The 72089-nt window shown below is 34.8% G+C and overlaps 7 protein-coding genes and 1 long non-coding RNA gene across 13 annotated transcripts in view; 4 read left to right on the plus strand and 4 right to left on the minus strand.

Moving 5' to 3' along the window:
- Positions 1 to 12880: 12880 nt before the first annotated feature.
- On the minus strand, positions 12881 to 16030 carry LOC105452196. Its single transcript, XM_011693096.1, has 2 exons — positions 15952 to 16030; positions 12881 to 13628 (listed from the first exon to the last, which is right to left on the minus strand). Exons 1-2 carry the CDS (start codon positions 15958 to 15960, stop codon positions 13311 to 13313), a joined length of 327 nt encoding a protein of 108 aa, XP_011691398.1. The 5' UTR covers positions 15961 to 16030; the 3' UTR covers positions 12881 to 13310.
- A 2715-nt stretch (positions 16031 to 18745) lies between these two features.
- Positions 18746 to 21931, plus strand: LOC105452197 (uncharacterized protein DDB_G0286299-like). 2 transcript variants are annotated; one of them, XM_011693097.1, is made up of 8 exons: positions 18746 to 18988; positions 19098 to 19333; positions 19513 to 20247; positions 20351 to 20470; positions 20554 to 20646; positions 20729 to 20866; positions 20964 to 21128; positions 21440 to 21931. In XM_011693097.1, the coding sequence occupies exons 2-8, from the start codon at positions 19120 to 19122 to the stop codon at positions 21652 to 21654; spliced, it is 1680 nt and encodes a 559-aa protein (XP_011691399.1). In that variant the 5' UTR covers positions 18746 to 18988; positions 19098 to 19119; the 3' UTR covers positions 21655 to 21931. The 2 variants fall into 2 exon arrangements, with proteins under 2 accessions (XP_011691399.1, XP_011691400.1); XM_011693098.1 differs by having other exon boundaries at positions 19513 to 20241.
- Positions 21932 to 26367: 4436 nt separating this feature from the next.
- Positions 26368 to 33341, plus strand: LOC105452198 (serine/threonine-protein kinase SBK1). The gene is made up of 2 exons (XM_011693099.1): positions 26368 to 26761; positions 29955 to 33341. Exon 2 carries the CDS (start codon positions 29955 to 29957, stop codon positions 31119 to 31121), a length of 1167 nt encoding a protein of 388 aa, XP_011691401.1. The 5' UTR covers positions 26368 to 26761; the 3' UTR covers positions 31122 to 33341.
- Positions 33342 to 41040: 7699 nt separating this feature from the next.
- LOC105452227 lies at positions 41041 to 42827 on the minus strand. The gene is made up of 3 exons (XM_011693169.1): positions 42705 to 42827; positions 41548 to 41723; positions 41041 to 41066 (listed from the first exon to the last, which is right to left on the minus strand). The coding sequence occupies exons 1-3, from the start codon at positions 42806 to 42808 to the stop codon at positions 41041 to 41043; spliced, it is 306 nt and encodes a 101-aa protein (XP_011691471.1). The 5' UTR covers positions 42809 to 42827.
- A 400-nt stretch (positions 42828 to 43227) lies between these two features.
- LOC105452199 (mitochondrial cardiolipin hydrolase) lies at positions 43228 to 46159 on the minus strand. Its single transcript, XM_011693101.1, has 3 exons — positions 45604 to 46159; positions 45159 to 45343; positions 43228 to 45043 (listed from the first exon to the last, which is right to left on the minus strand). Exons 1-3 carry the CDS (start codon positions 45858 to 45860, stop codon positions 44793 to 44795), a joined length of 693 nt encoding a protein of 230 aa, XP_011691403.1. The 5' UTR covers positions 45861 to 46159; the 3' UTR covers positions 43228 to 44792.
- A 1029-nt stretch (positions 46160 to 47188) lies between these two features.
- Positions 47189 to 52875, plus strand: LOC105452200 (signal transducing adapter molecule 1). 5 transcript variants are annotated; one of them, XM_011693105.1, is made up of 10 exons: positions 47190 to 47441; positions 48086 to 48246; positions 48328 to 48573; positions 49411 to 49486; positions 49576 to 49794; positions 49887 to 50006; positions 50129 to 50317; positions 50416 to 50642; positions 50721 to 50959; positions 51203 to 52875. In XM_011693105.1, the coding sequence occupies exons 1-10, from the start codon at positions 47399 to 47401 to the stop codon at positions 51360 to 51362; spliced, it is 1680 nt and encodes a 559-aa protein (XP_011691407.1). In that variant the 5' UTR covers positions 47190 to 47398; the 3' UTR covers positions 51363 to 52875. The 5 variants fall into 5 exon arrangements, with proteins under 5 accessions (XP_011691404.1, XP_011691407.1, XP_011691408.1 ...); XM_011693106.1 differs by having other exon boundaries at positions 51251 to 52875; XM_011693102.1 differs by having other exon boundaries at positions 47189 to 47441; positions 50416 to 50959.
- Positions 52876 to 60349: 7474 nt separating this feature from the next.
- Positions 60350 to 64026, minus strand: LOC105452201. Its single transcript, XR_974692.1, has 2 exons — positions 63814 to 64026; positions 60350 to 61796 (listed from the first exon to the last, which is right to left on the minus strand). It is a non-coding gene; the product is annotated as an uncharacterized LOC105452201 (long non-coding RNA).
- A 104-nt stretch (positions 64027 to 64130) lies between these two features.
- Positions 64131 to 72089, plus strand: part of LOC105452202 — a 15854-nt gene continuing 7895 nt past the window's right edge. Inside the window, exons 1-2 of the mRNA XM_011693108.1 lie at positions 64131 to 64224; positions 65613 to 65748. Coding sequence (XP_011691410.1) covers positions 65613 to 65748 — 136 coding nt within the window. The 5' untranslated portion in view covers positions 64131 to 64224. The remainder of the gene's footprint in view (positions 64225 to 65612; positions 65749 to 72089) is intronic.

The following is a 72089-nucleotide window of genomic DNA, read 5'->3' on the forward strand; positions in this document are numbered from 1 at the left end:
TAAACCAAACGCTGAATACCAGAAATTCAACAATAGCATTCATTTTTCTAGACAATAGCCGAAAATTTAATGGAACTTCCGCAGAACGTTAAAAAATGGAACAAAAAAAATGGAAAAAGTACAGCAAAAATATGTTAATAAAATCCCTTTTTTTTACGGGAAAACAAATAGTTTCGTCGAAAACGTTTTAAAATGATAATAATGTTGCTACATTATTGTCATTTCGAAACGTTTTATTGTTTTAAAGTGCCTTAATAATATAATGATTTGTAAATTTCTCTCGATATATTTCCTGATTTCCCGATATAGATTTATTTGAGGGATTTACGCTCGGTGTGACGTCACATTGTATCCGTACCCCACATTCGAGAGGGATGTTACACGGCGGCTCGCGTGCACATCGGATACGACGCGTTCCGTTCCGTGACAACGTAACGTATTACTATTTACATAATAGAGAAAGAGAATGAAAACGAAGGAGGGTGGAAGGAAACGGGAGAAAGGATGAAGAACGCCGTGTGCCTGTCTAACCCGACTAACTCGAGTCTACGGCACACCGCAGGGAGGAGAGGCCGGAGAGATATAAAACGCCATCTCCGTCTCTCGTCTCGCGTTCTCCAGGGAATGTTTCGCTCGGGTAAAGTCCGTAAAAAGGAAACGTAAAGGCCGTCGAGCCTATTACAAGGAAGGAACTTCTGCACTTCGCGTAACGCGCGAAGAACTTGGGGTACGCGTCTCAAAAGAGGATAGAGCTCCCTCCCTCTCGCTAACCGCAAAATCGTCCACATGACGTTCAGAATAATTCGTCTGTTTTAGTTGAAAACTGACAGCGTAAAACATCAGTCATCCGACCTCGCATTATTTTATTCATCTATATCCAATAGATACATCTTAATTTAAAATCGTGATTAAAATTTATAATAAAGCAAAATATTTTCTGTGTTTGTGACTAATATATAATAGTTACGAGATAGAGAATTATCCTTGCAAAGAAAGAAACTTAGGTTTGAAAAGTACTACACTCGTAACAGGCGAATTTTCGATTCAAAGAAACAAAACTAGTCAAATGATTTCCCGGTATATCTTGATTAAAATCCACATCTCTGAGACATCTCGTAATAATAGCAAGTGGTAATAAGATTCGTAAATGAGAACTATTTGCATTAACTGAACAAGCGCATCGTACAGAAACGGCATTAAACAATATTAAATGTCAGAGATAGTTGCGATAGGGTATTCCCATTGTAGTAGTAGTAATAATTAATGTCGTAATACCCGTCACATGGCGAAATCGTTTTATCCTTTATTACGTTGCATCGCAAGCGACATGCGCTTTAAAGGGACTGTCGGTTAATTGTGTACATTTAATAAAGCGAGCAAATACGATACGATTAAACAATTTATTTGCATATTGTCGGAAACGCGCGGTAAACGTATTCGCGTTGAATGGAAGAAACTGCGGGACGAACATACGCCAGTATTCCAAAAACAGTGTCAATATTGATTGTTTTTCGCCTCGCTATGCAATTCGCCTCGTTCTGCAATGAAGTTATCGAAGCGAGCTCCGTAATATCGTCCAAATAATGACTTCGAAATTGTAATGATTAACTTAACAACTATTTTTTTGAACGATACTCTGTGATTATTTCTGAAAATACTTCGATAAATTAAATATAGACGAGATTTTGTACGACCTATTTTTAATTTCTTTTTTTTTTAGTGTTTCCCTAATCTAATACATGTCTCGTTATCTAAATCGCGACTGTCATACATTAGTTTATATAGAAACAATTAATCTGGGCAATACAGTATAATTGCAACATTTCTATTTTGTGTGCTGGTAATTTCAAAGCAGTAGTTTAACGAGTAGTAGTTAAAGGGTTCACGAGACACAGTTACTGTTACCAACCACACTATCTCGACTGAAAGGGCAAGAATGACGGAGTGTGCGCTTTACAGTAACATGCTAATTTTCTCGTCAAAATGAAAGACGCCTTTCTCACGGTCGCCCCCGTTATCATTTCCCGCGCAAATTGCACGAGTGCCGGACACGCTTGAAACGTCGAGGGACAGGCGGGCGGATTATTCAGAATCGGCGATCTGGCTTTCTCCATCGAATTGTCCACTCGATAAACCAAGTGAGCCGCACGCGGGGTTGCTCGGCACGATGGTACCTAATGTAATCACCATAATGGCCACGCCAGAATCACCCTAGAGCTCTACACCATCGGCAGTAGCATCCCAGACATTCCTGTATCACTGCACGATCTGGGACGGGCAGAGGGCAGCGGGACGGGCGGGAGCGGAAGATCGTTGGAGAGAGGGGAAGATCCTATACATATATTCTCGAGGTTTCCCCGTTGCCATACTAACAGGCTTTTAAACAAGGACGGTATATCCGCGTAGTATCCTTCATCAGTAATATCGTAAGTGCGGTGATAGAACAACCACGCTATTGCGAGTTTTTACTCGCGTATAGGGATAGTGACACTTTTTAGAAATGGACTTTCTGAATCATTCTTTTCCGGCTGTTTTTCTTTCAAGCAGTTGTTAAATCCAAAGATAATCCAATACAACAATCACACTCATATTCGATTAAATAATACAAATATATCTTGTTTCTAATTCCAAATGATTCGTTCAAAAAATTAAAATTTAACTTGAAACTCATCATGTGAGATTTCGCCGCTTTCGTGCTATTATTATATGCTACTTGGCCTCACGAAAGATTAGTGTATAATAACGAAAACACTTAAAATTTCTCGACGCTAATCTTTGCAATTTGGTACCATTACGTTTTGCATTAAGCTGTACCAACAACACTTTCCTAGCGTTATGCCAAAGTGGCCGGGTTACCTTTTATATACGAATACAATAAGCCGTGTTCGCACAACACATTTAACTCTAAATGTTGCCGTTTGATTCTCATTTCGTGTCTGCATTTAAACGGCGTCCGCCGCGTTAGACGAATAAAACGTAGAACCTGGACAGCCGCATTTGGCGGAAAATCCGCGGCGCGGATATGGCTCTCTTTGCGTTCCGCTCCGCGAACATCGCGCGTGTGTCTGTGCCACGTACGAGAGGTCGGGGATCCATGAAAATGCCAAGCAGCGTGTTTAATGTAGCGATAATAGCGTAATCGGATTCGCCGCGTCGATGTTACGACGACATGCGACACCGCGAATTACGAGAAGTAGTACTAGCTCGCTATTTTGTGACACGAAAAACCGATCGTTTGCGCCGCTTTTGTTGCGCGACGAAACGCAGGCCAGGTGCAGAAACGATTATAATGAACTACAATTGTAGCGTTGCTTTTTATCATCCACGAAAATAACGTGTATTGTTGACGCTGTAATAAATGAGTGCACGAAAGTATAGAATGTACCAAAAATAGTTAATTCCCTGCAAGAAGCGTATGCGCAAAAGAATCGCGTTTTAGAACAAAGAAATAAATGTTAAATAAAACAAAAAAATAAAATAAAGAGTTTAAAGATTTTTAATAAATGTTTCATATTGATTTAAATTACTAAATAAAAATGGTTTTTTTTTTCAGCGACATATAAAATTGTCATCTGCCTACTTCACAGAACTTGATACCGACACAGCTCTCGCAGAGTAGAGCTTGCCATTTGTTCCGTGTCTACGCGATAACGACAATTTTATTATAGTTTTTACGATGCTGTCCTTGCAACGTGGACGTTTCTAATCCACAAGTGCGAGATCCAGTCGCTTATTTCATCGCCTGGGAAAAAGATCGACTGTACGTGTGCTTCAAAGTTTATCTCCCTACATTATTGGCACATCAATGTTTTAACGTTTTCAGAAACATTTCGATACGGTTTAACTTCGTACTTATTGAATTTATCGAATTGTGTAATTGCAGATTTGCCATGAGGTAAGCCACAAGTCCACTTTACATGTTAAAATACTCGTATATTGCTTTTTCAAACTATATAAAAAAACGACTGTATACAAATAATTGCTTGATAAATAACGCTTTGTGTTACGATGACGGTCTGAGTATCTCGATCATTACATATCTCTCTTGAATTTCAATTGGGCAAAAGCGTCCTGGAACATTCGGTACGATAATAAACATGAAATACTTTTTGACCGCTGAATCGCAAGTGGGACGACAGTTTTATCATGGCTTTTACGATATCTTATATTTGATGGTCGGTCAAATAGAAATGTTATTTCTAGTACACAATAATATATCTGTTTGGTAAATATAGCGAATATAGTAAACTCGGATAAAATATTAAATTGCCCATTATGCATATGTATATATACAGCTATGTTCCAAATTCTCTCTTCGACGCAATATAATTAATTTCGCGTAATCGGATATGCGATTAAAATAATTGGGATAAGTACATGATATCTAGCTTTTCATTTGAATTATCAAGTCAGGATAATATCACATTCACGATATGTATGCCAATGTACATACATATGTATTTATATGAAACATTTGTTCCAAAACATAATACTGGAATGTTCCACGTGTGCAAAAGAAAAAAGATAACTTACAGTATAAGTACAAATTAAAAGAAAGTCAGCTATTGCGGAGAATTATAGACTGAATTAATTATAAATTGGATTCATGTTTTTTAAATTAAAAATCCCAATTAAAAATATAACTTGGATGTTATACCGAAAATACGAGTCAACCACGCAATTTCTGTTTGCGATCAGCCATGGCTGTAATGATATTTCTAAAAGCTTTAACGGAAAGCGAACAGACCGGCATTACAGGGTGACGCAAATATCACTCCATTATGGGTTATATAGTTAACGACCGTTTTATTACAATTTTTACGGCGTACTTCTTTCCACGCGGTCCAGAACACCGGCTCCCTTTTCCTCATCCCAAGTCTTTGTTGTTGAACAAATTATATACGACCTGTCAATTGGGATATTCTTTATATTGGATGATTTATTTGAATTTTACGCAACGCTGCGTATCTTAAGGGAAATCTAAAGATAAATTATTAAGTAAATCATATAGAAAAAAGTCCGCCAATTAGAGAATCATATAAACCGCATTAATGCAACTAAATAATGGTCGCGAAATAAAAATAATATTCTTTACAATATGCATTCCTGCATTGGATACGTTTCAAAATATACAACGTTGAAAATTAAAGCAAAATGTATATTCTGTACGTCCATATTAATTTTATATTTTTTATCCAATATTAATTTCTCTGCTCAAAAGAAGTTGATTAGCTAGGCAACGTGAACGGTTTTATTTGAAGATAAAATCTATTAATTGACAGATCTTTATGACTATAATTAAAAAAGAAAAGATCTTTAAAACTAAATTATTTAATTTTAACTTCAATCAAAAACTTATCTTAAAAATTTGATGCATTATCAAGTTTGTTGAAATAATCCGCATAAAAAATGTATAAATATAATATGCCATCGAAAGCAAGAAAAGGAAAAAGAGTTAAAAGAATGTGTTACACTTTCTCCAGTTAATTATCAATCTAATACTAATTAGTATCCGTAAAAATTAAAGAAAAGACACAAACAATCAGATAAAATCGATTTTCTCGAATCTTTTACTACGCGCTCCGAGCGTTTATTGTCATTCCTGAAATAAGCAATCAGATAATGACGCAATCGATTTCAATTTAATTTGAGCAACGTCAACGAAGGCTACTAAATCTGATTGCATTTACCTCAGCTATATCGAGAATTGAACACATGACGAAAGATAATCTTTATAGAAGAAAGAGAAATGAGCTATTTCTACTAATTTTTACAGTTGATCGATTGTTATATCAAAATAAGAGAAGAATTTTTTAATGAAATATTTAAATATAGTAAAGTCACCTAAAGTTAATTATTCAAAGAAATGTTTAAATATGTATTTAAAGATTTGAGTGGCCGTAAAAAGGACTCTCTCCAAAAAACAAATATAACTTCTTAATGATATTTTCCATTTTCAAAAACAGAATAGAGATTTATATAAAGAGTTATATATATATAGGTATATATATATATATATATAAAATTCACATGTAAAATTCTATATATGGCGTATCTGTATAGTCAAAGGCGTACATATGTAAGATTATTTTTACTTTGTATAACACTGCATAGGGACAAAATGGAATCGCGTTATGCGGTCCAATTATGCAGTGTATATGTTATTCCTACGCGCAAAGCTAGTTCCCAGGTTTCGGTCGCAAAGGATGTTGTTACGCAGCGAAAGGAAAGAGGACGCAGGTGCGTGGATAGCGAGAGAAGCGAGCTAGTTAGACGCATTAACAGTGCGCGGATAACTTTCGCTTAAAGCGCGAGGATCCATTCGTTTGCGCTAAAGTTTCTTCTTTCTGTTGGATCTGCTCGCTTCCGATTTCACAGCAAACGCGAACAGGATCAACGAAGTCATTCGTCAGAGGACACAAACTGAGCTCTCACAATAAAGAGTGAAAGCTGAAAAACTTTCTAATTCCCTGTTACGCTCGTTATCTACATTTTACAATGCGCAGAGAGGAAATATCATCACAAATCTGAGAGCGCAACGGTCAACTTGGTATAAACTTCAGTTACATAAGTTTAATACGTGCAAACTTAAATAAACTTTTAAATGCAGTACAAACATATCATTTGAGCTGCCAAACGTTGCAATATTAATTTGTTTTACTAAAAATGGAGAATTGAATTTTCAAAATAAATTGTATCGTGATAAATATATTATACATATATCAATCGTGACAAATATATCATAACAAAAATTATTGTTTATTTGAAATAATCTATTTCTTTAAAAAATCATGTTTCTTACTAATAATTTATTAAAAAGATATACTAATATCACATGTGAAATAAATAAACGCGTAGCGCGCACTTGTGCAGGTATTCTAATGCATTAAATTTGCAATCTGTCAAAGATGACCTACTTTTCCCTTAGCTATAGGTGACTTTAATTGTTTCGGAATATTCGATCAATATTGTATCATCGCGAACTCTCCAACTTGATATCCGATATGATCGAAATATTACACGATTTGTCGATCCCCAACGGATCTTGAGAAATTGCGCTTCTCCGAAATGCCCTTTTCGAAGCAACATGCTGTGGAACAATAGCGAACTGCAGTCGCGCTTTGGCGAAGGCAATCGCCATTGTAACTACGAATCAAATGCAAAGACACTTTACGTCCCTTGTTCCGAATAACGACGATTCAAGAAGCCCGCCGGGTTTGTCGATAGAAAATAGAACCTTCTTTGAGTTCCCCTTCCTGACTCTTCAACTTTCTCGGCCCTTCAAAGAATCGGTCGTCATGGAAGTTAAAGACGATAAGTATATATTTTTACAACTCAACAGCGAGAAGTTCATTTTTTATTTAAAGCGTATTACGTGACATTTGTTAAGTAAACTATAGACAGGATATAGTTTATGTAGTTTAAAGGCTAAGCGTAAAATTTTTATATTACCATGTTTATCTTATTTTAGAATAATTTATAATTTAACAAATTATTTATGTATTGCGTAACATGAGAAAGAAATATTTTCGACTTATTAATTGTAAAATAGACTAAGTTTTTAACATTGTGAAATAAATTACTCAAAATAAAAATAGAGTCATTTTGAAATCTATTTAATAAAATAAGTAAGTTGTTTTAGTGAAAAAGTGCTACTTTCATTAGTAGCAATAATATAGCTCGAAATATAAACTGAAATACAAATTTAAAGTTGTCTATTCAAATCATTTCAAATGAATTCGAGGATTACTTCTCGGCACTGTTAGAATATCAAAAATTATTTTGAGAATTAATATTTCCTATATGAGTTGATTGTTTTTTCAAGTTGCTACATAGTTTAAAAAAAGCAAGACGATTTATCGTCTCTTTTTGCGCGCTTGAAGTCCGATAAGTGTCAATATTTAGTTGACAAATAGAGCAGTGGATTCCATGGTTTAAGCGTGATCGTGGTTTTCTCACTCCACGAACGTGTGTGTACATAAACAGTCGTATTTATGGAACAATCTATTGGCTATCATCCATTTACTTAACGCGATATAAGAGTTGGACATTTTCGAAGTATATTTTTTTAACCACAATATGCAACTAGATTAGAATTTGTTCTTTTATATCTTCTGTCGTTCCGTCAAAAGATATATTTTGTAAAAGAATTAAGCATTAAATATAAATGAAGCTATAAAAATCATAATATCAAAGTATTAAACTTTAACTTATATCTTAACTATGCAATTTTAATTTTATATATAGGTGTCATTATATATATATATATATATATACTTCGAATATCTATATCAATGGTTTTTAAACTAAATGATATTGTCCCCTGCGGGTAGATGGGATAACTTTGCGAAAGAGAGAAGAAGAAAAAAGGAGGACAAAGAATCAAGAGAATGACAGAAAATCGCTAGTATCATTGGGGAAAATTCCTGAATTTAGTTAGACAAATTAAAGTTTAATTTGTCTAATACATTTTATATAAGCATAATTTTTTGAAAAGTTTAGCTAACATTCAAACTAGGAAAAGTTTTATAACAATTTAAATAATATTTTAATATTTCAATTATTTTTACATTTACATTTTAAATTTAATTTTTTATTTTTATTGTTACTTAATTTTATTATTTTATCTATTACTTATAAGTATTTTTCTTAATGAATCATGCGAATTGCTACTTTAAATTATTTTAAAATCTGTGTTTATCAATTATTCATTCTGAATTATAGATTAAATTTTTTTATAGGATTTTATAGAACAATAAAACTAAGAGGACAACTCAAAAGAGTTTTAAAATTATTGAGGAATGTTAAAGAACGATGATTTATATCGTCAAATATCTTCTAAATTCTTTCTTGATTTTTCCGTAAAATGCACTTACAACGCATGTATTTACATAAATGCGCTTAAAACTTACTCTTAACGATATTGCGCGTAAACGTATACAACACACGCGTTTACCTAGCTATTCCGCATTTTCCATTAATGAATCTCCTCACGTGCTCCGTGTGCAACTTAAAATGTTATGACTTCATAGCGAGGACTATTTCGCTAAAATGTATGCACCATTTTAAACGTGCAGCTTTAGAATACCGTGTGCCAGGAATATTTTTACCTTAATGTCGAATGTACTGCGAACATTTAACTGAATAGATATAATTACATTCAAAAAGGCACAGTTCTTTCATTTTTTTATCGATAGTTTACATACCACGCAAATGTACGTGTCAAAAAATTAAGAAGTGTCAAAGAAATGAAAAGAGATCTTTAAAGATTTCATTAAAAGAATAATTGCGGTAGTACTTTGATCTAATAGAGTTTAGAGTTTAGAGTATAAATAATGTAAGCCTTGATTTTTACTTAATCACACAATTAAACTATAGTCTAATTATATAAAAATTCAATTATTTAAATTTAACTTAAAAATTTCAATATATTTCTTGAAAAATACGTTAAAATTTCTTTGATTCCTTTGATTTATAGTTCCTCAGTATGAAGATTTTTTTACGTAGTTTTCTTGTGTGGTTAGACAATATCATAAAAAATGAAGCAAACATTATCTACATAAAATATACAAGAAAAGTAAAATGTTATAATAAAAGAGCCATAAATAACACTCTATGTCGTCATGTTATATGCAACGAGAAAATATAGAACAGTTAGCATTGTTTCCAAGCAACGATATCAGCGATAGTGCTTCTGTCCATCGAAACTGTAACACTACATGCTTCTGTCGAATCGCAATCCGATACTCTGAAAGCGAATAGTGCCCTTTCGCTACATAGTGCCCTTTCTCTACTATAATTTCTTCGATAAATAGACTTGTCGCCTTTTCACAAGAGAAATGAATCACTTAAATTTTAACTAATTTATACAGAAACACAGAAATAATCTACATTCATATGTATGTTTATATAAATTAAAAATTCATATAGGTAACTTATAAAATTCATTTGATTATGTAAAAAATAATTATTTAAATATATAATCTATTCTAATCTTCTCTCTTTTCGTACGTATTATTTGTTCTGTTTCATTTTGTTCTATCAACAAATCGTAGTATTAATGTGAGGTTGAAGTATGATTTCTCACGGGCATCACAATGTTGGTCGATAATCTTCGAATCTCTATCTGCTTATAACGGTGCAATTATCGTGTTTGAATGCACAATGCATCGTGTGGATTTTACGTACATATGTGTGTGTGAGTGTGTGTGTGTGTGTGTGTGTGGGGGGGGCTTTAATCGACCGATTTCGCGAGTGCAGGCAACGTCGGCCGGCGTCGGTCAAAGTTAGGAGCCGGTTAACCCACCTGACCGGGGGGCATTGCTGTTGCACTAGTGTGGTCGGTGTCTTTGACTCGCCCCCGAAACCGTAACCTGTCGGCGTAATCCCTAACCGTATACAAACATCATTCTCTTCCGTTAAGATTAGCAGTCATAAGAGCGAATACATACGTTTTTTCTCTTTTTCCTCTCTCCCTCGACCTCCCTCCCTCCCCCCCCCCTCTCACTCTCTCACTGTCTCTCTTTCTGACTAGTGTATCGCGTGTGTCCCGACCAGAACAGCACGTGTCGGTGTACACACACGAACGCGAGAGGACAGGGCCACGCGCTCGAAGCAACAACCTGTGTGCGACGTGAATATTAGATTTCACACTTCGTGAAGATGTCGCGCTATAATAGCACGTAATAGCGCATGCACGAAGAGGAGATAAAGCCTCGCTGAGCTAGTTCGCCAATTTTCATCGCGATGCGTTATTCCGAGATTACACTCGATCAAAATACATATGTAATTGTGATAGAAGTGGCTTTCGTGTTCGAGGTGGTATTGGATACAGTCATACATTTTAAGCCATCTGGAAATAAAATCTCTAATCTATATTTGATATTTTGTTTAAAGAAGGATGTATGCCAATTGTATGTACGTACTGCTAATGTTAAAGCTCTTTGCTCAAATCTCTAATTTGTAAAGGGTTGTTTTAAATGGATTTCATAATTGATTCAGAAACTATAACTTTACATCAGATTCGGAATGTCGGAATTTGATACAAAGATTTCCTTAACTAATCGAATTCTTTTTATTGATACGTAATTCTTACCGAATAATTTTATAAATTTAAATTCAACTGATTTTCTCGTTTTTCTAATCACTATTTTTTAAGGAATATCAAAGATTCACTTTAATACCTATGTACTATTAGGTTACAGATTTTATAGATAGACGTGGTTAAGTCAAGTTTTTCGAGTGAGCTGAAATCCTATTATCCTCGCGCTCGACGATCAACATGAGGCGCTGCTGGAATAAGGCGCGGTATCGAAGATACGCGAAGTTCAGCTAATTTTAGTTTAAAGCTACCATAAGCTCGACGACTGCACGTAGAGCCCTGTGTAATCTCGCTGTTAATCGGTTGCGTGTATTAAATCCAAACGCCGACTGGATTAAAGTTCTAACACGTACGAAGGACTGCCATGACTTGGTGCAATTCGCCGACGAAATAATGTCCAGCAAGTACGAAATAGCAGAAGCTAAAGGGTGGCACGTCAATCTTAGAAGAGTGTAACATATTGACTAGTATGAATACGAAATATCATCGAGTTTTTTGTGCAATAAAAGAAAAGTAAAAGGAATAAAATCTCTAATTCTGTTTAAATGAAGTAGTCTTTAAAATCAATAATATATAGACTATTTAAACAATTAAAAATATATATATTAAATAATGTTTCCTATAAAAGACATCCACGTTTCGCAGTAAGTATGGATATAAAATCTTTATATTAATAAATATAAAAATGTAATCAACACTCGTCTTTTATATTTATCGAAAAGTATACACGAATTTAAGTTAAACGGAGATTTTTTGTTTTTAAATTTGTAAGTACTATGTATGCGCCTATTATTTTCAATCTTTATTTTATATTGCTCAATATATCGTTTATTCCACTAAATTTTGTTTGTGGCGTTATCTTTCGAATAAAGTGAACAGCAAACTGAAATCGATATAACGCTGTCGGCATCTTCTCATTTTCGCCGATAGGAAATGCATACTGACTGCTAATATTACTACTGACTGCTGATATCTTAGATTCCTTATTTAAATATATAATATAAACAACAATTACATATATAATAGCCACAATTTATATAACTGCTACATAAATCTTAATTTTAATGTAAGAATAACATAAAATCACGTTTCCGATAGTATTTTCGTTTTTACCGACGAATGCTATGTATGTGAAACAATGTAAAGAACGTTGTTCCCATAAAATAATCAATTCTTGTTATTTATTGTTATTTTTTCGATTATAAAATAATTTATGTATTTTATTATCGTAATATTTTAAAGATATAATTGTATTGTTGAATTTTCGTTAGTATTGTAAAACATTTTGTTTAAATTCTATTCACTAGTTAGCAATATTGCTATCAACAAAATAATACAGAGCACCATATGTAAAAGATGGAAAAATAAATTGCGTAATTATATTGTCGATAAAATTCATTTCTCAATTTCTTGCTTCAAACTATATATACTCAGCAACATTCTTCTATTTGTTTAAAAAATTGCATATATGCAATTAGTGCGTAATAGTCATCCTGTGAGGTAATAACGAAGAGAGAGAGAGAGAGGAGGTAAAAGGAAAGGAAAAAATGTAAATTGCACGTTTTCTCCTGTGGTTTCCGCGAATGATTTTATCACTTTTATAATTACATAATTACGACGTAGTAGTATAGTAAATAACTCAAGAGTTATTTACTTTACATATATAATGTAATAACTTATGGATGATTATGTATATAAGTACATATTTTTTATCTTTTACGACGCAATCTATATAATTATTCCTTAATAATATAATAAAGTATAATAATTTCAACAGACTTATTTTGGATTATTTATTCATTTATTAATAAATCTTCCAAAATGATTGATTAATCATTCTATGTTAATTTCAATAAGATGTTAAAAATTATATAACCAGTAGTATGTATTAACTCTCCATTTTCATATAACTTGTATCCTTTCAGAGACTTCCATTTAGATTTCCTTCTTTATTAATGTGATGCATATGCACAATGATATAATCGTGACGTGGTTATCCATACAATTTTCAAAAAGTTTCTTACTTTCTTTTTTCAATAAAATTTTAAATATTGGAAATGTGCTTTAATCTTCTGTGATTTCATTAGTAAAAACATTCGTGCAATTTATATGCAATGCATTATCCAGATATAATGGTGACGATAGCCAAATGTATTTTAAATGTTATTGTCAGCAAAGTATTACATCTTAGATCCCGATTTTCTTCTTTTTACTTGACATCAGGCACTTGCGACAATCTCTTCAGGATGACATCAGGGATTCGCTTTTCCGCCAGATTCGCCGTTCCGGGAAGTCGTTGAGATACTTGAGATCTCTCCGCCAGATTATTCCTCGCCGGCAGATTATTCGTCCCCGTGTCGTATAAGCGAGATATTGGAAGTGCCTTTTCGTTTAGATTGTTAGTACCGTAAAACCGCAGCTCACTGTCGACCACTTCCGCGTTACTGTCCAGATGAGGATCATGACTCACATGGGGTTCATGTGGAGCCGCCAATGCCCCGTAAACGCCAAGGAATAGTACCAGAAACTGCATCAAAAGCATTTGAATGCAACGCAGTTGCATCAGTGCGTGTGCGCTTATACGAGATTTTCATTTACGCACAGAAACCAATTGCTTTCAGTTATCAATCAAAATAGATAAATATTCCAGAATTGCTTGATTTTAACTGCAAATTTGTTGAATGTAGAAATAATTCATTATGTAAATTTTAAAATTTCAATACTTTCTGAACTGTAATTAATAAAGAAATGCTCTCAGCAATTTTTAACGTCTAGATTGGAATTAATTAACAAAAGTATGTATTCATTTAAATTACATAAACTTGAGTTTAAAAAATCTTAATTTAAAATTAAAAAATTAACTAATTAAAATACTTAATATTTAATATTCAAAATTTAAGTTAAAAATTATATTTCTTTATTAAGCGATCTTAATTTCTACAAGCGATATTGTAATATTCGCAAAATGTCTAGATTTGAAAATTGTTTAGACTATCCTCGCTTAGTCGGTATTTCGCATCTCGCGAAAAAAACGCGAAGTTCCATAAAAAAAAAAATCACGCACGTGAAATTTATTTTTTTTTTTAACGCGGCATAAACGGGATTTACGCGAAATTAACTCAAAGTCACTGGAGGGATCTATGCGAAAATAAATGCCTTGCTCGGCAATGCAGCCGCGAATTTATGACTTTTTATTGCGTCGCGCAAATACATGGAACTGGGCGATTTCACGAGCAGTGCGGTGGAAATCACGTGGAGATTGAATTCGTCGGGGAATCCCGTGAAAATTTAAAGCGGACGACGACGATTTGACACGACACTCGCAGGTAGATAGATAGAAATACGTGTGGGAGAATCTCCCACACACCCCCTCGCTATTTCATATAGACACGATCTCGGGCTCCACTTCACTTGACCCAAATCGCGACCAGGTTAAAAGATAACCCACTTTCTCGCGATTGACTAGAAATTCTTCAAACGAGACAAAGTTATTTTCGTATTGGATAAAAAAGATTTTTTCTCATTACCGATCGCGAGGACAGATCGTCGAAACAAGGTATTTGCGTCATAGAAAAATCATTTGCTAATTTTAACAATGGAATCATTTCACACATAAAAACTTTTCTACTGTCTTTACAATTATATTTACAATTTAATACGGTCCCTTATCCAAAAATATATCTTTTCTGTATTTATATCCATAATATAATGAAATCGTGAATAAAATTGTATTTTATTTTGGTTTTAAGTTAAATTTCCTTAAAAGTTAAAACAAAGATTAAAATGCGTTTGAGAGAATCTAATTTTTTAGAATTTCTTAAATTTATATTCAATTTATATATCTTCAATAATTAAATGCTAAAATTAATTAACGATGTAATACGTTCCGCGAAAAATGTACATTTCAATAACATTTTAATATTACATTAAATAATTTTATCTACATTTCTTTCAGTCATCACCAGCTACGCGTTTTTTTGTAACACAACCATTTCCAAGAATATTCCAACATTATTAATTATTGACGACCTGTTCGTACATCGTCAATCTTTACGAGTAACTTTGCCTTTGCCTTCAGTGATAGATTTATAATTAAATTTGGTTAAAATTAGGCGATCGGCAAACTCCCGCCTACACAATCACGCTAACCATTCACGCAATTTTAGCCACGAAATCCAATTATAAATCTTGTTACTAATAGTGAAGCAAAATTAACTAAGGACCAGAAAATTTTGATTTTATCTTCTCAAGAATATTTTGTTTGACAATTAAAAATAGGACCAATTTAAATAAAGGAGTAAATGTATAAATTGTCATAAATTTACGTCTATAAACGTTTTAGGCACCAATTGGCTTTTCACTTTTCGTTATGACTTGATATCAAAAGACGTTTATTTTTTTCAAAAATTTCATTTATTAAGAATTTAAGGGATATCTGTAATACCCTTATGTAAGAAAAACTTATTAATAACTTCGAAATGTAGTAACGAATCGCTCATAACAGCTGAGTCATCTCAAAAAAAGTTAAAAGCCATTTAGCACTAAAAGTCGACTCTACCACTCTAATCAGATTAATCGTTTAATCAATATGGACTTTTACACTTGTCACTTTTTACATTTTGAATTTTGCACGATTCCCATTACGTAAATCCCCTAACTTCGTCAAATCTCACATTTCGATTCGAGGAAAGTTAACACGATTGGGATTTTGACGAGGAAATTTCACTTGGGAGAATAACATGGCTAACCACATGGTTGACACATGAATTCGACGTCACTCGCGGAAAACACGTGTGGACGCATTTTCTTTTTTTATATTACTTTTCACGGAATTTCTGATTCCCTCTTACCTCGATCATGTTCGCTCGATGCGCAGCACCTAACTATCCGCGAGACTGGCCCGATGACACTTTTATATAAGTATACGTGTGCCTGCGTGTGGGCACCGGTCTTACCGCGCGTGGTGAATCGACGTTTTATTTTTGTGAGTCAAACGAACATGATCCCCTGGAGGCAAGATTTCTTTCAGATTTATTTTTTCTTCTCTTTCTGCTAAAGTTATTACTCTCAACAGCCGTCAACCTCCGCTTACATCCGCAATGGCGTAGACATGACTCTTTCAGAACTTTTTTATTAATGCAGAAAAATGATTATGAAAAATATTGGAGAGTTTCGAGAAAATTCAAAAAATTATTTTCTCTTTACCTGACGTTATATGAAACTTATCTAATGTTTTTTAAATGTAACATTGACCATAATAGATCTTTTTGCATGTGTTAATGTTCCGAAAGATCGTGTATTTCTAGGTAGATTTATCACAATCAAATATCTAAAAACTGGTTTCATCGCTGAAATGATTAAACAATTGCAATTGCTATTATTACTTGCGGAGCTGTACACGATCTCTCGCGATGAGTTGTTTGTAAAATCAATCTGTAATTCCATGTTTTCGCGCGAGCAAAAATAAGCCGAGGTGTAGCGGCAACGATTTGGAAGACCTCGAATTTTCGGACAGAAATCGATGTTTCTCGGACATTGTTAACGTCTCGGCAATGTGATATATCACCTGTCTTCGAAAATACATTGTTCCGACATGTGCAATAAAACATATGCACGGATTATAAATATAAATCCATGGATTATACAATTAATTATTACACTAGCAGCGCAATAATAATCTGAATATATAATCTCTCATATAGATTAATATACATATAATTACTACTTAATTGCTATGCGAATCAGCTTGGTTAACGCAATTATTATAAAAAAGTCAGACTGCTTCCTCTGAGCTAAATCGCTTTTGGCAAATTTGTGCAGTAAACACATGAAAATGACCTAGACAAAGTGTTTCTTCTCTCTTTTATAAATTCATTAATTATATATAAAATAGACTAAAATGTATATAAAATCCCTGATATCTTCAAATTATTTCCGAAGTTTTATTTCCGCAAATTATCTAAATAATAATTATCAATAGCGTTAAATTGACGTATCCGCAATTACTGTTCTGCGGAAAAATATAAAATCAAAGAAAAAAGAAATTTTTTTTTTCGTTTTCTGTGTGGAACGGAATAAAAATTCCAACATTCATCGTTAACGTCGTTTGAAGTTTTAAACTTATTAATTGCTATCGTTAATAATCATTTTTCAAGATCACATGAAAAGGCAATTTTGCAAAATCGATGAAATCGCACTGATTGATACCAATTGGCGCGCCGACAATTCCGCGTATATAAATATTATCTTAAAAGATGAGAGTGAGTTTTGTAGTGTTCTAAAACATTTATTTATTGAAAATTGTCAGATGGGTTTTGCCCAACAGTCAATTTACGCATATCATGATTTGAAAAAAATATTGTCTGGCCATCCAAAATTGCTATACTGTTTTATTTCTATACTATGTTTATTTCAAAATTTTATAATATCAGATATCCTACAAAATGTTCAATGATCAGTCCTGAAGGGAGGAAGGGAGAGTATCTTCTTTAAAAATGCCATACTTCATAAGAACTATTTTTACAGTGACACAATTAATTCACAGCCCCAATCTTCGATTATACGTACTGAATAATTCATGCCACCCTGGATTTCAACTGTCTGCTTACTTTCATTTTGCGAAAAACAAGATGAATATTGTTCGTAAAATCGAGATACGTCTATTAATGCCTCGATCCCATCGGGCCAGTGCCTCTAACGTATATAGGACATTAGTAATTAAAGGAAAAAGGAAAACGTCCCATTGGAGCGTAACGACCGATTTTATCCGTCTTCGAAAATAAACGCTGTTACATAGCCGAGAAAATTAGCTCTGCTTCATAAAAGGTGTCAGCTTCTTCTACTTGATTTCCCTCGATATTTAAAACGGATGAAGCTATATCGCAGTGAATGACGCTACGGCCGACGTGACGGGGGAGTACACTTGTGACATCACTTGCAATCAAGTGATCTCATCGAGGGTCGTGTGACGTCACGAAGCCCTATTCCACTCGATCGACCAGATGTTACGGCCGTGTAAAGTCCATGCGCCGGCATGATGACGTCATTGAATTCTATTCCGTCCCGCTACGAGAGTACGCTCGATAATCCGGTTTTTCTGACGCGATTCTTCTCCAAGCCTACGCGTGCCTATCTCGATAGGATGCCACGTCGTTATAACGGCAACGTAAGAAAATCACATTGTAAAGAAGAAATTGCGACGTAAAAACTGGAATCGTGACGCAAATGAGATATCGAATCTTTAATTTGCTCGTTCTACATTTTATAATATGCGACGATACATTAAAATTAAGAGATGCCTTTAATAAGTTTAAACTTTCTCAAATGAGAAATTACATTAATGTGTAACTATTTGTGTAATAAAAATTATTTATTATTAAAGACAAAATAGTTTTTAATAGGATTAGTATTATTATAGATAGATAGATAGATATTAGATAATCATACATTGCATAATGATAATATAAGCTACAATTTAAAATGATTGTACATAAGCTTTTTGAAAAGCATATAGGTATACGTTAGCATAAAAGTTACAAAGATTGTCTCTGTATATTCTAGAGACAACGTTTCTTGTTATTTACATGTATGTCGAACACATACAGAGGAAAAATCCCTACCGATCCCTGGCAAGGATTTCTGAGAAGGTTAAAATCTATATAAACACAATTCACATAGTTCTGAGGTGTCTTTCCTCGACGGTACACGTGTTCCTCCTCGGAATTAATACGTCTCCGCATTATTATTTAAATATCTTATAAACGTGCGTTATTTCAATTATTTTTAGTATTTTAGTAGAAAACTGAAATAGCTAAAAACAGCATATCCACATCGTTCAAATAAGTTGCAAGAAAATAAATCTCGGAACAAAGAAGAATTTTGATGCAAGTAAGTTATATAATGTGTGATTTTCACTTCTCTCAATATTAAATAAAATTGTAAAAATATAATATTAAAATATATATGTCGTATTGATACTTAGAATATTTCTTAATAGGCGATTATATCAAATATCGATTATGAGTCGTAATACGAAAAATCGTAACGGTAACATACGAAGATCAGCATTGTCGTTCGCCGGTGGGGACGGTTCGCTCGACGTTGACCATGTTTTAGAATCCGATCCTTGGAAAGATATTGAAAAGTTTGAAACAAGCGAAGTCGCTCGTATTCAAAATGTGCTGAAAGATTTCGGTGATATGATTGCACAAGAGAAGACTCTTAAAGTTAAAGGTAAGAGCCAGATTTCATAAAAACTCATTATTATTTCAAAAAATTCGTTTCATTTCATTAAATCATTTTTCACTTTGTCACTATTAACTATTTTAAACCAATTTTCTCAATAGAATTAAATTAAAATAAATAAAAAATAATAAAATAAAATAAATTTAATAAAATGAACAACTGTACAGATCATACCACTGCGAAGAATAAAGCAAGTCCAAGATCCGCGAAAAAATCTCCACTGAAGGATTCAACAATGAATTTACCTGGGACTTCATCAAGTACGAATAGCGAAAACGTCGTAGAAACACAAGCTACTGTAAGTGAAAAGAAAAGAGCTCCAAGAAAGCCTCGACAAACTCGCAAAAAGGATAAGAAAATGATGCCGCAAGAACTTCTACCTGATATCGATAATGCAAAAGAAGAAAGCCAAAAATCTCCACTGAAGGATTCAACAATGAATTTACCTGGAACTTCATCAAGTACGAATAGCGAAAACATCGTAGAAACTACAGTAAATAAAAAAAAAAGAGCTCCAAGGAAGCCTCGACAAACTTCCAAGAAGGTTGAGGAAATGATTCCAAGTTTGCAAGAACTCTCACTTGATATCGATAATGCAGAAGAAGAAATCCAAAAATTTTCAAACAACAGTGCCAAGAAGAATGTCAATTCAATCAATAAAATATTAGAATATAGAAGCCTACAAGATATAACGAACATCAACGAAACTGGACTTGTGCAAACGAGCACTCCTAAAAGAGAAATACCAATAAAAAAAACGATAAAAAAGACGGCGAAAAGGGAAGAATTAACGGCAGAAAATAAAAGATCGAAAACAAAAAATTCTGAAAATAAATCAGAGAAAAATGTTCAACATAAAAAACAGAAATTGAAGAGGAACACAAAAGACAAAGAAGGTGAAAGTAAATAAAACATCGATTATATTTTTCAATTTTTACGTACCTACATATTTTATAGGACAGTTACTCTTAAAAATGATAATAAAAATACAATATTATTTTTCAGGTAGCGCAAATATACTTGGAGAACAGGAAAAGACGAATGTGAAATCGGAAAATAATTTGAAATGTAATAAAGTGAATCAAAATTTGTCGAAAAATAAAGTAGAAGATAAAAAAGTGGAAAGTAAGATTAAAATATATATTATATATTTTTTCTACAATAATAATGTTTCAATAATGATTTTATTAATAATAAATTTTCCTTAGACTGCTCAACATTTCTTAGCGAAATAGAGAAGAAATGTGAAGAAGTCGAAGTCAATAATAATATAAAGAAGATTAACAAATCTAAAGAATACAGTAAGATACTAAAAAAGAATATAGATTTTTACAAAGAAATTAATCCTCTATACTCATTTAAATAAGTGCATATATTTTTCAGACAAAAGCATGCCTAATCAATTGAAAAAGAAGAAACTAAAAGAAGAAAATTCCGAGAAAAAAGTGAAAAAAAGTGACCAGTCACGTAAATCTCTTAAGCGGATAAGTAATACGGAGAAGACAAAATGTCAACACGGAAGTAAGAGAAACATCTAAAATATTTCTATATACATATAATCAGTTTAAACAAATATCAATTTTCACTCAATTTATATCGATTGATAATTACTTTCCAGAATGTTGCGCAAAAAAATCCGATAATCAGTGTTCGAGAGGAAAAAAGCAAGTCGAAAATGAAAAACAATATAAGAAGAATATAAAAGCTGCGAGAGCTATCGAAGATCTTAGCCGACGTATAACCGTTGTCAAGAAAAAGATGGATTGTATTAAAAATGATTTAGGTAAAATCTTTTATATCTTTCAATTCTCCGTTCTATTTTTATATGCCAAAACTGAATTCCAATTCCTCGTCAATTTGCTTTATGCCGACTGTTAATTTCAAAGAATTTTTTATGTTTTCAAGAAATTTTGTCATGACGTTAAATATTACGAGAATTAATCCCCGTCGTCACGCTTAAGACAAAATTCACTTCTCCTATTGGACAGTTTGATAAATTCTTCTGAGAATTCACGCGCGAGAGTCACGTAACCGTGTCCTAAATACGATATTTCCGGAACTGATCTCTTGTTTCTTTTTTTTTCTTTCTTCCAGAGAGCAACGAGTTATTAAATAGCAGTTTCGATGAAGAGTCATCGTATTCGTCGCAATCGTCATATTCGACGTATTCAAGTTCGTCCTCCGATTCCCGTTCATACACGAGCTGTAGCTGTTCAAATTGTTCATGTGATGAGAGTGATTGCACCTCAAGCGATTTTTCTAGCGGAAGCGAAAGTGAGAGTACAAGCGAAGGAGAAGACTCACGTTGAAGCGAATTGGAAACGATATTGGAATGTTAAACGGAATTATACAAAATTGAAATGCACAAGAAGTCAAAACTATATTTTTGTTTATTATAATTATAGTTAAGAAATTTATTTACGTACATTTTATTTTTTACTTAATTTTATTTCTTTGTCATTATATAGTAGTTCATTATAATTGTATACTTTTCCAATTAGCATTAATTGCTTCTGAAATTGCTTAAGTTTATAAAATTTATTTCTCGAATGATTTTTAATGATATTATCAAATAGCAAAATAATATTTTATAATATTTTATATTTTATTTTGCTATTTGATCATATCGTTAAAAATTTAATTCGAGAAATAAATTTTGTATGCTTAAGCAATTTGAAAAGAAATTAATGCTAATATTTAAATGTTACTTTAATTAGATTAATTTAATTAATTCGGCGCGATTAATTGAGAGGAATTATATAATGTTTAAAATAAATTATAAGCAATGTAATTGTAAAGAATTTTATGAACTAATAAAGAAGACTAAGCAAAGAAATTTTAAAATACACATTGGAATACAATTTTTAGCGAATAATGATACGGATTTTCATGAATGTAAAAGCCGTTTTGATAGTCAAATCATATTATCGTTGAATACTAATGGGATAAAATCTTATCCCAATATTTTGCGCTTTTTATTTTATAACACGAATTATAAACATAGGACGTCATAGGATATCATACGATCTATATCTCTGTTTTCAATATACCGATTTCCTTTTTAAACATGTGATCTAATATACTTCTAATTTTGTTAGCGATTTGTATATATATTCGATCTAATATGTTATTAATTCTACTAATATTTCAAATTTCGCTTCCAAATTTCTCAGATACATCTTATCACGTGGAACATGAACATAAATTTGCGGCCATCCCTGATGTATAAACGACAAATGACCCTTAGGTAGAAGATGCACGTGCAGCGTGCAGTGCCTTCGATCGGGTGCATTAAAATAATGCGTACATCGCGACTCTTAAATTAGTCGTCTTACCCTCTTTACCCGTGTTGCTATTATTCGCAGCGTTTCGGCACCTGCTCCATGCGCACTGCCGTGATTTTTCTTAACGTTCTAACTGAAAACAGAGAAGACTAAAAATAGGCGGTTTGACGCACGTTGCCGGTGTTAAGGTAAGTAAGCAACATGAACCGTATGTTTGCTCTTTTCCCTCGGACGATAATCTCCTGGCGCCAATACGCCGTTTGTCGTTCCCGCAAATGAGAAACAGCTACTGCAATAATAAGGAAATATCGAGTCCTGCGCAAGTTTATCTGAATCATGCAGAACAGGACAAAAAGGAGTCTTCTTAAAAATGGATCATTAAGATTATCAGTGGATACTGACTTTAAAACTAAAATACTACGTACATGAAAGTGAAAGAAATCGGAATTATTAAAAATAAATAAAATATTTTCCCATTTTCTATATCTTTGCAGAAAGAGAATAAAAATCTTTCCTATTATTTATTACTTTTCTGAAATAATCTAATAAAGGAATAGTCTAATAACTGGTTGTTAAAGCTACGATTAAACTTGTCGACAAATAATTGGAAAGATAAATAATTTGAGGAAAGCAACAAGGAAAATCCAAGTTGCTAGAAAGAGAAGATACCTCAACATCAGCGTACAATAATTTCGCGGAATCGCTTTCTTTTTTTTTAATAGTGACGCGCTACGTATACGTATATTATGTATTTTTGTTTATTGCAGCTGCAATGATTAATGCGCTTGGAAATAACGGCAAAAACAAAGGCGTCCTTAGATATCCATTAAACCAAGCCAAAGTTAAATCAACTCTTCGAGTTGGCGGAATCTGCAAAATATCTCAGAATCTCATTGTTACGAAATCTCTTAGAAGTTGCGAAGTGAAGATACAAAGAAGTTAATCTGAAAATTTCACCAAAATTCAACGACAGAAATCATAATATACTTGGTAAAAACGTTTAAAAAAGCAGAAAAATTCTTCATTAGATATATTAAACTAGATATAATCAATTTATATGTATATCATAAATTTCGTCATAATTTTATTTAAGAGAAATCAAGTCAAATTCAGCTAGAAAATACTAAAAGCGAGAAAATACATGAGAAAATATAAAGGAATAAGGGAGATCTCAATATCTGAAAATGCGCCATAGTTTGCGATAAAGATCTCGCGGTTCTCCAATATAGATGTTTCGTCAACCACGTTCCGCGAAACCGTCGCGTCGACTCGATAATTATATACCTACTCCCGATTCGTGACAACTCCGCGTGAGCTCTCCTCTTCTTGCGCGTCCCTTTTTACTCATAAATTGCACCATTACTGTGTGCGTACGCGAGACTGAATCGCTCTCATCTCGCGGATCCATATGTGGGCGAGATCGATATGTGTATCTATGTATTTGCCTTCGCGTAGGTGGATCACGTTCACAGACGTATGTCGGAGGTAAATCCTCTTCGACACAAGTCCTGCCTTATATATCCTTTTCTCCTCCTCTTTCTTTCCCTCTCGCTAGTTTTATTTTCCTTTTTTTCCAGCCTCTGTTCCCGATTCGCTTTTCAGTCAATACTGTGCACTCTATTCGAAGAACCCCTCGAGATACGTCCACCTTAATGGCGGTGTCTCGTGTACTTTGTTTACTCAACGTTGACATAAAATATACCTTTACCGGGAATAGCTTAAGTTGGATTTAGTGAGATGTATAAAGCTGAGATGTATAAAGGATGTGAATTATTTTAATACCCTTTTTCCCGTGAACTTCCAAGTATCGTTAGATGACGAAAGTTCACACACGCGAAAGAATGATCGTGCAAGAAGCCATCCGGCAAATGATAAATGTTCTCAAAGTTCAGTGGCTGCTTGGCAAGCGTCACGAGACTAGTGCTGCACGATTAGTCAGTTGCTTCACAAAATAGATAATAGTCGCATCCGCGAAGATCTAATTATAGTTAGAAACGGATTACCGCGAAGCAAGATTTAACAAAGTTCCATCATACATTTATAGGCTGTTTTTGTCAATAAGTCAATTTTGTTAAATCAATATACATATATATGGTTATCACGAAATTTCCATGTCTATAAATCAACCCTGTTGTTCCACTTGCTGTCTCAGCAAGGGACACATTATAAGATACATATACACGTAAACACGAGTTCGATGACGCCAACATATTCCTGTGCACCCTAGATTCTCTCCGTTTCTCGAAATTTGCCGACGTCAAGATCTTTCGCGTAATTTACGAATTAGGGAATATGCGAGCCTATTCATCGTCATGTGATTACACAATAACTTGCACTTACACTTACTTCCCTCGCACGACCGTTTTTCTTATTTATATCTCTTTAATATCCGGCTGTACACAGTCGAACATCTCTATGGGCTCTCCGTATACTTGACATACATTTTAAAAATACTTTCAGGTGTAAATTCGGATTCGTGACGAACGCGTAATCTGTATTATTTAACAACGTCTGTGACGGTGAATTTAAGAAAGTAATATCGATTAAAACGTATCCGCAAGAGTACGAATCCAAGCAGAACAACAAGTCATCATGAATCATCAAAATAATTATTAAAAGTTATATCGATAAGTTATGATTCAGTTATGATTCATTTTAACGTCATTTTGACGATAATGTGACCTGCTGTTCTGCTTGGGTATAAATTTGTAATAAATTCGGGATATTTCACAATCCTTTACATTCAAATCATTTCCGATTATAGATAGCAATAATTAAAACTTTTTAAAACAACAACGCGTACAAGAGAATATAAAAGTAATAATAAATTACAAAGGTGAAGTTGATCATTACAGTGTCACGTGACGATCCTCTCTTATTTGGCTTTATATTCATGGAAGCTGGAATATTAAACTGACGGCGGAAAGTCAATAAATTCACTTTAAGTCGGTTCGTGTCAATAATCCATTCGTGCAGGTACAAAAATATACTTTGCGCGAATTCGACTGGTATACCAAAATGGCTTTATGCAAAGCAAAATTCACAGCCAGGCAGACAATAAGGAGCAACTTGAAAGAATAAAAGATGGATATTATTTATTCTCCTTCGTCCCTGTACGTCAATAAGAAAAAAAATGTTATAGGTCGCAACTTCTATATAAGGCTTCGCTTATCATTTTGCGCGCATCGCTTTAGCTCGCAGGAATTCTTGATACTCGTGAATAGTTATCGAGTCCTTGCTCCTAAATCTCGAGAATGCGTTATTATCGAACACGTGCGAGCAATGTATTCGGTCACGGAAAATTAACGGGAGCGATTTAATCATAAACAAAATAAAAAAGAACTCCCACTATAGTGCATACAATTAATATTTACTATTCTCCTGCGATTAGCATAAATCGACAATTTGATCGCGGCAAGATAGAATTTTTTTTTTATCCGAATGCGAATATGGCAATTCGTGACTAAGGATAGCGCACAATCGATCAACGGCCGGCACGTGGAAGAATTCTGCGGTGTATCCCGTCCCAGGTAACTTCCTCTATTTATCGAAGTGTCCGCCTCATCGTAAAACGACGCGACTCGTCGATTCGCATAATGCGCTCGTTAAAAAAAGCTGCCGTCGCGCGACACGGCGTTACGCTCGTCCTACAACCGACGTCGTCGTGTGTCCCGCACCCTTTTACAAACTACGTCTGCGCGCCCGCCGACCGGGGTCTATAAAAGCGACGCGGAGCGTCACGACGCTCCAGACGTTTGAGACACGCGCAGCACGGAAAATGTGACCGAACGGTCGTCGTATCGTCGTACCTCGCCACCGGAGTCTCTATTTCTGTGCCCGTCTCCCAAGTGACACCACCTGCTCCGAGAGCGAAATTGTCAGAGGACACGGTTGACATAATTCCTACTACGCGCGCTGATTCGGCATTTGTGACACTTATGAGCAGACGACACACGCGCGTGTCAGGACTCATCGCGATATGAAGATGTAAACGAGGACACGTTAATCGGAATTTAGTCGAGCAAGAGTGATTTACACGCGCATTTATCGATATATGCATACGTTGAACACCTGCAGTGTACCAGAGTGAAGTGACGTTTCTGTCGATTGTCAAGCGAATTTTATCGCCGTGGTACGTATCTGTTATCGTGTTATCACTTGTAACTGCGTAACTTTAATTTACACGGCTGTGCCGATACTTTAATTCTCAGCAAAAACTGTTGGGTCTTATAGAGAAATCTTATATACTTAATTTAAAAATTGTTAATATTGAAATTAGTTTTTTTTTATATAAAAGGATATCGAAAGACTCTACACTTGCTGAGAGTTGAAGTTATATTATAAAAATTATGTTTTCGAAAATTATGCTATACTTGACGATGTTTGTGAATTGTTATTAAAACGTATCGCAATAAAAAAAATAACAAATGCAAAAAAAATATAATGAATTATCAACAAACCATGAGAAATTATTATTATAATTGATTATAGCACTATATTTTTACAAACGTTTAATTTGTTAAAGACTTAATATAGACGATCGCCGGCGACACTTGTGGCGCGTATGAGTTGATTTCTATATACGTGTCGACCAAATTGCTTCATTAAATACACGGTATGCACGCACGCACGCACGCACGCACGCACGCACACCAAAGTATAACGCCGCTAAGTCGCGTGTATTAAAATAGAGTGCCCAGTAAACATAAATGCTAAATATATACCTGCGCCTCTGAGACTTGTCAGAATTAACCGGTCGGAACCGGTGGTATTGTGAAAAAATAACCGTGACACACAACAATGAACAGAAAATAGAAAAACGAGAGACAGCGTTATCTACAATTTGTTAAAATTAAAGTCATTATGACATACGACATTTGAACCTATAAATAGCGACATTTACAATGCTCACACAGCAACTACACATACACCTACGAGGCGAGGACACGTAATTCGCGTATCTCGTAAATAATTAAAATGAGAGAAAGCTTTCGATATGAATCTTCATCGCGTACCCAATATGATATATCGCGTTATTAAAATATACACGACCACGCCACCCACGAAGTCTGTCGCGTCATACTGCATTCATTTCGTCATATAACGACATTTACGTTGTGTCTCAGATCTCCAGAAATTTATGGAACGACCCGAAGTAGATAAATGTTCATTCATTAAACGAACGATGTTTGTTTTCGTGAAATTGTAGATGTCTCTTAATGATCTGCGTGTTGCAGCTTGACAACAAACGCAATCTTTCGAAATTATTAAGAATATATAACTTAGCTCGTTAACCCTTAAATCTTTTCTAAAAATCAGGATGTACACTTTCATTATCAGATTGTTTCGTATCAGATCAAATAAATAATAATATATTATAAAACGAATCTTAATAATAAATAATATGAATATATCAAAATTTCACAAATATTAATTTCTGTATTTTTAAAAACTTGAACTGATTATATGTGTTGAATGGCGTAAAAAAAGAATTAACAATTTATTATATTTTCAGTCTATTTCTGTCCATCTAGCTTTAAAAAAAAAATTCATTTAAATTATATTTTAATGTAAACTAAATATATAACATTTTGAATTATCCTCAACTCGCCCAAAATAAAGAAAACTCTATCGATCTGCCATTTATATATACATCTTTTACCATTCGCGTACAATTTTGTAACACATTCGATTCTGCCTTATTTCTCGTTATAATAGCGATAAATTGGGTGAAAAATCGACAAGTACGTGACACGATGTCGCGAAAACAAAATTCGCGTGCAAGCTTGGAAAGTTTTGGGATTCGGCGCCGACCAGACTCGCGCGCCGTCGACCAAAGCGTGAACGGTTCTCGCTATTGATCTAGCGAGGGTCTAAATGTCCTGGGTTCACCCGGCCACCCTCCGGCCCGAGTCTCTCAGGCTTTCCGCTGTACCGCGAGAGTGCAGCTCTTTTCAACGGAAACGGGAGAGGAAAAGCATCATAGTGGTGCGCGCGAAAGAAACGAGAATCGCGCTATCTCCAGTGGCGATGTTCCAAAAACTCCTCCTGCCGCTCTACCAACAAAATTATCTATTCTCGAGACGCGTGATCGTAAAATCGAGGGAGAACATAACACACGATTTCATTTACGAGATAGTAAATGCAGCACGGCGTTTTTGATGACGCACGTGCGAGATCACGCGGCGAACGTGGCTGGAAGAGAAACGGTGCCCAAAACCGCAAGGAGTATCGTTAGATAGATCAATGTCTGCTTAAAATTGCCGTTATGCAACAACAACAGATGGATTCCGATAAGCTCTAGTTTGCGCACTTTACCGGCGAAAATACACGATTTCGTGATATATATGTTGTATAAAGTTCTCAGTACATTGCTTTCAACTGTAGATTCCTTGAATCCATTTGTAATCGCATTTTCTATGTCAAAATTTAAATCGCACATCAGCTTTTCTCATAAAGTTCAGACAGAGAGGCATGCAATTTTAGATATTAACTTTAAAATAACAATTATATAGAATAAATTTACTTTATATTAAAAACATAAGAATTTAGTATAATTTTTTTTCTATTAAAATATTACCAGTAAAAATAATCAGATTTTTGAAGGCTCATAAATTTTCTTTCTTTACAAAAAAAAAAAAAGATTTTGAGGAAAGATGTGTATTTTCACTTTAAGGAATGGTTACGTCATCGGGACAATCTTTCTTCAGACGGCTTCCACCTCGCGCGGCCCACAATATCGCACGTGTTCGCGATGTATCATATTCTAGAACCGCGATTGATCTACGCGTTGCTATTTATGAACTAGAACGCGCGTTGCACGATCGGGGAAGAAGTGTGAATATTATCTTTTTGCGGAAGGAAGCGTGGGAACGTTTCTGAATATGGTCGTACGTTTGTCGCGTTGACGATTGTAGGCGTTGTATATGCCTGGAATGCATTGTTCCCACGGGACGAAGATAATATTCCTTTGACAGAGAGTTATCCAAGTATGAAATCAATGTTGACGTCCTTCAATGTGGACAGATGAAATTCTAATTTCCGGTCTCGACGTGGAGGCGGTCTATACAAAACGAAAATGGCAAGGACAAATATGCCAGTCTCTGTTACGTCTCTATACAGGGATAAAAATAACAAGAACTAAAAAGACTGTTTTTCTGTTGCAATGACAACGAAAATAGATTACAATAAATTCAAATAATAATACAATAATATTAAAATATCTAAAAAAAAATCGCTTGCCATATATTTATGCTATCTCTCTACATTCAAAAATAGAAAAATTAATCCGTCTAAAATAACCTCGTATATTTTTTTTGTTTCAGATGAAGCTGCACGAGAAGAAAGAATCAGGCATCCACAAAATTCAAGAGGTGCCTCTTGAGGAACTGGAGTTATCGAAGGAATACAATGTGGAGAAGACTCTGGGTGAGGGTAGCTTCGCGAAGGTCCTTCTGGCAACGCACAGGGCGACCCAGACAAGGGTGGTCCTGAAAGCGGTTCATCAAGAACTCACGTCGGAGAAGGACTTCTTGCGAGAGTTTCATTATTCGTACCACCTAAGCCCGCACCCCAACATACTCTGCTCATACACAGTCGCCTTTAAGGCGGAGAAATGTTTCGTCTTCGCGCAGGAATACGCGCCCTACGGCGATCTCGCTGGCAACGTGAAAGCGGGCGGACTCAGCGAGGATGCCTGTAAGAGAATCGCTGGCCAGCTTGCCTCAGCCCTCGATTTCATCCACTCGAAACAGCTGGCCCATCGTGATATCAAGCTAGAGAACGTGCTAGTGTTCGCGCAGGACATGAGCAAGGTGAAGCTATGCGACTTCGGCTGCACAAAACGCGAGGGCGTCCTCGTGAATAAGATCCGTTGCACTTGGGTGCCGTTCCAACCTCCCGAGATTCACGAGATCATCAAGAACGAGAGGTACGCTTGCAAGAGGAGCTCGGACTGCTGGCAGTTTGGCATTGTCCTCTTCGTGTGTCTGACCGGCAACCCGCCGTGGCAGAGCGCCGATCCAATCCAAGATCCAGACTACTCGGCCTTCCAAAGATGGTTGAAGCGACGCACCACCAAGATCCCACCGACCTTCCGTCGCTTTACTCCCAGGTTACTGCGATATTTCAGGCGAGCATTCGAGCACAAGCCCGAGAAGAGGCCTCACGTGACCGAGATCAACAAGTACCTAAAGGACTCGTGGTGTGTCAGTAAGATCAGCCACAGTGCGACGTCGACGTCGGTCGATGTCAGCGAGAGCCTCGCCAGGCGAGGCGACAGCCTGCTCTATCTTGACACCATATTGGACGACAGGCACAACGTGGACGAGAACAAGAACAAGCTGAGAAAGTTGCTTAACAGTTACGGCCTGGAGACTACGGTGGACCAGAAGGTCGTCACCAAGAGGATATGGGAGTGGGTGATGCAATGCGACTCTAACATAGACACAGAGTCGGGTCTGATCGGCAGCTTCAGCACGGAGGACATGTGAGAGATAGTGAGAACTTCCAGCGAGCCGTGCCTTCGGGTCACCCAGGAGGAGCCAATTAAGTTCCGAATGGGCAGCTTTTACATGCCGACCTCGTACAGACGTGCCAAATAATCAGCTGGAGCTACCTAGCCGAGAGAGACACTTTCCGGAAAAACTCATTCGAAGAGTGTGCCGCGAAGAAAGCGGTACGCAATTCTGTTCCAGCGATGTTTCCAGAGTATCGAAACGCTAATCACAAGCGGACCAATTACTGACGAACTTCTTTAATGAGTAAGAATAAAGATTGCGGAAAAATTCGAGAGACAATGACATTTGTATTAATATTGGTGTTGAAAAAAATGATATAATTCGCAATTAATATTCCCAAAAAAGTTAATAATGCAAAAAATGTCATAAAGATGTTTAGACATTTCGGTCTCTCAAGTATTATCTCTATGTTTATTATGTTATTTTAAGAATTCGAACCAAAAGTGAGATGTCTCTTGATTATAAGATGCTCTAGCAATTAAGTATAAATGTGATATATAAATATCTAGAGAGAGAGAGAAAGAGAGAGAGAGAGAGAGAGAGAGAGAAAGTTTGCGATCGAAAGAATGTTGGTAAGCTGATAATTAGCTTGATGTACTAATATAGAGACTATAGAGACAATAATACCGGCATATGATTTTTGCGTTAGTCAGTCGTTCATTCGGTAAACCGATGGTCTTAGTGATGCCTTATGCGCAATTAAGCGCGAGGTTAAACAGTCATTTAAATATATTTTGTATATCATTCAAATCTGAAATTCGTTTCTGTTTATATTATATGTATATTTATTGTTAGTGTAATCGCGATTGTTAGGCAAAAAATAAGGAAACAAGAAGACTGTATAATCCAGGGATTCCTAGACTGGAGATCATAACTCCAAACGTAGCGTAGTTCGTGAAAATATTTTCGGAAACAATCCATTTTTATTCCAATAATAATTAATAATTGGAAAATGGGGAGAAAAATTAATTGCTACGTAAATTAAAAAAGATGTGTCGTTCTATCTTTCAAAATTTTTATCACAATAGGTATTCATATCGAGAAAACAAGCGCTGAAAACGTTTAAGAATCTAGCATAGCCGAATATAAGGGTCACAACGCGAGATCGGCGATTATCGGAAATATCGTTAACAACAAGATGTAAATCACACAAATGTAGATACATTTACATGGATTAGGTATGTATTCGCATTCGTGCTAGACATGTACATACATATATGTGTGTACGTATATATGTAGGCAAATATAGTACACATATATTCTTGTAGCAGTTTATGGTGTAGCGCATAGAGGTTCCGTTTGTACAATTAGTTACGCCATTTCGTAACGGTGATATAGGTACAGCGTAATATTGCATGCACGTTGCGATTCCAACGGTTATATAATAGACTTTCGTTAACGATCTCGCATTAAAACGCCCACAAGCCCCCGCGGATAACAACATGTGAAACGGGCTTTTAGCGACGACTCGGTTGCCAAGTTCATCGCTTGCTTCTTGCAATTGAGTATCTTAATCCACACGACTTAATTGATCAGAGTTATAATCAGAGATTTACATAATAATTCCGTTATAATTATATCAATTACAATCTACAAATAACGGAATCGATTTCTAGTCACACACTTGTGATCGTACGGTAAATCGGTCTGGACTGATTTGTATTTTATGAATATCCGAATTGCGCGAACGCAAAATTATAAGACTGAACTAGAAAAGCTCCAAAAGCTCCAAATTGAAGAAAAAGAGGGCGTCGGTTTATTTTTATTCGCTTCCGACGCACGTAATTTTCCGCGGATATAAAATTACCAATAAATAAATCGCAACGTGTGGGACTCGTGCACGATCTCTCCCCTAGGATCCCGCAAGTGGATCGTCATCTGAATGAGGTACACTCGTAAGAATCGGCGTAAAGAACGCGCTAATGATCGGAATCCATGCGAATTGCGTGTTTCTATATATTTGTACGTTGAATGTGGGAGTATATACGCGCGCGAGCATTACGACCCGCTCTACAATATTCGGACAATCATTATTATCTCACTGCTATTCTTCCGTATTGTCCGAATTGACTGAGTGATAATATAAAAGAGTGGAGGAGCTTTTGCAAGAAAGCCAGCGCGCATAGCCTCCATTAATACGAAGCAATGTTTTGTATATATTGAAATAAATCTTAAGATTGTATAAACTTGATATAAAAAGCATTATAATTTTTCCCCCATGACTCTTATTTTAATACATATATATAATCACGTGTTTTATTTATTATTCAATTAAAATCACTAATATAAAATAATTAATTTATATTATACAGTATATATCATTTACTGTTATTCATTATTACATTGTTACATTAACTCTGTATAAATTTGTCTATCAGATTAAGATTTTTTTTGTTGAGCCATAATTTTGTTGTTGCACTTTGATACCAAAAATAATCATTTACCTTGCCTATACGACACGTAAACTCATTATCTAGATTATGTCTTGTGTAACTTTTAACGAGAGTGCAAATTGAATTGTGCATCAGCGGATTAATTAGGGCGCGTCGTTCAGATTTTTCAACCTACGCGGTCTACATCCGACTATAGTGTAGAACGGGGTGGTTAGCCATGGCTCGGGTGTCGCTATGGCGACGAACCCTGGATACCCGGGCCAACTGAAAGCGACGCATCACCCTGCTTCTCGTTCCCCGGAATCACCCTATCGAAGCGAATAGATGCGCGATGTAACAGGCGCGATTGTTACAAACACGTATTTTTTTTTTGTGCCACGTCTCGTAGCCACCGTCGTAATAATTGACAGAAGGATGGACGGATATACAGATTTCTAAACCATGGAAATTACAAGTGATGTTACGCAACGTCGAGCAAATCGCGTTATGCACTTCGATATTTGCATCTGTGTCGAGAAACATAAGCATGCGCACCATTAGCAAGGTCATTAGTCAACTTTAATTATGTAGAAATCCTAACCAGCTCGACCTTGATGTCGGGGTAAGAGCACGCGAACACGGAATTTTCATTATTTTTCTTTGGAAGCGCACGCGAATAGTCGAGGCAAAGGTGAACTCGCAAGAGGCAGTCTAATTATTTCGCGAGTCTCGAGAAACACTTGAAACTTCTTCCAACGTAGAGAACGAGAAGCACATACTTTTAAGATTTTGTTCTTGAACAATATAATTCTGATTATATTTAATGAAATCTTCATATACACTTCATAGTTTTTTGAAATTAACATTTAATTCTAAAACTTTTTAATCTTTTTTCACTACTTAAATTATTTATATTTCTTGGAAATAAGTTATTAATTACATATAAATAATATATTTAAAATAAATAATAAATCAGTAATTCTGAAAATATAAAAAAATAAAAAACATTAAGCAATTAAAAATTAATTTTTTTTTTATAATTTGATGTTAATAGAATAATTTAAATCTTTAAAATATTTTGGGGATATTATTTCGTATAATATATTCTCTTCTCATTTATTTAACATATTATATTTTTAGATTTCTGAATGTATTACATTCTTAAATTTTTAAATTCTCTCCTTCATCATGACACTGATTTTATCTCGACATTATAAGAACATTGTCTTATCTTTAATTGATTCTATATCCAACTTGCCATCAAATACATCTGCACATTTGTCGTTCTTATGACGTTTGATGAGAGCACCTAAATGTCATTTACTCCATCTCAAGAGTGCCAAGATAAATTCATCGTCCGCGATGCAAAGCGTCCTGATATTGGTTGACACACGAGTACGTAATACTCCAAAGAATATTTTAAGACCCTTACTTATTTAATCTTTACTAAGCGACCCACAAGCTGTGACATATCCTCGGCCCACTTTCCCGTTTCTTCATTACACATATTATGTATTCCAATACATATTTCAATCCATATGTCTAAATACATGTAAGATTCGATGTGTAAACATATAACAAGTCCGTTATTGATATTAATCGAAATAGTTATGATAATTTAATATGAAGGAATGTGAAAAAACATAGGACAAATTTTTCATGTAATAATTTGCTCTCAAGAAAATCATTTTGTCAATAACAAGCTCAATATCCTTCTTTCTTTCCCAGTCTTTCTCTTTTTCTTCGTTTTTTTTTCCTTTTCCTTTTAATTCATGTTCTCGTTTTCTTCCTTTCTCCCTTTCTGCCTCTTTTCCTTTCCTCTCTCTTTTACTTCACTCTTCTTTAGTTTTTGATTTTTCTGGCAACACCGGGTGTTCGAGGCCATTAGTTACGCCACTGGTGTGCATGCATCAAACGAATGTCTCGACATGCACCCGCGTTCCATCATCTTCCTTCCGATGCGCGCGTATTTTGGACCGGCGTGCCGCTATTTCCATCCACGTGGCGAGTATTCTCGGCGGCTTGTTTTGATAAGCGCCGAACCGACTGGATACTTGACAGGACGTTATCTCCGCAAAGCGGACATCAAGTACATATACAGCGCGGAGATATGTTTAAACGCATCGTAACATAACAATACGCGATGAGAGATCGATTCAATCGATTGGTCCAACGCAAAAGTCAACAGCAAATGCACATGTAACATTTGCGAGCATCGTAAAAAACAATATTTCAGCAGCAATTTGATATTTGCTTATCACTTTATTATTATGCTTATTGATGTCTCATGAAATTAATGAACCAGAAATTCCTCAATTAAAAAATCTGTATTAAAAGTAGGGTGATGAAACAACATAATACTTTCATTTATTTCTATGTCTATAATATTTCAATAAAAAATTATGCGTAATGTTAGATTAGAATTTAGAAAAAGAGAATCCTGAATTCTTACTATCTTATATTACCTGAAGAAATTCCTTTATTCTTATTATAAAAACTTCGAAAAGAAGGTAAAGGAGGCAGTAGTTTTAAAAAATTCCTTTAACATTTAATATAATTAATTAATCAGTTTTCTTTGATTATAAAGAAAAATAATTTTAAATATTGTAAAAAAGTTTTAGAAGAAGACTGAGAAAAAATATTCAATAATAAGCAGATGTTGTTAAAAAATATAGAATGTAATATGTACAACTATTTGAAATAATTTTTTGTCTTTCTTATCATAGAGCAAAAATGTAATTGTAATCAAAGAGAACAGCAGCTATCAAAATGTTGTCTTTTCTCTCTCTCTCTCTCTCTCTCTCTCTCTCTCTCTCTCTATCTTTCATCTGCCATAAATCACAGAAGAATTTCGAGAACAAAATAAATTAAATCGTACACGTCAGAATACATCAGTAAAGGAAATATAGAATCGAGCAGCTGTAAAATTATACGTTTATGCGTTATACAAATGTAAAAAAAGTTATATATGGCCATTGTTTTAAATGCCAGAAAAAGATAAATTTATAGTCTCACGTATATATATACTGAGATATAAATGTACATCGGAGAGATAATGCAGGTTGATGTTGGGTGCCTTCTCTCACGCAGACGTGCTGTCTCGACCAAGTCGCGTAATGCGGTTACTTGACGAAAAATAAAGCCGGGCAAGTCGCCACCGGGGACGAGTATCGTCATCGATCCTCCGGTCCAACGCCCCGATGTCTATTTTCATACCGTCCAACCTATTTATATATCATCGTACGAACAACGTTCCACATGTATCGGTGCACGCTGTGATCGGTGCGCCGATTGCAGCAACACTCTAACATCTTAATCATTTTCGATCTAACAAATTGGCGAGAGAAATCTAAATTTTCGAGGATTGTCTATGTATAATTCCAAAGACAGATTTAAAAAAATTGGATTTTTATTATAAATCTATCTTGGAATATGCACAAAATCTCGACGTTTTCCAAAAATAATTGAATAAAAAGATGTTAATAAAAATTTATTCTATCTCTAGAATTGTGAATTTTAACACTGAGAAAAAAGGCTAGTAATAGCTATGTATTTTGTTTCGTGTATTGATGCAATATTTAATAAACATTATCAAACATAATAATAGCAATTAGCCGTTTTATAATAATTATTAAATATTAATATTTAATAAGTAAAATTAGCATTTAATTAATTTTGATTATATTAATTGTACATTTGAAACTATTTTACCAAAACTTCAGTAACTATTATCGAGGCTTCATTATTATTACCAGATTTTTTCTCAGTGAAGTTTTTCAAGTCAATTTCAAGTCTTTGAAGTTGGAGACTTCTTTCTACTCATTAAATTCTTTTCTATCTTTTTTATTTTTCTATCTATTTACTTTTATTTCTATAGTTGGGTAAAAGTATATACTATTAATTATTTTTCAGCTACATTGAGCCTAATGGTAATAAAGTATCATCATGCGTGATAAATCAAAGAATTTTACAAGTAATATTTAAACGTTCAACCAGTCCGAGCTCAGAGAAATGAATTTTCTTCAATTCCCTTTAATTTTTCCATCTATTTCCACAAAGTTTCCATCAGTCCTTTCGACGCACTTATCTCTCAAGATCGGGACAACTAACTGATCGCGTGGGCGTGCGAATTTACGGCGGAACCACCCGAGGCATTTCGACGGTAGGGTTCTATGTTCGCTTTACGACGTTGCATGATTGCCCTCTGACGTCAACGAAAACGCTCCCCGGCGTTCACGTATACGATACGTGAGGAGAGCCTTGCGAGAAAGAGACAGGATTAAAGGTCGTTCGCCCCGTCATCGGGTTCAAGCGCCTTTCGCGGGGCGGATGCAACCTATAAAAATGCAGCGATGATAAGGACGAGGACGAGGATACCGCGCGATTGCGCGTTGGCACATGCGGGACATGTCTCGCTATTAGACAGACACGAACACACGTCGCGAGCAAAATCTCCCGTCTCGGATGCAAGAAGAAACTGGTTTTCTTAATTTGCGTCGTTAACCGGCCCGAATAAAAACATGCGACTTTTATTGCGACCCCTTAATCACGAGCCGATTTTAAATCCAAAAGCGTCAGGATAATTCGAACAAGTACGTTATTCTGAGGGATATTTTCGGAGTATCAGCGACATAGACGCACACATACGCGATCTCCGATAGTTAAGAATATCAACGCTATTTCCGCTTATCGATAACTTTAGCGTAAAGGTTATACTGAAAGATACATTGATAAAATTTCGAGTTAGAATTCAGTTGCTCTATTCTTCAAACTGTTCTATTCTGCGAATTGTTGTATAATAAGATTCAGTATTAATAAAAGCACAAGCGGTTTTGTATATGTAAATCAATCCAGTAGATCATTTCAAAGATAAATATCAAGAAACATGTTCAATTTTTTGTTACAGATTTTTTGACCGATTTGGAATTGATTGATTCTTAAGTAATAAAAATATTTATGTGTTCAAATTATTAATAATTTAAAATAAAAAATAAAACTAATTTTTAAAGATAAAATAGATAAGAAAACGATATTTTTTAATTATTTTCAAATATAATATCTAGAATTTTCATTTAAAAGTTAAAGTCACAATAATATATATGCACAATTTTAAAAATTAAGAGGAAAGATAGGTGACGGTTTCTTACAACATTATATTAAGGAAAAGAATTTGAGCAGATTGATCAAAGAGATTAAAATTAAATCAATAATACTGGAAGATATTCTATATATATATCCAGACAACACACGCACGCGCATGCGCACACACACATACACGTAAAATCAGGATATATTTTAAAGATCATTAAGAAAAGACATCTTTTAGATACGGTAAAAACCGTCTTAATCACATCTTTAAAATGTCTTACGTCTCAATTTTAGATATACGTGCTGCATAGTTTTAAAAAAATGTATATTTATATAACTGTTTTCATAATTAATAAAGTTCATTCTCCTGGTGAAAAAGGATTTTATATGTATCTTTATTACACCATGTTATATTCATATTATAAATATGAAAAAGTTGCGCCGCAATAATCGAATAATATATATCATGTTTCTGAAGTATTAATTTCTTTCTGACAAGATATATGTTACGGATCAAAAGAATTATCATAAATTCAATCATTATATCATAATAATGCACACAATGAAACAAGAGAAATCATATCTCATCGTGATTGCTTGTAATTTTTCATTTTCTTTCTTCTTTCTGTCTTCCCCCAAAATAATAACCATAATAAGTAGCAGCTGTTCTTTCCAGAATAACAAGTATAGCCGACGGGGCGCAGATCTATTTCGGGTCAGGGGTTAATATTTGATGACGGCAGGGTTGCCGTCAGTGTATCTAAAAATAAGCAATCAATACGGCTAACTACATGTTACAGAATTAAGCTCGCAGGCGCATATATGTGTGCGTGCGGTACTCCAAGATTATCAACCCTCGTCAAAGGATTAATTTCACATGAACACGCATACGTAAAGTTTCAACGTGACTAAGAATTACACGTAATATTAAACACTCACGTGTCATAAAACATGATAATAATATTATCTAACGATGAAGAAGATTATGTGTGTATTAATACTATAATCGAAGAAAAAAATTCAATTTTTTGTACTTAATTTTAATAACTAAAAATCAATTTTCAATTTAATTATTTTACATTACTATATAACGGATGATAACTTTAATAAATCAAGCGTTTGCTTAAATAATTTATAAACTAATTATGTCCTTATATATCAAACATCAAAAATTTCCTTTCCAGTTCATTCACTGAGATATTTTCATATTTAATATAACCAAAGATTAAATCTGTATATGTATGATATATATCGTAATACAGATTCCGAACTCAGTACATTTATTACTGCGTAATATTGTTGCGTACTATATAAGCATCGTTGTAATAAACGTCCTTGCGTAAAAATCATAGCTTTTTGCGAGCAACGAGTTGTGGTGTTTACGACACCTGGCAGGTGTTCAGAGCACTTCGACACACTCGCGTTTACACCTTCGTCGAACTGTTTCTGGCGACGATTCGGCTCGACTCGACTTCTAAAATCGTCCGCTTGAAGGAAAGCAGGCAAATAAAAACGAAACCGCCGATAAACAATCGAGTAAATCGTATTCGCGGGAGTACTTTCGAGACTTTATTCGCGAAAACAATTCCGCGTTCTCAAAGCGTAGAAACTAATATTAGATTAATGAAACTTTATGAGGATTGTGAAACAAGGCGTTAACAATGAGCATGAGAGCTTAATAATCCTCACAATTACGCCGGTTTGATTTTCCAATCTGAGAAAATTCTGTAAGTACATTCCATTCGGCGCGTAACAACCAATTTCCACAAATTGTGCGATTTCATTTCTGATACGGTTACGAAATCAGTCTGAAACCGTTTGTCATTCGTATCGCGTAATATATGCAAGATCACGAATATTTTGAAACTTACTAAAGAACACATGTCCTACTAAACTATTATTAATAATACTAAGTGCCTCGTTTTTTCGTACAATTTTAATACAATTAATTTTCATATAATTAATAAAAATTTGGCTTTTCCTTCAAAAATTTTGAAATTGATATTTTGAAAAGATTTCTAACAAATAAATTTAGAAAATAAGAGATATAAAATGCTAATCTTACATTTCTATTGTATGAAAATTATTTATTAATCATTTCTTAATTCAATATAATCCTAATATTTATTGATAAAAATTTCAGATATTATCTTGTCAGAAAAAAACATCAGAGTTCCATAAAAAATTGTTCATTTAAAATATTTCTGTTTAAGAAATAAAAAAATCATAAAATTGCTTTGTTTTTTTTTTCACTAATTACAATGTTAAGAATAATAAAGTTAAAATACTTGAAGAACTGTTTAAAGTTCTGGAGAGCTTATCAAGAATTTTAATTGTTTTTATCACTCTAAATGAGCTTGAAATGAAAAAGTTACAATAATTTTTCAATTCTACCAAGCAAATTTTCAAAGTTTTTGCAAGTAAAATTTTTGTCAGAAATCCAACTTTCTTAAGAATTCTGAACAAAGTACCACAAAATTTTTAAATCAAAAGTATTAAAGTTCAAACTGATTTATTTGAAATAAAAAAGATAGGGACAATTTTCATACAAATAAAATATAAAGTAGATATTTCCTAACTATAACAGATCCTTATTTTTTATATTTAATTATCAAAACTATTTCCATTAAAACATACTCGAAAATGCTAACATTTCTTTTTAGAAAAGAATCAAAGTTCTATCAATTTCAAAAAATATTGAAAATAGAGTATTAACTTTAGAGATTTCAATTGGTGTTTTTTAAAATAATATATGTCTGTATATTAATATCAGAACAAATAATGCATAGCAAATCAAATTAAATTTTTTAGTATAATATATTTTATGATGAAATAAGTGTTTCAAGCCATTCTTAGTTTTCAAATATTCATATTATAATGATGCCTTAATGCGCATAAATACCTACAAGTAGCTTTTAAAAAGAAGAAAAGTTTCCTACCTTGACATCGTCTTGGGCTGTAGAAGGACGATTCCAATGTCCCGTCGTCATCCCTGAAGACTTCTAAGTCGTCGCAAATGCAGCACGTACAAGCGTGATTGGACGTTTCCATACAATTGACCGGGAGTTTCCGCACTTCATTTCGCGCACGATTAAGATGAAATTGTTCCATGTTCCTGTAACACGTAATTTGTATACTCACATACGTATTTGTTCGTTTCTTATTTATTGATCATTTTTATGCTCATTTACATTGGTTTAAGAAAGATATCGCAAATTGACAATTTTCTATCAGATGTATTTTCTACAAGTGTGTTTTTAAAATTTTGATATTATAAAACTCGTGGTTTTAATTAATTTCTAGGGGTCCCAAAGAATTGAAATTGATCGCGAACTAGCACAATATATGATAATTTTCTGATACTTTTTTTAACTGACATGCTCCTATTTTTATACTATATTTATTATCAGTAAACGTAAAAATAAACTTAAAAATTCGTAATAATAAAATACGGTAAGATAAATAAAATAACTTTGATTTAGTCAAGTACAAAATAAGTACAGTAAACGCAACTAATAGAAAAAGTATCACGATCGCTGTAATTATTGTTTACCTCATATTTTGATTGATCACAGCATTAATTTCATGCATCTATTTTATTCATAATTTCCAGATATAACTATAATATATAATCATATAATTGATGTATACGCCGTATAGCTAATTTATGAACAGATCTTAATAAATCTTAATAGAAGGGTCTTAATAGATTAAGATATCTTAATAGATCTCAAGTAATGTTATGATCGCACAAAGTTATACATTTAACGAAACTGCAGTCGCACTTGTTCGCAACTGTTCGCTGCTTGTTATCAATGCAGCAGTGAAGGTAAATCTCGATGCAAGATATGATAGCTTTCTTGATTATCGGCGCGGTATATTACGGTCATGGATTCTATAATCGCGCAAATTTTACTGAACGAAATTGCCCTGAAAATTCGCTCTCTATCAACCTGCAGCGTACTAATTTGTAGATATATGGTATGATACACGATATGATCAGGCTAATCTAAGTTTTGGACGCATTACATTCTACAAAAATACGCCAGTCGCGCGTCAAGTCTCTCATATGAACGTAAGGGTTACTTTCGCGTACCTGCGGTACCGGAATTTGAACCGAAGTCCATTACGGCTTCGCGGCTCGGCACGTACAGCGACGGCGAAGACGTTTTCATCGGTCGACTGCGATCGAAAAAACATCGTCGATCGTCAAGACTCGCGGCAATCGACATGCATTCCGGCGCCCGTTACTTCAATCGGCAATCCCGACAAGAATTCATGCTCGTTACGCGCCATCAACGAATAAAATCTACGAATAATCGCGAAGCTATTCGCGCACTCACATCTTTCCGAACCGACGCGCTGCGGAAAATATCGTGCCGACGCGCACGATCGGCGCGACGCTAAAGTCACTAGAATAATGCTAGTGACTTTAGCGCGAAGCCGCGGAATATTAATTTCTAATTGAGACTTGAAATGCAACGTTTGAGAAACATTTGATTATGGAATATTCGATATGGAAAAAATAAATGCTTTCTGTAGACTTTTTAGCAAACCACGACGGTCAACAATGTCTTATTTGATATTTTTTTATAAAGACTTAAATAAATTCGTAAGACTATATGTGAATGTATTTATTAATTATCATATTGTATGTCATATATACATTGTGAAAATTGTGAATACATACGAGAGAATATGGAAAAAGTTTGACATAGTATGATATGCGACAACGCGTACACAAACTGTCGTAACATTTCATTAAACTTATACCCAAGTGATGGAACTATTTTATTTTTGTTTCTATATTATATACCTTGTGCAATTTGCAGATCAATTTGATTTCGTTTCTTTTCTTTTCGTTCGCATATTTATTTTACGATAAAAAATCATCTATACTTAATTTATATATTATATTGATTTACGAACCATGCTAATGTCTAATAATCCTTCCTTTCTGTTATTAACATAAGAAATACGACGGTTTTCTTTAAATATATTTATTTAATAAAATTCGAACAAAATTTCTTTTGCATTAAATTAATAAAAAAAAGAAATAATAAGAAAATTTTTTAAAAATTGTTGCATTGGTCTTCTCAGAAATATTAAAAACAGTCTATTACAGTTCATTCTCCATCTCCATAACTAAGGAACTTTTTTTTCTATTTAAGGTATCACATAATGCTATCTTCATTCATTAATTCTGCCTTTAGACATCTGACTAAAATAAAATAAAACAATAACGGTTTCATTTGTCACGTTATATGACGCGCACCTATAAACGAATCTCTCCTTAGGAACTCTTTATGCGTGACCGTGAACTCCGAAGACCGTGACAGTTCCCGGTTAAGAAAATCAATATGCATCACGAGCGCAGCTTCATTTGTGCGAAAACAAAGGATATCCTTAATACTAAGATGGTATCACGGTGACGTCAGAATCGTCATGGCAACTCCCTTTGGTGCACCCACGCTGTATCAGCTGTATGTATTATCGTATCAAATTTAATTCACCAAAGCACAAAGATTCATCCGATTAGAGAATTAGTCCCTATTAGTACCTCATATTTGTATCAATTATCTCGAGACAGAAATACGCGCAGAATGTACATACAGAACGAACTGGATAACGTTGAACAGAATAAAAATGTAAATGTTAAATTAAGTATTGTATTTATATGTACATAAAAGCTAGATAAAACATCATTTGTCTTTCTATATTATTTCAAAGAAACATGCAAAACTCACACGTGTAGAAATTGCATTTGTTTCTTTATACATTTATAAAGAGTTTATATAGTCAAAATTAAGTTTAGATAAATTGTCACTGTAATATATTACTTTTTTTAGGAATAGTTCGTTCCACAAACGAGCACGTTCGATATATCACGTCAAGAATCTTCTTACATATCGAAATATAAAAGTATAAAATAAAAATGTATATCCCTGGCAAAAATAAAACGTAAAAATAAAACGGAGTGCAAATCAAATGTAAGGCAAGAATAATAAGCGTAAGTAACGTTGTAGTGTAGATTGGAATAGCGAAATATAAAAGAAACGTAAAGTGTTTACAAAGTTTTCAATGCTTCTTTTCATTCCATTGTTACACTTACTTACGGTACAATTTTTATTTTTGCCAGGGATGTCCTTCGCTTAATTTAAATGAACACCTTTGGAATAAACTATTACTGTACATTTAAATTTTTAGAATTGGCTTCTGTAGTTTTGTTAACATTCAGCATCGTCCATACCCTTTCAAACTCGTTTATAAATGGCTTGACTATTGCTGATTCATTGGTAATCAGCATGTTCTCAAAATTTCCAAAAAACGCTGATTTAGTCCAGTTTATGCTGCCCGATATCAAAATGTTATTGTCAATAACAACAAATTTATGATGCATTAAGGTGTCTAATTTTTTTGATATCAGTTTAATGCCTGCAAACAAAGCAATGATGTCAACTACAAAGTTGTTACATTATCTATCTAATATCAGAGATTGTGTCTTCTAAATTTAACGCGTAATATTTGCATTTCAAAATGTTCAACAAACCTTCATTGTAAAAGCTCATTATTTGGCTTGTATCATTCTGTGCCATCGACTCGTCCAATATCATCCTTACGACAACATTTCTATTTTTGGCCCTTATAATTGCCTCTGCTAGGGCTGGGAATGTAAAGAAATATAGGCATACGTCCAAAGTGTCAGTCGCAGAATCCAGATAGTTTATAATCGTCCTGCAAATACAGTCAGATATGTTCTATTCAGTTGCATTAAGCTATGATAAAAGAATGTGAATAAATCAATTCTATTTTGCCTCACTTTAAGCGGTGTCTACAGTGAGACTTAAGACTTAAGATTTATGAAATTTGATCAATCACAATCGATTATGTTTCTCACATGGGATGAATAATCGGCTAGGATTGATTAATTTTCTTAAATTATAAGTCTCAAGTCTCATCGTGGACGACGTTTTATACCATATTGAAAGCGTTACCTCAAGTGTCTTATTGGACAATTCAGCGCTGCACATGGTTTCATACATTCCAAATGTGTTCGACATAAAGACGAGTCTTTCGAAAAGAACATGACTTCGTGGATTGGTTTTTTATTTCTGGAAAGCTGCTTTGCGCAGCCATTGGAAGTATTAATCGCTTTCCCTTGAGAACTTCTGTACCCCTTGTACAACTGCCATATTACTTCTGTCGCGAGAACACCGATGGATGTTATTACAATTACAGTTTTTTTCATCATCTTAGCACCTGAGCACTTGGAAGTCTCTATAAGTGTCTCTAAGGTCGTCTACAAGTCGGAAGATTTCTAAAAGAGCAATGCTAGAAAAAACCCCTTAAGAAACTTCTTGCTTTAATACAATAGAAGGCTTCACACAACATGGATTTGCAAAGAGGATTCAACTCTTGTAGTCTACTGGCTTGACAAAACAATACGTCACACACAAATATAAATCTCAATAGCTGGATAATATTAGAGATCAGCTGAGAGTAACCTCGTCAATCTCACCATGTGCCTACGTACCCGGTACCACTACATACAACTGTGGTGCACATCGCAACATGCGCCCGATGCGCCCTCTCGTCTGCTCTCGACTAACCTATAGTTAGCACAACGACAGTTACCATCACGTCGATCACTACCAGAAGATAATCACAAAAATGCAGTTTCAACAAAATAATTTCATGCCATTTATATAAGCATTTATAAATCTCGCCGTCTCCGATTAGCTTGATCGGTCGATCACCTAAAAAAAATTGCCAATTCTAAACTTAAAACTGATCATTTTAACCTAATTTAATTATTTAATTAAACTAAATTTTTAACTAAAAGTGTTGTATAAATAAATTAGAATTTGCAAAAAATGAATGAAGAAAACAAAATACAATTATAAGTTTTAAGTTTTGCAATTGACAATTTAATTTTAGTCCGTTTCGCGATTAATCGAATTTTAATATTCCAATTTACAAACCTGAATCTCCAATGCATATTTTAATGCTTAAAATGAGTAAGCAAAACCAATTACTGAAAATAACTACGAGCTAAATAGTTAGATATATTTCGAAAAAACGATACTGGCATTTTCGACAGCATCAGCTGATAGCATCAAACATTTTCAATTGTTTCTATATATAATTTAATGGAGTAAGATAAATAAGTGGTGGAGTGCGATTTGTTTATTTATTTATTTCCGTTTACGTGGCGGTCAAGCTGAATGGGGAAGAAAAAGGAAAGTGGCGGATCTGATTGGCCATGTCATCTCGGTTTATTCCACATCAGAGAACGCACGCACTGATTCGTGCTTGCACAGTAGTCGTGTGACCGTTCGATACATCGACCGTCGCCTTACGATCGCCCCGCTCCGCCAAGCGCCGAGCAGACTCTTGGAATTCTACTTCGATATACGCGCGTGCACCTTGTTCGGAACATCGAACAAAAAAAAAAAAACCATATACGTCTTTCTGAGAACGGACAAGTCCTGTAATTTCAGTCTCGCCCAAACAAAATTGCCGTTCTCGAGACTTAAAAGTCGCGCTCGCGCTCCGCGCGAGTTTCGATAGGTATCGATGATCGATAGGGTCTCTGGCAGATCCCCGGTGGCAAAGATGTCCGTTGGTGCGGCGGTGCGGAGTATCGTCAGTCGCTCGGCCGGACGTGTTTGTGAGTAAATATCAGCTGGATGCGCAGCGCGACCCCGCGACGGCGTGCCGACGTGCGAGCGCGACGACAGTAGGGACCGATCTTCGCTGGTGCTGCGTGCGCGAGGGAGCCGCGCGACGATGGGCCTCTTCCCGAACTCCTCGCCCTTCGACGCTGACGTCGGTGAGTAATACCCCCTCGTTTTCTCGCCCGTCACGGCCCCGTCTGCTGGGCCTGATACACGCGCGTCGACGTACCGCGGATATCGCGTGTCCCGAGGATACCGCCTCTCTCGGCCGCGCGCGCGTTATCGCGACGGCCGCTCGCGTCTGCTTTCCTTTCCACAGGGGGGGCCTGCCTGCCCGCCCGTCCGCCCGCCCGTGGAACCTTTTTTTCTACATCGGGCGCATTAAGCGGTTGTTGACACTTGACCTCCGGCCACATCGTCGGATCTGTCGTGCTGCTTCCTCCGTCCCCTCCCCCCCCTCCTCCCCCAAAATTCTAATGCGCGACCGATTTTACACGCGACAGCGAGGCGGCAGCGATTCCACGCCCGATGACAGTTCGCCACTCTCGATATCTCCCCCCTGGATGTCGCAACGCTATTCACTTCGGAAAGCGTCTGTCCCTTTGTCTCTCTTCTTGCGCTCTTATCGCCACGCCTGCGAGTCGTCCCATTGTTATCTGTTCTTAATCTTTGTATTTGTGTTTTAAAAAAAAGAAATCCTCCTGTTATTTCTTGATTATGATGCATGCCATTGAATATCCTGTGACTGTGTGTGTGTGTGTGTCGCTCTTTAAATCGTCATTTGATTGTATTGCATCAGAAAAGGCAACTAACGAGAACAATGTGACGGAGGAATGGGGAAAGATAATGGACATCTGCGATAAAGTGGGCACCTCCAGTCTAAACGCCAAGGACTGTTTACGTTCTATCGTTAAGAGATTGTACTGTCATGATCCTCACGTGGTCATGCAAGCTATAACAGTTAGTATACATTGTTTTTTTTTTTCACATTAAATCAAGTCATCCTCAACGTAATATTTTAATTATTTATCTTTGATTTAGTTGTTGGACGCTTGCGCCAGTAATTGTGGAAAAATTTTCCACTTGGAAATTGCGTCCAGGGATTTTGAAAACGATTTGAGAAAGCTTATTAACCATCAGCAGCCGAAAATAGTGGATAAAATCAAAGCGCTCTTGAAAAAATGGGTGGAGGGTGACTTCAAGACGGACCCACAATTGAATCTGATTCCAAGTTTATATAATAAACTCAGAAGCGAAGGCCATGACTTTTCTGCTGTCTCGGATACGGTGAGTCTTTATCCTGCTGCATTATTCCATGCACTTTTTCCATTGACAACATATGAATCAACATATGAAATATGAATTGTTTATATTCATTTCAAAATCAAGTGTTGAAAGTCCAGTACTGAGCATTATTTAAGTCAGTCAGATAATTCTATCACTTATTGATACTGTATGTTTCTCTTATTTTGCATCGTGTTACTTTATAAGTCATTGCATACACTTTGAGGCCCATTTTCATAATATATGGTTAATGAAAAGGTTAGGTTAGGTTAACTAAAACATACTTTTATAAGCTTATAGTCAAATAAACTGAAGGTTACATGTACATCAGTTGAGTTGACAAGTTAACATGATGGTTAAATCAATCAAACATTGTGAATCAATAAATTTCTTGGTAATTTTTAACCTTTAGTTAAAACCATACATTGTGAAAATGGGCCTGAATCTTAGAACATATATTACTGGAAGGAGAATTGAATGCTGAACGTGAAACTAACATCTGTGCGAGACAGAAAGGTATAGGTTCCCAATTGACTGTAATGCCATTCAGCCTCCACTCAGCCACTTTTGCTCAGTTTCTTATTTTTCGAAAATCTTTTTAAAAGAAATGAAAAACGGGGCTAAGTGGGGGCTGAATGACACATGCTCATTACAGTTAATTGGGAACCTGTATCTTTCTCTCTCGCACGGATGTTGGCTTCAGCTCGATACACAGATGGTATAGGCAATTCTCCTTCCAGTAATATATGTTCTAGGGCCTGAATAGATTAACTGATCAGACATGTGACTATTAATTCAATATTTTTAAACTTTTTCTTATAAATATGTAATTTTTTTTAGCCGAAACGTACTAGCACTCTGAGCAGAGATCCTAATGTAGTAACAAATTTACAAGAAGAATCAGATATTGCAAAAGGTAAGCTTAATATTATTTTTGTTATATATTTGATAATGTTTTAAGCTTATTTCTATTATATTCTCTGTTATGTAAACGTTATTTTACAGCCATACAGCTTTCGTTGCAAGAAATAGAAAGTAAGGTTCGTACTCAAAGCACCTCATCGCACAGCTCGCCAGCTTCTAAAAAAAGTACCAGTTTATATCCTAGTGTGAATTCTGTGCTTGGAGCCTCAAGCAGCTCCCAAGAAGGCAGGAAAGTACGTGCTCTATATGATTTTGAAGCTGCAGAGGATAATGAACTGACATTTCTAGCAGGAGAAATAAGTATGTATATGAAGATTAATACAAAAGCACAAACAACACACATGTGGATAAATATTAGAAATAAATTTCTAATTTTAAATTTAACTTTTTAGTTAACATCTTGGACGATTCTCATCCAAATTGGTGGAAAGGTAGCAATCAAAGAGGCGAAGGGCTCTTTCCCTCCAACTTTGTTACTGCTGATTTATCTGTTGAACCAGAAGAGTTTACAAGTAAGATACGCGCGAGACTTAATTAACTTTTTGATATACTCTAAAGTTTAAGCGTCCTCACATTATCTACCATATGTTCGCGATTGAATTAATAAATGTGTTATAAATGTGTTTGCGTGCAGAATTAGAACATAGTAACAAGAAATTAGTGCAATTTGCCGAAGAAGTGGAAGTAAAGATGGTGAAGCGCGAACCCGAAGTGGTGGAAATCGAAATAGATGAGAAGAAAATGGATAGATTATTACATCTGCTTCACGAAGCTGATCCGCAATGTGATACCTCCGATCCTCAGGAAATGCTCGATTTAGAAGGTAACTATGAATCTTGGATGGAAACATTAAGTTTAAAAAAAAAAAAGAAATGTTACAAATATGCATTCCATTATTTTGCATTTATTGCATTTTTGCAGAACAAGTCACGGCGATGGGGCCTTTGATTGACGCGGCTTTGGAGAAAGTGGACAGGCGGCATGCGCAGCTTACCCAATTAAGTTCCGATTTGGTCGACGCTCTTAATTTGTACCACACCCTGATGAGAGAACCTCCAACGCCGTCTGGTTACACTTTACCTAAAATGCAACCACACATAAGTCCTTATCCATTCCACAATCCGGGACCACCGCCGCCACCAACGCACGTAAGTGCTTCGACGCGCTCCTTCAGTAACAATCCTTACAACCGCGCGAGATATTCTGACATTGCTACCTTCTTCAAGATGTTTAATGGTATGCCGCCTTCTTCTCCGTTCCCCACTGGAGCCGGCTCCGGTCCGGTGGGGCCGTATAACGCGAGTTTGCCGAGCAACGAGTACATGGGTCCCGCCAGTATGCCAAACATGACTTTACCCCAACACTTTCATGTTCAATCGGGACCCCACCAACATCCGCCTGGACATCCGCAAGGGTCATCTTTGCCGCCGCCTGATCAAAATAACCTTCCTTATCAACCACAGGGGTATGTTGGTTTTATTTTGCTTTTGTTGCAACGCCGATCGCAAAAAGTTCACTATGATCAGAATCACTATAAGTCCAAGAATATTTTCATGTCTCACGACATTTCTCCTGTACATAAATTACAATACACTGTTAGAAGTGCATGCGCATTTTTTCATGGTATTACATGAAAATATTATTCTTTAATTGCATGTTTCATTGATTATGTTGTATTTATGTTTTTTTTCTTTTTTTTTTAATATAGGTATTATTCTAAATATAGAGGTGATAATTTAAATATATTACGTAGCAGATATCCGCCTCAAAGCGGCCCAGCACCCGGGCCATATGGTCCTCCTGGACCCACAGGACCTGTAAATCAGCAATCACAATATGCTCCACCAAATGGGCAACACATGATGTAAAGCAAAGCTATGCGTTACGAACTCATCTTGTACTCTAATTCAAGTTGTACAATATTACTATATATTATAATTATTTAAATAAACATACCCAAAGTAGCCAAAGATAATGGGTTTTTAATAAAAATTTTACGTTTCGGCTCTAGGCTTTACTCTTTTAAATCTGTACATGCTATTAGGGAAAGCAAAGCAGAAAGTGACTTATGTTGTCTACATCACGTTTATACTAGTTTTGTAATGTTAGATATTTATTGATTTAGACTGTTCAGTTTTAATTTATACATTCCTTCAGTCGATTTGATTTCTTTTATTTGACTATTGTTTAATGCACATTATCAAAAAAAGTTCATTAAATATCAGTGTATTTGTAAAAGGTTGTTAAATCCCATATTTCTATACATTATTTTAAATAATACTTCTCTCATTAAAGTTTCATATATACAGATATATATATAAGATTAATTCTTCGTGCTTTGTTTTACATCTAAGTTGTAAGCGTTATCGCATATGTGTCATAAAAACTGTAAATTTAGCATTTTTAAAACATTACGCATATTTTGAATAATATGTCTCTACAATGTTTCGTAAAAGTACACGAAATACGAGATTTTGGCATTGAATAGAAAAGAGCTCAAGAAATGTTTTATAGTTTTCTACTCTGCCATCGATTAACTGATTGCGAAACGGGGTTTGCAGTGTGATTATTAGGAAATGAAGTGATATTATTGTTAAAGGAGTGTTACAATCACGAAGTGTTGTTAAGGCTCTTTTAATTGTCAAGCAATGCTTGAAACATCTTTTGCAAGAAAATATGTCTCAATATGGTCTAGTCTCCACATTGTGTACAATAAGACTAATTCCTATTAAATCGCTTAAAAAGTAGCGAGACTGCGAGAAATTTTTTATCGATTGTTAAATAATAAGTGATATTTGTATATATACACGACGAAACGTCCTGTCTCGAATATAACGGAAATGACCGACGCTTTTCGGCCATTTACGATATATTAAAATTTATTACACATTGTGTTATAAATAACGTGTTTTACTTTCCAATGCATATCGATATAATTATTCAAAAGTTTCGGCTGATATAAAAGATAAGAAAAGAGAGGGAAAAAAGTATATAAAAAGTACACAATGGTACTGCGGGCAAAGCTTACGCCTCAAATCTAAGTGGAAACATAATTTTTAAGGCATAATTTATAGGGGCAGAACGTACCAATGTTTTTGTAGCAGCGATATTCTGTACACTGTACATTTAAGCGAGTAAAGACGGAAACGAGATAGAAATTAAAAGCGAGATGAATAACAGGTCTTATGGAGAGTAGGCGCTATTTATGCTGTGTATGTTACGTTACCATTAAAGTGGCTTTATTTATATAATCAATTATCGCTTCAATTCCTTCTTTCTTGTATGCATATACGGATTTTGCCGAAAGAAAATCTCGCGACAGAAAGCAACTGTATACTATGTAAATACCACGCAAAAAAAATACATTTTTCGAAATGTTCACTTGCTTCTCCACTAGTATCGTACTTTTTCCTACATTGTAGCCGTGTTAACAAAACTTTGACAAAATGCTAAAGGAACGAAAGGAAAGTGTTCATTATCGTGTGTAGCGGTGTTTAGCAGATAAATATCAATTATCACCTAAAGTGCGAAAATCATTTATGCACGATTTTGGCATTCAGCATCTATCAGTACTAAAAGTATTATTGCAATAATTATATATTTTGCACATTTATAGGCGCAATACGTTACGTTTATGAGCCGCGGATTCTTCGCAATATGCCGTCTTCGTTCCTAAACTTGATAATATCCGTAGTCGCCGATTGCCACAGTCAGTGAAGGATGAATCTCTTTTCATTGCCATGTTGATTTCTAAATCCGTCGCACATTGTACACGTTAAAAAGTGCTTATTAATTTTTCGCTTTTTTTTCTCGCCACGCCTTTTGCCACGTTGACCTTCTCATACTTTTACAGTCACAACCGTTTCTTTTAATAGTCGTTAATGATACCCGAGAATTATTTAAAATTTTATAATGGGCTGTGCACACAGCAAAACGCCTGAAGATACACATGTAAATATACAGCGAATAATATAATTCCCCGTAACGGAAGATTTACGATCGATGGAACAATGAATTAATGATTGAAAAATCCCGCAAACAAGTCCCGTTATTAATCGTTTGTTTTTCTTATGCAACATGTGGCACCATATCCGCGTGCATAAATTTTAATTAATTTTTATTCTTGTGCGTAAGTTTTATTCCCGTGCGATTCTTTAATTCATATATGAAGTAGATTTTATAAACGATTTGCAAAAATCAAATTGCTCTTTATTACAATATATAATTTATTGGAAATATTTTTGTTTTTTACTTTAAATTCTAAGTACTTTGCATTATACTAATTTAGTTATATTCCACGCGTATGTGTTATATTGCGCGATTGGTGGACTGTTGAAAGTTTCTGATATTGTATTATACTATCCATATACCCTCTCACAAATTTAAATTGATAAATAGATAATATATTAACTAATTTGTGTACAATTGCGCGTGTAAAAATTTTCTAAGCGATTTTACAAATATTCATGCGTGAATAACATAAGCATCACTTAACGCGCCTGATGAACAAATAATAGCGCGCGCGTATTTAACATCTAATGAATTATTCTAAAACGTGAGAAAATTTATATGCAATCGCCCATAGCGTACATGGGAGTGTATAAGTGCTTACTTATTCTAGTATTAATTATTTGTACTTTCAATGTATTACATTGAAAAGTAAATTCTTTTAATTAACGCTTCTGTTCACTTCTTGACATTACTCTTTTTAATTGATATATATTTTTTTCTGTAAATAATTAGTGTTCAGATAATTGCATCCGTTTGTATTATCCACTAATCATATAATTTCGTTAAATATTATCGTTAGTATTACTCACCATATGCTGCTTTCTCACTCTCACATTGCTATTTTCGCTGTGATTGCTATGTCACTTTTTTTTTATCGGCCGTTTATGACTTGTATCATTTTATATATCGGATGGTATATCGATAACGGATCGACGTAACTTCCTTATAACTGTTTTGCTGATAAGATCATTAGAATAATGAGTTGAGTTCCTTGGCAATGGCATTTCTTCGATCGACAATGGACCGAGCAGCCTTGGCATTAACATTCTAGATCTCTCGGTTTCGTTTCCAAGCCGCAGACAAGACTTCGTGACTATCAATCATGATAGCCGAGCCGCTGTAAAACATCCAGTCATGCAATAAAAAAAATTCTAACTTACTCTTCTCGCTATTCTTGATCAACGTTAGCAACTATTCATTATCAACATTTATCAGTAATTGCTATATATAATGATTAATAGCTTTGTATAGTATATATTTATAAATCTATTAATCATTATTGATTCAATTTGCAGAAAATATAAAATCTAATTTCTTATATTACCATAAAAATTATAAAAATTAATAGACTTTTATAGAATTTTAATTGGAGACTTGTTAGTTACTAAGATATACAATGCTAAAAGTGATAATAAATGATTATTTTTTTCTTCTTGATTTTTTTATCGAGAAAGAATAAACACTAAATTTTTTAAGCTATTCTAAATTCTTGACAAAAGATAAATTTTTAACATTTTAACGATAGATATTATAACTGTAACTCTAATCTCTTTGCTTTATTTTATATTCTAAGTATCTCAACGATACTTAGAATTTTTCTATCAAGGTAATGTTTTGTTCTATCACTTTTATTGCTCTCGTATGTAGCTCAAGGCCAGTGCAATTGTTTTTCTAGGTCTAGGATCGGCTCATCCCAAGTCAGATTCGCGTGAATAATATCTCAATGATTGAGACAATGAACGAATTTGTATTTTTTTTTTACGAATATGTAAACAATTTTGCTAACGTATTTTTAATAAGAAATAGACGTTTTGAAATGCAATGCATATGGTATAAAATATTATAATTATTACATTATTTCATTTATTATATTATTTAAATGTAAATAATAAATTAATAGAGTAGAGAAGCATGTGCCAAAATACATGCAAAGTAACGACGATTTATGGCACGTAAAGAAAGAGGTCTCGCATATGTCGAGAAAAAACTGTTTTGAAATGAAATACAAAACACGACTGACTACTTGAATTTGAAATCAATAAATCTGAAAACATCCTGATAAAGTCACGTGACGTTATTGTTACATTGCATTGCATTTCTTTCGCATGATTCACCGTCACAGATAAAAAATCGCGCAAAATATTAATATTTTGATTGTAATATTAACGGTAATATCCCAAATCAAATTTGCTGGTTCTTTGACACATGGATAAAGTATGATGTTATATATCTTATAAATAATTTTATGATAGTTGAATGATTTATAAGATGAAGAAATGATCTTCCATAGTCTTTATTAAATGATTCATTATTAAAGGAAACAGCTCAAATTACTTCAATATGCAATATCAGATGATATTATCATCTGTGAAACAGATGATATAATCTGAGAAGACCAACTTTAATTTATTTCTAGTTTCAGCTTATTAAGCAACATATTTCGCATTGTGCAATAGCTTTCCTGCGCCTTAATAAAGCAATCGCGTGCAAACTTTAGCGTCATTAGTTAATAATTATTGCGGGTGTATGCGTCAGTTCTCAAATTTCGCGATCATAGATAAATTCCCGCTTCGAAAGGTCAGGTCTCTATCGGTCATCAGATTGGCTGTAGCTTAAACAGTAGTGAAACGTCGCATGGAAAAGGTTGTGCAATTTATTAGAGATATATTTGATATTTAACAAGGTTTGACCTTAGGAACCACGTGAATATGATGTACGAATTTAGTGAATGGCGCGGTGCATTTAAGCATTTTTGAAAGATCGTCATATTTGCAAAACATTGGTCCAATCTACATTAATATGTAACAATGATTACTATATAATATTTTCATTATATATAATATCTGAAAAAAAAAATAAATTCTTTACTTTGTGATGTTTATATTTAAAAAATTAAGATTTTGTTGATAATTCATGATGATTATAATCTCAAAATTTAATCTATAATTTTTATGATTTTTCATAATTTAATGTAAAAATCGTCTTTGAGATTTTTATATATTTGAAGGTTGAGTATGTGAGAAGAGATAATTTTCTTCTTGTAAGCGATTCTCACATAAAATATATCGACAGATTGCCTATCTCTACATCCTTGACGAATCTTACGCTAATTTACATTACTTCACGAGGGAATATCAGCAAGCAACAGTCCCTTCGCTGTGGTTTTCGTAATAATTATTTCTGCCGTCCTCGTTGCATATATGAGCATTCTCAATCTCAATACAGAAAGGAAATGAAAATAATAATGCCTTCCACTTATACTACTACTAGGATATTACTGTATGAGATATAACATTTCTGCAGCTGCTGGAATAACGAGAAAAAAGATCATCAAAATATTCTTGTCAATCTGCACATTTAAAGGATGTACAATTAAATATAATATATAAAATAAATCATATATTGTCATATAAAAACTAATCAACCATTAGTAAGAAGTATTTACTTTCTAAGTTGTGATTATCATTTTTGTCTATTTCATGGACAAAAGGAAATACTGGCCAATTTATTTCTATTTTTGCAATATACGTAAAAATCAAAACATATATTTCTTTTTTAATCATGTGCATATGTTGTAAGTGTATTGTAAGCGCTATAAATTTAATAGACCGCAATACTTCTGTGAGAATTAATTAATTTTTATTTTCGTAAAAATGAAACGTATATATGTAAATTTCAAGGCAAATGAGATAATAAAAATGTAAGCAAGATAATGTACAAAAACAATGATAAATTGACTTTGTTTATATAATAATGGGTAATTTACGAATAGTAATATTATAAAACTCTATAGTCAATCTGAGTAGAAATTTCTTATTCACCGATAAATTAATCGCTTGATTAACTAAATTAATCATAAACTTAATTATTATATAAAACAGATTTTTATCTCGGTTTATATCTGCCACCTCTCATTTTTTTATGCAACGATTGCACGCTATGTTAATGAAGAGTAACAGGATGGCAATTCGCGCGGAATTTTGTAAGAACGAAACGGTGAATCCTAACGTAAGCTTTCGTAATAATGCACCGGCAGAACTGTGTTATCGAGATATACATGATAATTCACACCATTGTCTCGGGACAATGTTTATTGTCTGGATTTACGACTTTAGGAACCACGCGCGTGATATTAACGGTCCAAATAATAACGCCGTTAATTTTGCGAAAAAAAACCGCTTATAGAAACAATTATGAATTTATTAGCAACGATAAGATAATTAAAGCACTGTTCAATAACGAGAAACAATATTTATGTAACATTCATTAACAAAAAAGCGATTTTTCCGTTCAATCAACAGGAATAGAAAATTATTAAATTCTTCATTTTGCAAATTTTCTTATTTTAGCAATTTCTTAAATTATTTTATAAATCATATACTTTTTGAATTTAAATTATGTCGCCTCTCTTGGTTTTGTAATAACTAAACAAGATTTCGCGTTTTTCGTCCTCGATTAATCGAATAAAAATCTCATTGTCTTATCCATCTAAAATCGATGTCGGAGTAAATTAAATGCTTTATTGACAGCGAATTGCGATGTCTACAATCTTTGCGAAAACCTTACCGGGCGTTGAAATTCTCGATGACTTAGGAGAAAAAGTGATATGGAGACATGCAGCACATTATATTATTTTAATGGCGCCATTTATTTTCCTCGATTATTCGCACATTTAGCTACGATCGGATCTAAATGCGACGCTTATACACGTGAATTTCCATATGGAAATCTATGCACACGGGTGTTATATACGCGATTAATCTGCGATTTATCGGCAAAATCTTCACCTGAATCGATCAAATTCATGCATTACAAAATGGACTGTTCGAAGAGCAAAATGTGCGAAAATGAACTATCGTCGATCGGTTTTCTTTGAGATCGAAAAGTTCTTGTTATAAATTATAATTTTCGATCTTTATATGCATTTTGACTAATTTATACACTATTATTTTATCTTTATGTTTATTTCTTGATTGACAAAATCATTTCTTCAAGTGTTTTTACGTTGTCTTAGCGTTGCTTGGATACTGCAAGGTGACTCAGAATTTATTCAAGTTAATTCTGCATTTTTTAATATTAAATAATTTTTATCTCACTTCAATATTATGCCAGCGATCGAATGCAATTTGTACTTACATGCTATTTTTATACGTTTAAGAATGCAAAAATCCGACCGAATCCCTCTCTTGTTCTCTCCTTTCAAGAAACATTGGCATTTAAATCTGATTTGCCATTCAACCGTGGAATGTTTATATCGGACGAAATTCGTTAGCGAGTGGGATGAATTTTATGCAAATTGTGATCTTAGCTGTGTGCGCGTGCGTGCGCTGCTATTTTCACTTGGCGGAGGAGCCAAGGTCAGACGGATGTACCGATGAAATTTCCATTAAAAAAAAAAAGATCGCGATAAATCTTAAATGGAACTTAGCGTCGGTTTCCGCACGCATTTTTCGTCTGCGCGCTGTACACGTCCGCACATTCGCACGATCTTTCGCAACGATCGCACGTTGCATTGTTCGGCCGGTCGCAAAGCCGTTACGCAAAATTGTCACATGCCAGTTTCAGGCCGGGAAAAGCGTCCAGATATCAGCGAAGGCTTAATTGCAACTCGCAATTTTTATTACATCAACAACGTGCAGCTCAAACGGCGTGCACGTGCGTTAATTATTACGATTGACCACGCACGTAGGGAGATGTTGGCTCTCAGCGTGCGTCACACGTGGATGGCCCGTATTGAATTTATTACACGTGTAAACTTGGTCATTAGCATTAATGCTGTTTATACGCACACGCCTGCATATTAAAAGGCATAAATTTCGAGGGACAAGGTCGTCACCGTCGAAAGGTTGGTGCGGGCCGACTGTACCGAGGACTGTACTTAATCTAAATGAAGTACCGATGACATTTAACGAGTGAAGGACGAAAACAGATGGTTACTTCAGTCTCGCGTGCGTGTGCGAATCGGCGGCCTTTTCAGCCCCGTCGCGTTTCCCGCTTGAGATAAACGGAGATGCGTGTCAGTATCGTAACACGAATCTTCACGTTCGTTTATAATTTTTCAAATGGCACGAAAATAAATAAATCTTTTTCATTTGAAGAATTATTTTATATGTATTCTTTCAGCATTTAAAAACATTATTACCGAGACACGCTGCAAATAAAAAAAAGATAATTGAATCAAAACGAAATGTCTGATTCTTGCTAGTCTCGTTTTTTTCACGATAGTAAAATTTACATTAATTTACAAATCAATTCTGTTAAAATAATTTTTTTTTTGCCTATTTCTTGCCTGATAAATTAAGCAACTTTTCTACGAAAAAACATGTTTTATCTCGCATGCTTTACTTTTCGAAACTTCAGCTTTGAATTCGGAACAACATTTTATCTTATTTGTAATTAAATAGTTTAGCTCGACGATACATTAATTTATACAAAAATATCGATATATGTCAAAATCGAATTCTTGAATCACATTTCTAAATTATTGATGGCATCAAGGTCATCGTTGCTCAGATCGCTAATGGACATATTCCATCGTTCGTTATTTTGACTGTACTACGTCTTACATAATTTGTCAGCATCCAAGAAACTATATTTTTCGTTCCTATATATTCTACTCCAAGGATAGATCTTATTAACATTTCGTAATCTTGCATTTGAGATGTCGATGAACCATGGAAACACATCGATGTTTGCTGCAAAAGAGTGCAGTTAATTATATTCACATGTATTCTTTATATAAAACATTTATAAAACTTTATATAAAACATATTGTTAATATCATTATTATTTAAAGCGATAAAAAACAAATCTCAAACAATCAAATTTGAGCAAAAAAAAACGATTTTCTTTAATAAAAATTTATTATTTACTATTTACAATTTTTTATTTATTTTGGAGCAATTCTTTTTACATGCAGTGAAATGGAACAACTGCATCCGAATTCAAGTGACATGATTTTATAACAGAGAGAAATCTTAAGTATTCTATAAGACACATGCACGCCGGCGGACGTCGCCAGCTATTACGAGCGCGCTTAACAGGTGTTCGAGAAGTTACCGGAGCTGCAGGCAAAAGTGTTACATCAGCGCGAAGACGACGCGCGATTGTTGTATATATAGTATATACGTGCGTATGTATATATAGGATGCATATACGCAAACCTCTCTTACAAATCCTGATTTATTGTGGTGCGAGTCGCAGTCGAGGGGTTGTTCGACTGGGCGAGTGAAAAGAGTTGAGAGCATGAAACTATCCAAGTACAATTCTTTTACAGTTTCCCATGTTCTTCCGGTGAGAAATAACATCATAAAATTGTTACATAACAAAGTAATGCAATGTAAAATTTTTATATAACACTATTCTAAATATATCGTAAAGGAAACGGGAAGGAAGATGCTCAAGTTTTACATGCTCAGGTTAATATTGTCTTTATCTTATCATTATATGCACAGCCATTATTCTCGGATTTTTACACGATACAAAAATATCCGGATTTTAATTCTCAGTGATATGTAACAACATCGAGGAATGATGATTATAATGATTATCACGCTGTGCATTAGTGTTAAGTTTGCCCAGTTATAGCGGAGAAAAACTGTGAAGAGGAAGTCATATATTAAAGAATTAATTATATATATGTGATAATATTTTATAATAATTAATATTTTCTTTGGACGGTTTATCCTCGAGAATTGAAAAATATACTGTAAACTGCACCATAAGTACATTTCATGGCCTCGTACAATCTTAATCAGGCTATGACGCTCTGACACTCTTACAATCTGCAAAATTATGTGTTATTATTGCAACTGTTCCATTTCTTCTTCTTCTAGAATAATTTTTTATTGAGCATAATCCTTATTTAAGGATTTCGTGTATAAAATTATATACAATTGTAAATCATTCAAAATTAATAAGTATTATACATTGATTACAATATTTTTTTGCTTCATCATTTACTTGCCGTGAAGACGTTAATTAACATTTATATTGTGCACATCGCTTTAATATTGCTATCGCTTTTTGTGCACGTCCACATTAATTTCCTCCGCAGAGACACTTGCATTTCGTCAGTCTGACACAACCGGAACCTCCTCCACTTTTCCAGCGTGATCCGTGGAAACTCCGAGAATGGACTCGGGCCTTAACCACGAGTTGCAGCACGGATGACATTGACTAGCCTGTTACTCGTCTACGGCGTCTATGTTACCACTTGGTGAAAGTTGACGAAGCGCATCTTCAAGGTCATCGCCTCCAGGGAATCGTCTCCGCTCGCGAGTGACGTTTTTCTAAAATTCGGTGCCATCAAGAAACATCAATGAATTACAAATGATAGTACCGGGATCTTTTCCTCAAAACGACTGTAAACGCAATAAAACGTACAGATTAATATCATACAACGTGCGAAAAGAACAAGTGGTGCCTTAATTGCCGGGAACGTTAATTGCTCCATTGTGCGTTTCAATTACTCGATACGAGCGGGTAACAGGTTTTGAGCTCGCGCACGAAACAATGTCGATAATAATTTAATAAGGTGTTTAGCACGGTTGGTGGCTACCGCACAATTCACAGTGTAGATATCGTCAGTTAATAGAATGATCTAGAGAGTATTATTTATGATAGGCTTAGAAAAAATATTAAACTAATACTATTCGCACTAACAACTTCATCATTTTGGGCGAATAAAAATTCTAAAGTATTAATGGATACCACACAATTATGTTTCACATATTTTATCTTAACTTGATTTATATATTAATAAAAATTTAATTTGTGTGAAACTCAACGTATAAGATATTTTATTTCTTTCGTGAAATTTTAAATTTAGAATATTCTTTATTTGTGACAAATCAAAACAATTAATATTTCTGAGATACTCGATGTAAAAGTATTATATCGAATGTTATTATTGTACGTAAAATAAAATTATGTAGAAATATCTCTCACGTATATACAATACATATGTAGATAAAGTAGATATATACGATCGCACACACATGTGAAGAATATAAAGAAAATTATGTCAACTTTTACAATACAAGTTCGTATTTAATTTATTGACATTTATATGTGTCTCTGTTACGTCTATTAGTAATGTAATGTAAATGCAATTAATAATAAACGAATTCAACGATCATTATGTCGCTGTTCTATCAATGGAAGAGAATTTCGTCTCGTGCTTAAAAAGACCCATATTAACATATGAAACGAGCACGATATGTGCACGGCTGGCTATTCGTCGTACTTAAGAGAGACTCAAAGAAATAGAAAGTTTTTTTTTATCTACCGTTATTGCGACTATCAACGCAATGTGTGTTTGAATTCATGACGACGATAAACACTCCGACGGACAAAATGCGCTTTCTAGGCCGGGCATTAATTAACATAAGACTTCTAATAAATAGATACAATACCTTAAGATAAACTGGCAAGAATCCAGTTCAATTGCACGAGACTCAGAATAGCTAAAGGATATTTCAAAAATATTACGGATATTAAAAATTTTTAGTCTGACCTAATTACGAATAATACAAAGACATTCCAGAAAGACAAAAGAATTTTCGTGAAATTATGCCACGAAGTAAAAATGTTTAATAAAATTTACCCTTCTATTTAATTTTAACAAAAATTTTATTTAAAGCTTATTTATTAATAAATTCATGGTAAAACGTTAGTTGTTTAGCTTCGTGACATGTGAAAAAATTAGTTATAAATTGCCGATCGCGTAGCCAACACTATCGTGCCGGTATGATTGTGGGAACAAAGAGTTTACTTCAACTGTTATTAGCTGTTAACTTCACCTATCCTATCATTAAACGCATGGAAAAAAAATGTAGGTGAACATTGATCGATCGCTCGACCGCTTTAAGTTCGATCGGATTGATGCATTGGACAATCTTCTCTTTCTCTCTCGATAGAAGAATATTTATAAAATTTACACAGTTATAGAGATCTATATTTTTCCCTTTTTTACGCGCATATGTTTTAATAAATTTGATAAATAAATAAAATTAACAAACATGCAGATTGAACATAATAATATGGATTTATTTTTTCTAAATGTGTAATATCTTGTATTTTATAAATGCAGCATAATAAATAGAATCAAATGTTTGCTCTATTTCAAATTATTTAATAGCACGTCGTTGTAATTATTTTCTTTACGTATAACGATTATTATTCCGAAAATTTGTCAACTATATCATGCATCACGAAAATATAACCGTAACTTAACTAAGGTATCCTGGAGATAGCATCTTATAGAAGTCTTATAGACTAATGGCGTGAGTTATTCTTGTTACTTACTATGTCAATCAATTATCACCTGCCATCCGAGAGGATGGCATTAAATCCATCCTATTAAATCCATCCTTTTAATTCCTAGAAGGGGGCTGAATTTGGCTCGTAACGAAGGGAAAGAGGAAGAAACGTGAAATCGATCTCTCGGCACGCCATTGTTTCCATCTCAAGAATCGATCCGTGGAATCTCTAACTCCTAATTATCCGAACTAATTATGACTAAGGTCTCGATCCATCGGAACATCTCGCTGGGTCCTTGCAGCGAAGGGTGGGATGAGTCGGCGGTCTGGTGGGGACCATTTCTATATAATCGACGGTGAAGGTGCCCGTCTCTTCATATCCTATCAGTGACCACGTTTCTTTAACCGCTGTCTTCCAAGTCTATCCGTATTATTTTCAAGAGACAAGTGATACAAGGTGAGTGCCGCATTCCGGACGTTGTCCGGAAGGATCGAAACCTACGATATAATTTCAGTGAATTCAAATTTCGATGCCGCGAACAGATAAAAATCTTTACGATTATTCATAATAATGAAAAAATGTGTGCGATATACACACAGATACATATACAATTAAGGTAAAGTAAAGTACTTTTTCCTTTTGCATTGAAAGTTGAATTTGAGTAAAATTTGATTTTAAATACTTTTAAATTAATGTTTGTAATTAAAAATTATTACGCATTTTTTGGATGCAATATTAATTTAAATATTATCTTTTTTATAATTACTTTTTATAATTAGTACATATAATACAATTTTCATAAATGAAAGATTGCTATTATTTTGTCTCTACAAATGTATCATAACAGATTAGATTGTATATAGCAGCAAATTGATTACATGCAAATGATAAAAAGACAAACTTTTAGTGAAAGTAATATAATTATCATTTAAAGAGAGAAAGGGAGAGTATATGATATATAATTAATATTAATTACTATTAATTATTCCTCATTTTGTAAACATTTATATAACTAAAATTATCATATAAATTGTTAATATTTACATAACCAAAATTATCATATAAATTATAGAAAAAAATATCTCTTCAAAATTATTTTGATTCTGAAATTATTCTAATATAAATACATTGATGATATTTGATACTTTTTGATTGTTTTTCGCCGAAGAAATTTCGTTTGATATCGATGCGATTTGATGATGTAACAAATATATAATTAGCATATTCGTGTCCATGCATAAAAAAAAACTGTCTTGTGACTTCGTTAGACGAGACACTCCCTAAGAGAAACTTCTGTCTGATGGAAAGGAACTGTTCGTGTCGGTGAAATGAAATCGCGTACCTATATGTCAACGCCATTACGTACGAAACTCTCACCGACTGTCCCAAAGCGATCATAATAAGCCAACGAAATTGTTTTATCAGAATATTTAAATTAATATTTATATAATGGGAATCGACAGAATATTTAAATTAATATTTAAATATTCTGTCGATTCCCATTAACATATAAAAATTATCTGACGATTTGGCTATGGATCTTTTGTGTTACTCATTACATATTCGCTGCTCATTATTATATCTATCATTATTATCTCTCAATTATGATAATTTCTTCTCACTTCTAAGAAAAATATTGTATAGCCTCATATAATCTCGACAGATGCATTATCAATTATATTATTCGAAATATACATTAATTGAAGTTACACAGCGAACATTTATTTATTGCGGTAAAAATTTTGCAAATTGCTCTAAATTACAAAATTAAATAATTCAATTTGCATATTACTGTTTGTTAACCGTAATAATCTTCTTTGTATTCTTTTATTGTTCCGTGATAGATGATGCTAGTGCCGCTGGCTGTAGTGCTCCTCGCGGCATTCGCCAACGCCGAGCCGGCGATCAATGAAGCCCGACCGCATAGTAATCGACCTGGAAGATTCTTGTCTCTTCCGATACCGCAAAAGTGCGCAAATCGTAAGTACCTTCTGTCATCGATCATTACTCTGCCTCAATCATTACTCACATTGTGCCCGCTGCGGGCGATGATAGCGCATTGCGAGAGGAAAAATCTGGTGCTATCTTTCCAAACTTTTATTCAGCTCGATTCCGCTGTCTGGGGATGCATTAAGTTGCAAATACTGCCTAGGAAAGCTAAGCTAGAAGCGCGTGATCAATAAAAAGCCATTGTCTAATTATTACTATGATAGTATATATTATCACGATATAATAAATTAATTACAAATGCGCAAAATCTACAATGTATTACTTTGTGTCTTTAAATTATCGGTAGTTGTCAATTGCGCGATTTATTTAACAGGATTTGGTAAATTGTCGCTCATTCTGTAATTAAGAGTGGCCGTTTTACGGGGATATCTTACAAGTATCTTGGGATAATAAATACGGAGCAAATTGTTAAATGGTCTAATTACCCGTGGAAACATATTGTCAACCGAGTTTCACCCTTCACAATGCAGGGAAATCTCTGTGTTTTTGTAATACAATGATGCGTGCTCGCTCACACGAAACCGTCCGAGTCTGCCTCGATTGGATCACCCGCGCGTAAAACGTAAAACCGTAAAACAAGAAACGCAGCGTATACTTTCATCGTCGTCGCGGAGCGCTCGCAGTAGGGGCAATCGTGCGTCTCGGACGCGCGGCACTGTCGTGCCGTCTCTCAAAGGAATCGAGGTTACAATGCTGATACACGTTAAGAAAGGAAGGGGGGAGAGGTCCCTCGCGCAATTTCACGAGCTACGAGTTTACTTTTAAAAGCAGACGAGCCTCTCTCGACTCTTGTGCAAGCACGCGCCCCGGGTATTCACTTTTGATCACCGAGTGAGTAGGTGGTACCGGCTCGCGCGTCCACTTGTTACCACCACAACAGGTTCCCGATAATACTGCATCGCGAACTTTCCTGGAGATTCTTTATCTTGCCCGACGTACACTTTCTCGACGCCACTCGATCAAAAAGCCAGCCGTGCCTCGAAACGAGGCATCCGCAAAAGTGGACTTAATTTCGAGAACTTTGTCAAAACGAATATATATGTTTTATTAGCTTAATTATATTTGTCTTCTCGCAATGTAAAACGAAGTCTTATAAGTTACTTAAGTAACGTATAAAATAATTAGCATTATATTGTAAAGAGGGAGGGAAAGAGATATGGATAATGTACCTGTGTGAAAAATATTGTGTCACTTTAATATCTTTAATGCAGTAAGTACCTACTACGTTTCTGCTACTGAATGATTGCGCGAGAATCGTCTGCTTTCTACTCGTTTAAGTAGCAATCTCGTCGGCTAATGGTATTCTGATCCATGGCCTGTCTTGCGGCCTCATGGTTCACAAAATGACCGTTTGTAACGCAATACTAATGTTAAGCATCACTGAATTAGCATTGCCTTCGGTCAGACAATTTCCGCGAGGATGTCTCAACATTGTTATACGCGTCGGATTAATTCAGTGAGATCTTCATTAATGACGTCATAGCAAGGACATCGATGATTATTCAAATGGTAATACGCTCGCCTATCTCTCGCGAGTTATTAATGCCGTCGGTCTATAGCCACGAAATATTAGCTCATTGAAATAATATCTGCCGGTTTCATAACTGATTAACATCAACCTCAGTCGTGACTCTCTTCTTTTCTTCTAGATCATAATGCTGGCTATATCGATATAAGTAGAAAGAAGGCGGTGCTAAAAAAAAAAAATCACGCTGGAGACCTTGATTGATTAGCTGCGATCGGTAATTTGTCGTATCTTCATTATGTAACCACCCTTGTAACGCGGTGTAAAGAGAAAGAAAGTTCAACTCGAATCAGCGCCGAACGATATCAGTGCGAGCGAAGATTACGAGCGAGAGAATACGGCGTTGTTTGCCCTACGCGCTAAAGATTTTCTCGCAATCGGGGAAAACGAGTAGTATTGCGGGAATGTAGATCAACGCGTTTATTACGAGTCAAAGTGCAACGCTGGGGACAGGGAGAGATACGGAATTTCCAAATGGACGTATTTCCACGGTATTTAATAACGTGAGAGGCACGAGTAGGCCGTGGGAGTGAATCGGCTTTGCCGCAATGGTGCAACGTAATGATGTTCGGATACGACCACAATCACCTAACAACCTAATGATTGCATGCTCGCTCCCCTGGAATGCCCGATCAGAGGCAGGATGGCAGGATGGAGTTTATGCCGACCAAGTCAATAGTAATCAGATGTAGCGTGATCCTCGCGCTCGCGCGCCAAGAAAAAGTATGTAATAAGCGTGTCAATGCAGGTGCACGCGCGCCGAAGAATGCGCAGAAACATAATGGAGAACCGGCATAAACCCCATAGTTGCGCCGCGCAGCGAAAAAAGAATGCGAAAATGTTTAAGTACACGCGCGAGCATTGTGGTGTATATGAAATTTACGATGATATTTCTAAAGATTCCACGAGAAGTGGAATTTTATGCCGTGTAAAAGTAGTTACGCATGAGAAACTGTAAAGAAAAAAAAAAAAAAAAATATATATATATATATATATACAGACAGAGATTTAGCATGTATGAATAATAGTTTTATCTGCATTCGCATCATTACGAAGAGCTTGCACCACTATTTTGTCAGGCTCGTATATCCATCGATATCGGATGTAGATCTCGATGTGTTAAAATCTTTTCGTCAGATCCCTCCGTCCAATTAAGATAAAGGATTAACGGAGCGTTGCGATTAATTCTTATAAACTCACGAGAATACCATGAAGCCGTTAGTAACACAATGGAAACACACGTAATGTGTGCGTGCCTGACTTATACTCTTAAAGCAAGCGGTAATGACACGCTTGTTGAGTAACATGTGAACAAGTATCGGCCGTGGATATTATATAATACCCATCGGCCTATTAAGCCGGTGTCCGACGGTGCTATTACGGTGAAGATACGCGATTAAGCGTCCGCATGCTTTACCACATTACTCTCGCGCATATTGCAATTACAGTCGAGGTTGTTAGATGCGCGCGGTAATTTTATACAATTTTCAAATTTTCCTGTCGAGCCTGGCGCGAAGTGAAAATCTGTCTTGTGTGTCAAATCGATACGTGTGGTCTGGGGTAGGGTATTGTAATATATTGCTGTGTACAAAGAAAAATGTAAAGATAGGCTTGCGAGCTATACTTATTCCATGATCACTTGTTAACAAGAACACGCGACGTGATAGTGCGCGGATGATCTTTGACGGGTGATAGTAAATAGTAATCTGCACACTTACGGGATAGCTTTCTTGTTTTACCCGTTGAATGAAACCTTCGAAATATTAATGTCCAATGATAAGAAAGATTGTTATAATTAATTAAATAAATAATAGGCTACAATATGTGTAATTAATTAAATAGAATTTCGCATAGCTTGCGCAAGATGCTACTGTACGTTGTACAGCTACGACTTTATCCTACTATGGACGAGTCTCACGTTGGGCTCAAAAGCGTGATAAGGACGTCCGATAATTTCGCAAGCTCGGAGTGAAAAAAAAAAATTGAGGCAGACAATCGCGTAAGGTTAATCGACGTATTATACCGCCGTTAATCACAATTGCGTAACGCGACTGACGCCGAATAAAAGACCGCCGCTAACAAATCGCCGTTAAATCGCCTTATGACAGTGCGGCTGACCGATCAGCTGTTGCAATCTTACTCGTCGTGAGGTTGACTGACTGACAACTCTACACAAAAGGCCGGCGCTATATCGCCACGAAAATGTCAGGAACTGCTTGCGAAATCGGACAACAACGCTCTTCGGAGATTATCCCTCTGCATGCCGCTTACACGTGTAACGATCAGGCTCGATTCATTCGTAAAAATGTATTTTCATAATGCGACAGGCGTGTATCGCAGCAAAGAAAAATGCTTGTTTTTCATCAATTTTGTCTACATTCTTTGTAACCGTTATAAAGACTTGCGCAAGTATCGTGTAGAATATTTAATTCAATGAAAAACAGAATTGTTATTATTTTCTTTCAATTGAGTTTTCGAATATTCGCTGTCACTAAAGAACATGTCAGATTTAAATTATTGTACATTTTGGTGAAATGTGTAAATGTATTCTGACACATGCCCCAAAGTAAGCTTTTCTGATTGTCATTGCCAGAGAATATTACCGGATAATAATCGTCAATTTCTTTTCGTGAATACCAAGCATTTGCCTGGCGATAAACCGAGAGGGAAGAGCATGGGGAAAACCGTTATCCCCATGCGAGACAAGTCGTGCCGGGACCCATTGACCCGTCGTGTGCAAAGAGAAAAAGTTTCACCTTCGCTTGGCAGCTCGTGCGGAGAGCCACGAGAGTTTCCTTTTCCTTCGCCTCCGCGCTCGAACGTTGTTTATTCACGACTCGCCGTCGACCCACTGATCTCGTTCGCGAGCGAGAAATTGACTCCCGACAAATTCACTTGCGGAGCAGCGTTCAATTAAAGGATTCTATTCGTTATTATAATTAATTGATTGTTTGTTTTTTGCTAAAACAATATTAATATACGATATTAATATATATATATATATATATATATTATATTAATTACGATTTATTAAGATTGATATTAACTAACGTTGGTAGGGCTTCTTTAGTGGATATAAATTATAGAACTTCTGTTGCCTAGTCATTGAAATATTAATTTTATTTTTAAACTTCAGTACATACTTCACGAAATTACATTTGGTAATGGACAGAAACTCAATCTTCAAATTATAATTTAAATTGGGTTATTATTATGTACGTATCCGACATCATTCATATTTTATTATTCTTACAAAAATCAGTAATGAAAGATGCAAGAATTCTTTTCTCTCCTGAGAAACTGCGCTTTCGAACGTTTATCTATTTTTATCATGTAACGCGCCTTACTGAAGGTGACACATCATTTCCAAGAGCCTGCGAATCTCGCGAATCATGGATTTCACACGCGGTGATCAATGTGCACGATTGGTATCCGCTTGCGTGACAATTAGCAGAGATCGGCTGCGATTGTAGCAACATCCGCATTTTACAAGCGAAGCTCGCTCATTAATGTACACGTTTATTATGTCGCTCATTAAGCGACGCGCTCGTCTGGAGATTTTCCATTATGAAAAGTAACGTCAATTAAACGCCGATACTTTCCTCCGAAGAGCCCGATTTGTTCATCAGCCGATTAGATCGATGTTTTTCGACGGTAATGCCGGAAGTGAATCGCGCGCTGTCGAAATACACACCGAAGGCGCACTGTCGCGTTACTAAATCAGCTTTCTCTCCGTCCCAAATGGATGGAGTGCGTAGTCAAGAAAAATATATTTCGTCGTAGAAAATAACACAATTTGCTCTTACTGTCTATTAAGCCGCAGATCGCCACTGTTGGATGACTCTGGCGAATCGCTAGTACGATCGACAGCTCTTAACTCAAGATACCTTCAAAGAAGTCGCAGTTACACTTTGTCAAACATAAACGCGGAATTTTAATTGTCGTTTATGCATAAAAATAGAAAGTGGTGATATAAACGAAAGTCCTAATAAAACATTACGTTTGCTCTTCCGCGTTTTTCCAACAAACTGGAAATTTACTGAAAAGATTCAAAAATTTTTACATTGCCTGGTTTCTTATATGAGAAACGTTAAAGTAATAATTCGATATTATTCTGCTATAAAAACAATCAAAATTTTAATGATTCTGAATTCTTTTGAATTTTACGGTTTCGTTATTCCATTATCAGGTTGACGCATGCATTGTTTGATCATGTATGCATTGTCTGACCGTCAAATGCGTTAGAATCTGCGCTATAATCCTTGGTGAACAACTCGCACGATTGAAGCGATTACCATTGCGAGTTCCTTGACACAAACGCGTGAGACACGTCAGGAGCGTAAATGTTTAATCGATGCTGATACAACAACGCAAATTGCAATTGCTCGACAGGCGAACGTTTTTTTCGTTCGATGCACGTGGATGCACCGTTGCCACGTTGCGTGAGAGTAAAAGAAAAGAAATCCGCCACGTTTAATGATATAATCACGGTCATTCTCTTCGTACGTATCGTTTTTTTTTTAATAATACGCATTTAATATTGAACACATTAACGTTCGCACATTTTTTATAAATCTGAATCAAAAATTTCTATGATTATATATGGAGAAAGAAGATATTACAATTGCTGGGCGTATCCTAATTGATTATACAATTTATACATAATTATTCACCTCATTTCGAGTTTGCTTCTTTCTCTAACGTATAAAAGTTCTTTTTGTGAACTTAAAACTTAACTTTTATTTCTTATCATTTCTTTGATCAGATAAGATATCCATATACTATC

Source organism: Wasmannia auropunctata, unplaced genomic scaffold (assembly GCF_000956235.1).
Source record: "Wasmannia auropunctata unplaced genomic scaffold, wasmannia.A_1.0 LD336036.1, whole genome shotgun sequence".
Classification (NCBI taxonomy): domain Eukaryota; kingdom Metazoa; phylum Arthropoda; class Insecta; order Hymenoptera; family Formicidae; genus Wasmannia; species Wasmannia auropunctata.

Coding starts and splice junctions, on each gene's coding strand:
- LOC105452197 (XM_011693097.1), top strand. CDS start 19,120: ATGAGTCGTAATACGAAAAATCGTAACGGTAACATACGAAGATCAGCA. Junction 19,334..19,512: donor GAAGACTCTTAAAGTTAAAG/GTAAGAGCCAGA, acceptor ACAACTGTACAG/ATCATACCACTGCGAAGAAT. Junction 20,647..20,728: donor TAACAAATCTAAAGAATACA/GTAAGATACTAA, acceptor TATATTTTTCAG/ACAAAAGCATGCCTAATCAA.
- LOC105452198 (XM_011693099.1), top strand. CDS start 29,955: ATGAAGCTGCACGAGAAGAAAGAATCAGGCATCCACAAAATTCAAGAG.
- LOC105452227 (XM_011693169.1), bottom strand. CDS start 42,808: ATGTTTTTTCGATCGCAGTCGACCGATGAAAACGTCTTCGCCGTCGCT. Junction 41,724..42,704: donor TTCAAATTCCGGTACCGCAG/GTACGCGAAAGT, acceptor TACGTGTTACAG/GAACATGGAACAATTTCATC. Junction 41,067..41,547: donor CAGCCCAAGACGATGTCAAG/GTAGGAAACTTT, acceptor TACTTTGTTCAG/AATTCTTAAGAAAGTTGGAT.
- LOC105452199 (XM_011693101.1), bottom strand. CDS start 45,860: ATGATGAAAAAAACTGTAATTGTAATAACATCCATCGGTGTTCTCGCG. Junction 45,344..45,603: donor TGTCCAATAAGACACTTGAG/GTAACGCTTTCA, acceptor CTGTATTTGCAG/GACGATTATAAACTATCTGG. Junction 45,044..45,158: donor AATGAGCTTTTACAATGAAG/GTTTGTTGAACA, acceptor CTTTGTTTGCAG/GCATTAAACTGATATCAAAA.
- LOC105452200 (XM_011693102.1), top strand. CDS start 47,399: ATGGGCCTCTTCCCGAACTCCTCGCCCTTCGACGCTGACGTCG. Junction 47,442..48,085: donor GCCCTTCGACGCTGACGTCG/GTGAGTAATACC, acceptor GTATTGCATCAG/AAAAGGCAACTAACGAGAAC. Junction 48,247..48,327: donor TGGTCATGCAAGCTATAACA/GTTAGTATACAT, acceptor TCTTTGATTTAG/TTGTTGGACGCTTGCGCCAG.